We start from the raw sequence: 72,089 nt of genomic DNA on the forward strand, positions 1-72,089 counted from the left end.
TGTGCTGCTCGGCGGCCATGGTGCTCACAGCGTAAAGAGGCACAACAACATGAACTCGATCGCATTAAAGCACTGGTAACATTGTTCACAGTTACCTAATCAGAGTAATTTCTGGTGACTCTCCCCTTAAAACACTTGAAATTGGTAAATGCTTTAAATAAAACAGAAATCCTCAAAGTCAAAGCGGCTCTCCGGGCACAGCGGGAGAGCCAATACTACAATATTCACTGCACTTGGGGAACTCGCCCAATAATGCTTTGCAGGGCATTACTTTTACAAAACATTTTTGCTCAGAACTCAGCCTGTGGTGGTCCTAGGACAATCGGGCCACCTACAAAACATTCAGTGCAACGTGCTCTTTCTGTCTACATCATCTTTGGGTCCCCACAATAGGTTAGTAGTGAACTTAAAAGAATAACCCCACCCACCATTCAGTGTCTATTTAAGCACTCTCATGGCAGGAACTTTTGTTTTATAGCTGGATATAGCTTGTGTTTTAAGGGCCTTGTTTGCAATATCATTGCAATAGGCCCGCTACCTCTGAAAATGTGCAACACACTATGGTGGTCATTACAACCTTGGCGGTCGGTGTTAAAGCGGCAGTAAAACCGCCAACAGGCCAGCGAAAAAAAAAATGGAATTACGAACGTGGCGGAAACCACCAACATAGACAGCCTACAAACAAACACCGCAGCGGTAACCACCAACAGACAGGCAGAGGACAATGTACCGCCCACAGAATTACAAGCCACCAATTCACCACCTTTTCCGGGGCGGATTCACCGCAAACAAAAACACGGCGGAAACAGGACTTGGAAGGGAAAACGCTCACCTCTACACATCCCACGAGGAACCAGGTCGCCATGGAACCGGAACTTCAGATTCTTCCAGCTCTTATCTTCCTGCTCCTCTACCAGGAGCACGAACGCTGGCGGTGAAGACCTCGGTGAGTACTGCACCTATGACACAGGGGAGGGGGAAGGAAAAAACAGTGACACACACACGCAGCACGCAAAACCCCCACCCTCACCCACAACAACACACACACTAATACATCATGATACATCACAGTTACACCCCCCCAAACCCGCCTGGAAGAATGCGAGGACAAAAGGAAATGAGTCGAATGATTGTAATATATACGAAGACAGTAATCAAAAATATATATACATATATTAAGATATTCACACTTTAAACAAATATATATACACCAAGAATTCAAGTCCAAGGTATTCCACTATCATAGTCCGTGGATCACTGGGCCCAAAAGGCATGGACGAGGCCCACACTCAATACCTGAACAAGACGGAGAGAAAACTGCTGGGGCATCAGATAGAAATTAAACAGGCACCTCAGTGGGAATGGAAGGGGGCCACCTCAGCCGGATGAGTGCACGACGCCAGATCCACGAGGGGGCTCCATGCCCATTGATGTATCCTGGGGAGTGCAAAGCCACAGTCTCTCAAGTCTCTCCAGTGGGTGGTTTGCCCACTGTTCAATCCTGGGGAGTGCAAAGCCACAGTCTCTCATGTGTTTCAAGTGGGTGGTTTGCCCACTGCTACATCCTGGGGAGTGCAAAGCCACAGTCTCTCAAGTGGATAACATTCTCCACTGGTTTCTGGAGGGGGCTTTGTGCCCAGAGTGCTTCATCCTGCCAAGGACAGAGGTAGTGGATGCCTTTCTCCACTGATTCTGGAGGGGGCATTGTGCCCAGAGTGCTTTATCCTGCCAAGGACAGAGGTAGTAGATGTGATACTCCACTGGTTCTGGAGGGGGCTTTGTGCTCAGAGTGCTTCATCCTGCCAAGGACAGAGGTAGTGGATGCCTTTCTCCACTGGTTCTGGAGGGGGCTTTGTGCCCAGAGTGCTTCATCCTGCCAAGGACAGAGGTAGTGGATGCCTTTCTCCAGTGGTTCTGGAGGGGGCTTTGTGCCCAGAGTGCTTCATCCTGCCAAGGACAGAGGTAGTGGATGCCTTCTCCACTGGTTCTAGAGTGGGCTTTGTGCCCAGAGTGCTTCATCCTGCCAAGGACAGAGGTAGTGGATGTGATACTCCACTGGTTCTGAAGGGGGCTTTGTGCCCAGAGTGCTTCATCCTGCCAAGGACAGAGGTAGTGGATGCCATTCTCCACTGGTTCTGGAGGGGGCTTTGTGCCCAGAGGGCTTCATCCTGCCAAGGACAGAGGTAGTGGATGTGATACTCCACTGGTTCTGGAGGGGGCTTTGTGCACAGAGTGCTTCATCCTGCCCGTGGCGGCCTCAGTAGAGTCAGAATCATTGGCCTGCGGTGCTGCTGGCGGCGGTGTCTTGGGCAGCGGTGATGCTGGCGGCGGTGTCTTGGGCAGCGGTGCTGCTGGCGGCAGTGTCTTGGGCAGCGGGGCTGGTGGCGGCTGTGTCCTTGGCAGCGGGGATGGTGGCGGCGGTGTACTGGGCAGCAGTGCTGCTGACGGCGGTGTCCTGGGCAGCGGTGCTGTTGGCGGCGGTGTCCTTGGCAGCGGGGATGGTGGCGGCAGTGTCATGGGCAGCGGTGCGGCTGGCGGCGGTGTCTTGGGCAGCGGGGATGGTGGCGGCGGTGTCCTGGGCAGCGGGGATGGTGGCGGTCTTGTCCGCCATGCAGATCTTCCCAGACTTGCCGGTTTTACTGTGCCCCGTCCCCACCTTGGATGGTGGCGCAGCTGTCTCCACACCACCAACTGTACCCCTGGGAGCGGCTTTGGTGGCTGATTTCTTTCCCCTCTCCCGCCGGGCACTGGCCAACTTTTTATGCTTCACAGGTGGGGGACTGTACGTGCTCTGGCTCCTTGCCACACTGGCTGCCCTGCTGCCTGGCGCACTCCAGAAGCTGGTTGCTACTGGCACCACTGGTCCCGCAGATGTTAAGGCTGAGGTGCTGGGTTGGGACCTGGAGAGTCGGGCCCTAGGAGACTGAAGGGGTGGGGGAGGTGAGGGAAAGAGGTCAAGGTTGGACAGGAAAAGTTTCTTAGGAACACTGGGACGGGTAGATGGAGGGGGTTTGGGAGTGGTGGAAGAGGTAGTGGTTGTAGGAGGTGTACGTTTGGTGACTTTGGGTGAAGGTGCATGTGCTGGTGGCTGTCGTGAGGTGGATGGCTGTTGGGTGGGTGTGTGGCTGCGTTTGTGTACCTTGGGAGGTAGCCTCACAGACACACTGGGAGAGGACACAGGGGACGTGTGAATGGTAGTGGGGGTGGTGACTGCACGTGAGCGGGGTATGGTGGTGGGTGTGCTGGTGATGGACGTAGTGGCTGAGGATGTAGTGCATGCAGGTGTGAGTGGATACGAGACAGGGAGGGAGGAGGGAGACGAGGAGGAAGAGGACACAGTGGAGGCAGTGGATGTTGGTGTGTCTGCATGTGTGTGATGCTTGCGAGAGTGCCTGTGGGATGTGTGGTGCTTATGTTTGCCACAGCTTTCCTTGTGTGTTGAGGTGTGTGCATGCTGGTCTGATGGTGTGCTTGGGATAGGCTGAGGTACAGGGGTTTGGGTCTGGGTGGAGGAAGTTGGAGGGGGCAGGCTAGAGACAGGGACAATGGCTGCCATCAGTACTGAGGCCAGAGTCTGAAAAGCTCGCTGATGGGCTGCCTGACCAGAATGAATGCCCTCCAGGTATGCATTGGTTTGTTGCAACTGCCTCTCTACACCCTGGATGGCATTCAAAATGGTAGACTGCCCAACAGTGAGGGACCTGAGGAGGTCAATGGCCTCCTCACTGAGGGCAGCAGGGCTGGCAGGGGCTGAGGTGCCTGGGGTAAAGGAGATGCCCACCCTCCTGGATGGGTGGGCACGGGCCAAACGCTGAGGGGCTGCTGGGAGGGTGGTGCTAGTAGGGGGGGTGGCGGCTGTACCTGTAGATACGGGGGGCACAGATGGGCCCGCCACTGAAAGGGAACTCCCATCAGAGGAGGAGTCTGTATCGCTGGTGTCAGCTCCTGTCCCTGCTGTGGAGCTCCCGTCGCCCTCCATCCCACTGGTAAATTCCGACTCCGTAGTGTCGCCCTCCAGGGCCATGTGGGATGCAGCTCTCTCCTGCTCCGGTGCCACTGCTCCTCCGCCTGATGATGCTAGTGCACACAAGAACAGGGAGACCACAAAAAGGGGGGGGAAGACAGAAGAAAGACATGTTGAGTGCATGCAATACCGCTACCGTTGGCGGACAATACAGACACAGAAGCCCCCTGCACTACGCCGCGCACTTGGAGTTCCCTATTCAAACCCAGGGACATGGGTTACAAGGCTATGCCAGATTGCTGCACACATGGATGTCACAGGAGCCTGACTAGGTGTAGTTGGCACTGTACACAGGTGGGGTGGGGTGCCACAGGGTCTGCCTTAAGAAGGGTCCTTGCCTACTAAACTCGCCCTGGCCTAGGGGAACCCACAGCCCACCTCCCCCACCCAGACACCTACAATGCGCGCTGAATCAGCAGAATGAGAGTGTACTCACCCCCTTGTGGCTGCTGTGATGCCCTCAAGTGCCCATCCAATTCCGGATACGCCACCGCCAGGATCCTGAACATCAGGGGGGTCATGGTGCAACGGGCACCCCTTCCACATTGGGAGGCCATCCCCATCTGGGCCTCCGCCGTCTTCTTGCTCCAGCGGCGAATGTCCTCCCATCTTTTCCGGCAGTGGGTGCTCGTCTGTGGTAGACCCCCAGGGTCCGGACTTCCTTGGCGATGGCACGCCAAATGTCCTTCTTCTGGTGGGTGCTGTCCTACAGGAATAGTACAGGGGAAAAAGATAAGTCATTACCGTCCGCACCGTCACAGTAATTGGCCCGCATCCCTACCCTTGGCATGACGCACATGCACTCACGTCGTTTCATGCATGCCTCATTCTCCCTCCCCCCATCTTTCATCCACACCACTCCACACAGGCATTGCCCATACAGTATGCTCACAGTGTACTTACCTGTTTGTCTGGAGGACTGTGGTGTAGCGTGTACTGGGGGAGGACCCCATCCACGAGTTTCTCCAACTCCTCCGTGCTGAAGGCAGGGGCCCTTTCCCCAGACACATGAGCCATTGTCTCTTCCAGACTGAGGTCACAGCAGCACTTGCAGTGTAGGTCCTTTCCTGTCGAAGATCAGGTATCAAGTGATTGAACAGAGAGAAATTGGCGGTCACGTCCGCGGCGGTGCATACCGTTACTGCCGGCGTACATCGTCATTGGCTCCTGGGACCCATAGGGTCCAATGCTAACCAATGCAGGATTGCGCTGCGGTCTTCGACCGCCTACCGCGACGGTGTACAATGCCAGCGCAGTTACCTCATATCCCATTGTCCCACTTTACAGGTCAGGCAGCCGCCATTTCATGGGCCCACATGGCATTATTTTGGACTGCGTCACACATATCTAGGCCTTGCCTAACCACTCATAGAGGCATATGTCGATTTGCTAATATTTCTGAGTATGCTGTGTTCACGTACCTCAGAGTTGGTTGACTCTCTGCTCGCTGTTCTCCTCCATAGGCACCGTCCGCTGGGGCATGTGAGGAGATGGCGGCATCCTCCGGTGTACAGACCGCTGGTGGACCTGTCGACAATGGAGGAGCGACATGTGATCATCACCTACATACTTGATCGTGCCACAATCCAGGAACTGTGTGCCCATTTGGAGCCAGACCTGATGTCAGCTATCCGCCATCCCACAGGAATCACCCCTCAAGTGCAGGTGCTGTCAGTACTCCATTTCCTAGCAAATTGGTAATTTCAAACAACAGTGGCCATAGCATCAGGGATGTCCCAGCCTATGTTTTCCAACATGTTGTCCAGAGTGTTGTCTGCCCAGCTGAAACACATACAGAGCTACATCGTTTTCCCTCAGGTGGAGGATTTGCCTACAGTGAAAGGTGATTTCTATGCCCTGGGGCATATCCCCAACATCATAGGTGCCATTGATGGGACACATGTGGCCTTGGTCCCCCCCTATAGGAGTGAACAGGTTTACAGAAACCGGAAGAGTTACCATTCAATGAATGTGCAGATGGTGTGTTTGGCCGACCAGTACATCTCCCATGTGAACGCCAAGTTTCCTGGCTCAGTGCATGACGCTTACATTCTGCGGAATAGCAGCATCCCTTATGTGATGGGGCAACTCCAGAGTCACCGTGTGTGGCTATTAGTTGAGGACATGGACCCTATACAGTGTGGATAGTTGTCTGGATCTGGGGTTGTCCCTAAGCGTTAGTGTGTGTCTAACAGTTGTCCCTCGACATTTGCAGGTGACTCTGGCTACCCCAACCTGTCATGGCTGCTGACCCCTGTGAGGAATCCCAGGACAAGGGCAGAGGAATGCTACAATGAGGCCCATGGGCGATCAAGGAGGGTTATAGAGAGGGCCTTCCGCCTCCTGAAGGCCAGATTCAGGTGCCTCCATATGACAGGTGGTTCTCTATTCTACTCACCAAAGAAGGTATGCCAGATCATCATGGCCTGCTGTATGCTTCACAACTTGGCTTTGCGATGACAGGTGCCTTTTCTGCAGGAGGATGGTCCAGATGGAGGTGTTGTGGCAGCTGTGGAGCCTGTGGACAGTGAAGACGAGGAAGCTGAAGAAGAGGACATTGACAACAAGAATACTGTGATCCTGCAATACTTCCAGCGAGACACAGGTAAAAGACAGCCTGCTACATTTGATTTAATTATTCTACCTCTCATCTGTCTGTCATTTTCACCCACTGTATGGTCACTGAGTTGTCACTTTCCCTTACGATTTCACAGATGTAGGTCCCACTGTGTGACATCTGCTTTGTTTACGCATGGACTAGTGCTGTGTGACATAGGTATGTTGACATTACATTTGATATAGCATTTTGCCACTGTAATTGCAAATACACATTTTCGAAAGCACAGACTGACTCCAGATTGTTTTTTGATTTAAGGGTGTTTATTTAAGTGCTCAATAGTAGAGGGTGTTGTAAAATGGTCAGGGCTGATGGTAGAGGAATGTCCAGAGTCCAGTCTATTAGTCTCACAGGTGCATTGTCCAAAGGGGCATAGGAAGTGGAGCTGGGGCAGTTTAAGTATGGACAGGGTGACAAAGTGGGACAGAAGGATGACAATCAGGGTGGTCTCATTTCTTGGCAGGGGTCTTGGCATTGTTCTCTGTCTTTGTCCTGGATCTCAGAGACCATTTGCAGGGTGGTTCTCCATCTGCAGGGGGTGGGGTGCTGGTGTGGTGGTCCTGTGGTGGTGCCTCCTGTCCACTTGCGCCGGCGGAGGTGGTGGGCAGTTCATCGTCCAGGCTAATATCAGGGGCCCCTTGTTGTGCCACAGTGTCCCTCCTGGTGTTGACGAGTTCCTTCAGCACCCCTACAATGGTGCCCAGGGTGGAATTGATGGATTTGAGTTCCTCCCTGAAGCCCAAATACTGTTCCTCCTGCAGCCGCTGGGTCTCCTGAAACTTGGCCAGTACCATTGCCATCGTCTCCTGAGAATGGTGGTAGGCTCCCATGATATTGGAGAGGGCCTCGTGGAGAGTGGGTTCCCTGGGCCTGTCCTCCCCTGTCGCACAGCAGCCCTCCCAGTTCCCCTGTGTTCTTGGGCCTCTGTCCCCTGAACCGTATGGCCACTACCACTTCTCCCAGGTCCCTGGTGTTGTTGGGGTGGTGGGTTAGCCTGGGTTCCCTGTAGTGGTGGACACACTGCTGATTGACGTGTCCTGGGGACAGAGGTATGGGCCCGCTGGGTGGGTGCTGCACTGGTGTTTCCAGAGGGGGCAAGCTCTGTAGTGGCCTGTGCCAGTGTGAGGGGAACCGACTGTCCCGAGGCCCCAGATGGGCCGGGCTGGTCATCTTGATCCAATTGGACAGAGCTGCTGTCATCACTGCGGGCCTCTTCTGTGGGGGGAGTGGACATGTCTGGACCCTCCTGTCCGGTGATGTTGGGTAGGGGTCCTGCAGGGGTGTAAAGGCATGATTATTGCATCTGTGTGTGCCATGATGTGCAATGGGTGGGTGACCGTATACCCCTGTGCTTGCATTCCTGTGTAGGACCTTGTGTGATAATGGTTTAGGGGGGTGTATGGGTATGTGTAGTGGCCATGCATTAGTGATGGGTGTCCATGCTTTGGTGTTCCATGCAGGGCTTGGGTTTGGGATGTGTGGTTTGTGATACTGGGACATCTGTGAGGAGTTGGAGTGATGGGGGTGAGGGCGAGGGTGGAGGTATGTGATGGCATGCAGGTAGGGGGGGTGAAAGTAGTGAAGAGTGACTTACCAGAACACATTCCTCCAGCTACTCCTGCGAGGCCCTCAGGATGCAGTATAGCCAAGAGCTGCTCCTCCGATGTTGTTAGTTGTGGGGGAGGAGGTGGGGGTCCGCCGCCTGTCCTCTGAGCCGCGATGTGGTGTTTTGAGACCACGTAACGCACCTTCCCCCGTAGGTCGTTCCACCTCTTCCTGATGTCATCCCTAGTTCTTGGGTGCTGTCCCACTGCGTTGACCCTGTCCACGATTCTTCGCCATAGCTCCATATTCCTAGCTATGGTGGTGTGCTGCACCTGTGATCCGAATAGCTGTGGCTCTACCCGGATCATTTCCTCCAACATGACCCTGAGCTCCTCCTCAGAGAACCTGGGGTGTCTTTGCGGTGCCATGAGGTTGTGTGGGTGATGTGTGGGGTGGTGTGTGTTGTGATGTGTGGGGTGATATTTAGAGATGTGTTGTGTGAGGTGCGTGGATGTTGTGTGAGTGATGGTGTTGAGTGCCTGTGGATGCTAGTTTGTAGATGGTGGTGTCTCTCTCTGGCCCTCAGTCGCAATTGTGGTCGTAAGGGTTTGTGGGTGATGTGGGTGTGTGTTTTATATTGTATTGGATGTGTGGGAGTGGTGTGTGTATGTGTATCAGGTGTGTGTATTTTAAATTGTCCAATGTGGTTGTGTTTTGTAAATGTGTGTATATTTTGAGCGCGGCGGTGTGTACCGCCAATGGAATACCGTGGTTGAAAGACCGCTGTGTGGATTCGTGGGTCGTGATAGTGTGGGCGTATTCCTGTTGGCGTGACGGTGGAGGTTTTGTTATCGCCAGTTTATCACTGACCTTTGGTGTGGCGGACTTGTGTGGGTGTCTGGATTTTGGCGGATTCCGAGCTGTGGGTCATAATGACCATGGCGGAATTCCGCGGCCGCAGCGGTGTGTTGGCGGTGTTCTGCACAGCGGTAAGCGGCTTTTACCGCCAATGGTGTAATGACCCCCTATGCCCTCTAGGAGCTAAATATGTGGTTACACTGCATTATTTAATGACACTTTCTTTTTGTGTGGTTATGCCCTTTAGGGGCTAACTATAAAGTTACATGACAACGTTTCTTACAAATGCTATTTCCATTGTGGTGTCCTTTAGTGGCTGTTCTAAGCATTACAGTCATATCAACATACTACAATATTCATGGCACAGAAACTTGTACCATAATGCTTTGCAGGGCATTACTTTTACATAACATTTTTGCTCATAACTCAGCCTGTGGTGGTCCTAAGACAATGGAAGCAAGCACATTCAAAACATTGCCCTCAATGCTCTTTCTGTCTACATATTCTCTGGGTCCTAACACTACGTGAGTGGGGACTCCAAAATAATAACCCCTACCACCATTCATTATTTTTTCAAGCTCTCTCTCTCATTTCTTTTATAGCTGAGAGAAGTTATGTTTTATGGGCCTTGTTTGTAATATCATTGCAATAGGCTTGACAGCTCTGAAAATGTGTAATGTACTATGCTCTCCATGCATTACTTTCTCCCATTCTTTTTTCACGTTGGTATGCTCCCTAAGGGCTAATTGTATGGGTACATGACCATGTTTCTTTCAAATGCTGTTTTTGTTGTGGTGTTCTCTATGGGCTTTCCTGAGCATTGCAGTCAACATACTATAATATTTGCAGCACTCTTTTACAAAAATATTTTTGCTCATAACTCAGCCTGTGATGGTCCTAGGACAATGGGAGCACCTTCAAAGAGCTCTTTCTGTCTACATCCTCTCTGGGTCCCCACACTAGGCTAGTTGGAACCCCAAAATAATAAAAACCCCAACCATCAGTGTTTTTTAAGCTTTCTCATAGCTAGAAAGTTTGTTATATAGTTGGGAGAAGTTTAGTTTTAAAAGCCTTGTTGGTAATATCATTGCAGTACGTCTGCTAGCCCTAAAACACCCTCTAGGGGCTAAGTATCTGGGTACACTGCATTACTTTCTCCTGTTTTGTTCATGGATTATGCCCTCTAGGGGCTAACAGCATGGTTACATGACCACATTTCTTACAAATTATATTTTTGTTAGGTCTACTCCCTTCAGACTTGTAATCATGCTTATTCCACAGTGGGGCCCTAAACAGCTCCAAATCTCCTTTGACCCAACCGGGCCACCCGGCGCCACAGAGTGGGGGAGGGGTACCCAGCTCAGCCCCAATTGATGAAGCCTGCTCTGTCCCCCCCTCTGGATGGGACCGCAGCAATAATGGCGGAATTGATAACGGGCTTCAAGGCCATAGACACATGTTTCGACGCCCTCCAGGTGCGATTGGACAGAATGCATGAGCACTTAGATGAGCAATCTACCAGACTGGGCACCGCCGAGCAGCAGATATCGGATATGAAGGACAGCACTACAACCCTGACAAAGCGTATGTAGAGAGTTGAGTACCTGTTGAAGACTATGGCTGCAAAGAATGAGGACCTTGAGGGCCACTTGCTGCGTAATAATCTCCGTATTAGGGAAGTGGCTAAATCCACAAATACTGGTCCCATGAGAACAGATATAGAGAAAATTCTCATTGAACTTTCTGTCAGAGACTCATTCACTACTACCTTTGCAGTAGAAAGGGCATATAGATCATTGGGACCTCAAACTATTCCTGGGGCTCCTCCCTACCCAATATCTGCCCACCTATTAAACTATTGTGATTGTGACATTGCTCTCCGCCAGGAACAAGACAAGACCCAAGTACAGTTTCAAGGAATGACATTGTTGATTTACCTAGATTTCACTCCTATGGTCCAAGATGCCCGGCACAAATATGCTGATGGTAAAACCTTACTTCAGCGTGCTGATGTGCGCTACGGCATGCTCTATCCTACACGCTTGCGCATCAAACTGAACAGTAAGCTTCATATTTTCAATTCTCCGGCGGAAGCTGCTCTCTTCTGCAAGCAACAGAAATTGGACCATGTACTGACCAGATGCCACTCCTCGGAGGACTCTCCTCACTGCTCTCGGGGTGCCTCTTGTAGCCTCTCACCAGAGTGAGACTATCTGCTCTGTCTGTACATGCCACTCAACTGCAGCCACACGCCGTCTCTAGGCTAAAATTGCTGGTAACTGTCAATTCACCCTAGGATGTCACTTGACATCCCTCTTTTAGTACAGGCAATTGTGCACCTACTACCCTTCTATACCCGTTGCCCTTAAGGCAAACCGATTGTTCCCCATATGGAGCGTTGCTACACCCCACAGGTGTACTACGTGATTTATGTTTTTTTTTTCTTCTTTGTAATTTTTATCAGGGCCCTGGGGATTCCACCAGAAATATTTTGCTCTGTTGTGGGTGGGGGGAGGGAGGTTGTTTACTCTCCTGTTATTGTTGTTTTGCTAGACCCACTGTTATCTCGCTGCACAACACCTATATTACTCACTCACTGATGGCACGCCACTACAACCATAATGCAACTTTCTATGGGTGACGCTGCGCTTAGCTGCTCATGTGCTACATGGAACATCATAGGGATGAACAATCCTTGGAAGGGTAAACAGGTCCTGACTCATTTTGAATAGGCATGGCATTAAACTTGCTTTCTTACAAAAAACTCACATATCTCCCTCTACTACCTGCACTTTTGCAAGGCAATGGGGAGGGAATCACTTTTTCTCCCACTATTGTTCCTACTCTAGAGGGGGGGGTGTATACTAGTCCACAAGAGCCTACCTTTTATATGCCTTGACACCCTTTCCGACCCAGAAGGTCGCTACCTTATAGTACGAGGTGCTCTGACCAGCATCCCTGTCCTCCTAGTGAACGTATATGCCCACAACATAGACTCCCCAAAGTTTTTCCAAGACTTATTGGTGCCGATGGAAGGTTTTCACCGTGAGCACATATTACTTGGCAGGGACTTCAACCTTATCTGCCTCCTACACCTAGACACTGCTGGATCCAAAGGAGTCACTAAACCCCACTCTCTCCAAAGGTTACATACTCTGCTTGGCACATTTTAGTTTGCAGATGCCATGCGCACCTGATATCCTATGGAAGCCACTTATACATTTTACCCTATCCATCACAATGTTTGGTCCCGGATTGACCACTGGTATGCAATGTCGACTGTATCCCTTTGGGTATGGAAATCTCGCACCTCCTCCGCATGCTGTCAGATCACTCCCCGGTGATAGCTACCCTGCACATCCTGCCCCAGACTACACCGCTATACTCCTGATGTTTTCCTACAAATGCATTGCATAATGCAATGTTCTGCTTTGACATTTGTGATGCTATCTCTGAATACCTTGCTCTTAAGGCGGGTACTGTACAATAGCACACCACACTATGGGACGCTTTCAAGCCATACATCAGAGGGATATGCATTGCTAAACACGCTGAGGTGCTCCACTCTTTCAGGGGAGAAGTGGCCAAAATTGAGAGTGAGTTACAAATGCTGGATCAACAAGTCATCTTGTCCCCAGGACCCTCTATCCTCCCATTGAGAGCATATATCTTGGTAAATATGCACCTGCAAGATGATATGGAGAGAGCGAGCGCCCGGGCCGCGCAGTTGCACGCCTGTTACGCCCTTCGTATTAGTCCTCCTAAATCACCACTCTTCAAATGGACGATGGTGAGATAGTTGCAGACATCCTTACAATCCTATCTACTTTCACCACCTACTACTGCTCCTTATAAACGGCGTGCACTATCGCAGCCGCCACAGACCTTGCAGACTATTTGGCTGGGATTGCCATGGTGTAGCTCAAGAATGGCCAACAGCAGTTTCTGGCCTCCCCATCACTGCAGAAGAGGTGGCCCAGGCTATTGATTCTCTTGGCGGCACCAAGGCCCGGGGTCTGACGGATTCATGGGAGCCTTCTATAAAGATGACACTTGCGGACCTGTTTCCCGTAACCTGTGGCATTCGCCAGGGATGTCTACTCTCATCCATTTTATTTATATTTTGTATGGATCCCCTGGTACCCTATCTCCAGTAACGTCATCTGCACCGGGGACCCCAGTTCCGTCATGGCCCTATACCCGCTTCCCTCTATGCGGATGACATCCTGTTATTTGTCCGTGAACCAGCCACCAATCTTGCCCCACTGACTGAGGAGGTGATCCGATTTTGAGCTTTTTCTGGCTTGACCAATAATTGGAACACAACAGAATTATTCCCTCTTACAGATAGCACGGTTCCCTGTTAACAGCCCTGCCCTTTAATTTGGAGAGAAGACTCCACTAAATACCTCAGTATACATCTCCATAGGAGTAGCACTGAAGTCGTCAGGTGCAACTACGGGCCAGCCATTGATCAACTTACTGCCCAAATTGAGAGAAGGATCACTTTGCCCTTGTCCGGTGCCGGGCATGTCGCCATACTCAAGATGGTGATATTCCCTCGATTTCTATATATTTTATTTCATATTCCTATCGCCCTTACTAAACACTTCTTTGACAAGTTGTGCGGCCTTCTTAAGCGATTGGTCTAGGCTGACCAACACCTCATGTGCTCTGGTCCACACTAACATTGCAGTGTGGAAAGGGAGGCTTTGGCGTTTCGTACCTCCATCTTTATTATCTAGTTGCCAGGATACACTACACGTTTCTACTGGTATCATCCTGATAATAGGGTTCAGTACCTTAAGGCGGAGCGATCTCAGACCTCCTCTACATCTCTTGCTGTCCTGTTGCCTCTGGGCCTATCTAGGAATTCAGCCAAAATACAGACACTTCCTTTAACCTGTTGGGCAGGGACTAAATTGCTCTGTTGCTTTGGCTACGGAACCCTTTATTCACAGCATTTTCACAGTCCAACAACCCATGGCTTCCGCTCATGTGGAGAGGCTGACCCAACACACCCTTGCTTCCCTTCACTTGCATACAATCGTGGACCTGTTTGTAGACTCCACGTTCTGTTCCATTAAGTCTGTGACCGAAGGATATCAAGCCTCATATATGGACAGATTCATCCTACATAGACTGCATAGTACATCATGCATGACTGCCCACCTTCCCTGCAGAACCTAAGGATTTCCCTCCTCTGTCCCTAGTTATCATGACACCTGACTCTCCACATTTAATTTTGGCACTATACATTTCTTCTCTCTCACTCAGCCTAGTGGCCCAGCAAAGTCATGGGCTGCCTGAGAAAGGGATCTGGGGTGTTCCCTACTGGACAAGATTTGGTATTCTTGCTGCATGCAGATCAAACTGGTGTCTCATAACTGCCACCATAAACTACTCCAATTTAATTTCTTACACAGAACATACACCACCCCACACGATCTTTTCAAGTTAGATCCCACACGCTCCCACTGTTGCCCCAAATGCGGGGCAGAATATGCTGACTTCCTACATTTGGCCTGGTCCTCTCCTATCACTTCTACATATCAGGGGGACATCTAATCTACCTTGTCCGGTATGATAGACCAAGAGATTGCTCCTGATCCTCTCCAGGCATTACTGGGATATACCAAATAGCTCCCAACCTCTGTTTGGAGCTATGCTGCTATAGCTCTACTATTAGCTAAGTGACAGATTGCACTACACTGGGACAGAGGTGCTTGCCCTACTGAGGCAACCTGGATGCGAGATCTCACTTACTGTGATACCACAAGTAAACTCTACACCTCTTTGCAACCTTCCACCCTAAAGACATTTGGCAGCCTCTAAGGACCTATCTTCAGCCTCAGACGCTGGTGTTTCCTATGGCTGACAATAAACATACCTCCAATCTGGACATAAACCTTCTGTTACCCGCTGCTGTTCCTTAAGACCTCATGCTTGCCCTGAGTGTTGTGTTGCACCCTGGTTTCTCATGGCATTGCCTCTGGATTGTATTACTATGACTGATGGTATTGTTGTGATACTGTACATGTTATTTGCTAACGTTGTGTCTTGCATGTTTACCTTGTATTTTTTTAATGCATTTTCCCTCTCTTTACTGTGTTACAAAACCTGAAATACAGTTAAAAAAACAAAGCTGCTTTCCACAATTAGGCACTATTGACTAAGCTCATGAGCTCAGAAGAGAAAGTTCTATGCAGAATTGTAGACTTAAATCAATGCACTGATGAGTTCAAAATGAAAGAAGGGAAATTAGTGATGAAAACTAAGCAAATAAAGATTTGGGGCCACTTGAGTTCATTCTTTGGGTTTCGCTGTAATGAATTGTAGCTGTAATCTGAAAGGTTATTGGGCCAGATGTAGCAAAGTTTTGCGAGTCTCAAATGGCCCGAATCGCTATTTGCGACTGTGCAAAATCGGAAATGGGATGCAAAAATCCCATTTCCGACTCGCAAAAAGCGATGCGAGCCGTTACCGACTCGCAAAATGTGCGACCCCATTTTGCGACCTGCAAATAGCAAGTCGCAATTTGTGAGTCGCAAACCATATGCAATAGCAACTCGCAAATTGCGACTAGTCGCAAAAAGCCCAGTTTGCATGTCCCATTTACCACTAACTCAGAGCAGGTGGTAACCATTACCAAAGTATAAAAGGAGACCCAGAAGGCATCTGGGTTACTCAAGATGGCGGAGATATACCTGATAGCAGTGAGGAGGAGAGTCCACGCAGCCCAGCAGAGGAGGAGGAGGAGCCAGAGACAGGAGAAGATTTATAGAACAAGGCAGACTCTGTTCCAGCAAACTGAGAAAGAGATATACGATAAATACTGCCTTAGCAGCGCAGCCATACTAGAATTAATTGATTTACTAAAACCACAGCTAGAACACCAGACTCTGCGCGGCTGCGCAATCCCTACGCATGTGCAAGTGCTATGCTCACTGCACCTCTTGGCCTCAGGGAGCTATCAGGGGGTCATTGCTGTGGCAGGTGGGGTATCTCAAAGTGCAGTGTCAAGGTTCCTCAGGGCCTTCCTAGATGCCATACTCACACACGTCTCACTTCATATACCTACCCAGGAATGAGGCAGAAATTAACAGCACCAAGCTGGACTTTTACCGGATTGCCAACTTTCCCCATGTCATAGGATGTGTAGATGGGACACATATTCAAATATGCCCCCCTGCAAACCTGGAACATCTGTTCCGCAACAGAAAGTGTACCCACTCACTCAATATTCAGGTTGTTTGTGACGCCCATTATGTCATCACTGACATTGTTGCAAAATTTCCAGGCAGTACCCATGACTCCTACATTTTTAGGCACAGTGGGATACACCAACGCCTGGAACGTGGGGAGTTTGGAGACGGATACCTCCTAGGTAGAGCTGCATACACCTTGCAGACATACACACAGGTCACTGTGCACACCAACCAGGACTTTCTAACAGTGTAATGTTTGTGCCCAACAGGTAACAGTGCATATGCTCTACGGCCATGGATAATGACTCCGTTCTTAACACCCAGCAATGAATGTGAGAGGCGATACAACAGTGCACATAAGAGGACCAGGAACCTTATTTAACGCACCTTCGGATTACTGAAAGCAAGATTCAAATGCCTCCTCCGCAGTGGAGGTGCCCTCCAGTATACCCCCATTACAGCATTCAAAATTGTTGTCGCATGCGCCATCCTGCACAATATTGCCACCCGATGTGGGCTACCTCTCACCCCTGCAGACCCAGATCCTGAGTATGAAGAGCAAGAGCAACCACATCGCCATCATGGGGATCGGAGTATAGCTAATCAAGGCAGACTGAGACGGGAACACATCGCAAACCAATACTTTGGAAGGTACGTGTCAACTCCAACCATACTCACCTACTGACCAAAAACTCCATTTGTTAAGTTGAACAAAAAAACTATTTAATATGTGCAGAAATACAACTATTTACAATTATTAACTGTTCATGGTCATCTAAATGCAAACCATGCATGGGGCACATTGCTGTCATGTGCCATATCATCAGGGACAGGGTTATGTCTATGTCCTACGGCGGCCCCTGCCAGCCTGGCTTGTCCCTGGTGGTTCTGCAGTGCTCTGCCTGGTACTCCCACTCCGGAGCACCCTAGTGTCACTGGCAGAGACACTGCTCACTGTGGAGCCCTCCTCGCTGATCCTGGGGTGTGTCCCCTGTGCCCCTGGACAGATGCTGTGCCTCCATTAAGTCAATCACGTGTGTGATCCGTCCCAGGCCCTGTAGGAAAGTACCATCTTGCCTGGCATGTTACCCCCATTTTTCACTGTATATATGTTGTTTTAGTTGTATGTGTCACTGGGACCCTGCCAGCCAGGGCCCCAGTGCCATAAGTGTGCCTGAATGTGTTACCTGTGTAGTGACTAACTGTCTCACTGAGGCTCTGCTAATCAGAACCTCAGTGGTTATGCTCTCTCATTTCTTTCAAATTGTCACTAACATGCTAGTGACCAATTTTACCAATTTATATTGGCTTACTGGAACACCCTTATAATTCCCTAGTATATGGTACTGAGGTACCCAGGGTATTGGGGTTCCAGGAGATCCCTATGGGCTGCAGCATTTCTTTTGCCACACATAGGGAGCTCTGACAATTCTTACACAGGCCTGCCACTGCAGCCTGAGTGAAATAACGTCCACGTTATTTCACAGCCATTTTACACTGCACTTAAGTAACTTATAAGTCACCTATATGTCTAACCTTTACCTGGTAAAGGTTGGGTGCTAAGTTACTTAGTGTGTGGGCACCCTGGCACTAGCCAAGGTGCCCCCACATTGTTCAGGGCCAATTTCCCGGACTTTGTGAGTGCGGGGACACCATTACACGCGTGCACTACATATAGGTCACTACCTATATGTAGCTTCACAATGGTAACTCCGAATATGGCCATGTAACATGTCTATGATCATGGAATTGCCCCCTCTATGCCATCCTGGCATAATTGGCACAATCCCATGATCCCAGTGGTCTGTAGCACAGACCCTGGTACTGCCAAACTGCCTTTCCTGGGGTTTCACTGCAGCTGCCAGCCCCTTAGACAGGCTTCTGCCCTCCTGGGGTCCAGCCAGGCCTGGCCCAGGATGGCAGAACAAAGGACTTCCTCTGAGAGAGGGTGTTACACCCTCTCCCTTTGGAAAATGGTGTGAAGGCAGGGGAGGAGTAGCCTTCCCCAGCCTCTGGAAATGCTTTCATGGGCACACATGGTGCCCATTTCTGCATAAGCCAATCTACACCGGTTCAGGGACCCCTTAGCCCTGCTCTGGTGTGAAACTGGACAAAGGAAAGGGGAGTGACCACTCCCCTGACCTGTACCTCCCCTGGGAGGTGCCCAGAGCTCCTCCAGTGTGCTCCAGACCTCTGCCATCTTGGAAACAGAGGTGCTGCTGGCACACTGGACTGCTCTGAGTGGCCAGTGCCATCAGGTGACGTCAGAGACTCCTTCTGATAGGCTCCTTCAGGTGTTGCTAGCCTATCCTCTCTCCTAGGTAGCCAAACCCTCTTTTCTGGCTATTTAGGGTCTCTGTCTCTTGGGATTCCTTAGATAACGAATGCAAGAGCTCATCCGAGTTCCTCTGCATCTCTCTCTTCACCTTCTGCCAAGGAATCGACTGCTGACCGCGCTGGAAGCCTGCAAAACTGTAACAAAGTAGCAAAGACAACTACTGCAACCTTGTAACGCTGATCCTGCCGCCTTCTCGACTGCTTTCCTGGTGGTGCATGCTGTGGGGGTAGTCTGCCTCCTCTCTGCACTAGAAGCTCTGAAGAAATCTCCCGTGGGTCGACGGAATCGTCCCCCTGCAACCGCAGGCACCAAAGAACTGCATCACAGGTACCTTGGGTCTCCTCTCAGCATGACGAGCGAGGTCCCTTGAATCCAGCAACTCTATCCAAGTGAGTCCCACAGTCCAGTGACTCTTCAGTCTAAGTTTGGTGGAGGTAAGTCCTTGCCTCCCCACGCCAGACTGCATTGCTGGGAACCGCGACTTTTGCAGCTACTCCGGCCTCCGTGCACTTCCGGCAGAAATCCTTTGTGCACAGTCCAGCCTGGGTCCACGGCACTCTAACCTGCATTGCACGACCTCCTAAGTTGTCCTACGGCGATGTGGGACTCCTTTGTGCGACTTCGGGTGAGCACCATTTCACGCATCCTCGTAGTGCCTGTTTCTGGCACTTCCCCGGGTGCTGCCTGCTGCTGAGAGGGCTCCTTGTCTTGCTCGACGCCCTCTCTGTCCCCTGACGCAATTGGCGACATCCTGGTCCCTCCTGGGCCACAGCAGCATCCAAAAACACTAACTGCATGATTTGCAGCTAGCAAGGCTTGTTGGCAGTCTTTCGGCGGGAAAACACTTCTGCACGACTCTCCACGGCGTGAGGAATCCGTCCTCCAAAGGGGAAGTCTCTAGCCCTTATCGTTCCTGCAGAAACCTAAGCTTCTACTGTCCAGTAGCAGCTTCTTTGCACCCACAGCTGGCATTTCCTGGGCATCTGCCCATCTCCGACTTGCTTGTGACTTTTGGACTTGGTCCCCTTGTTCCACAGGTACCCTCGACTGGAAATCCATTGTTGTTGCATTGCTGGTTTGTGTCTTTCCTGCAGAATTCCCCTATCACGACTTCTATGTCCTTTGGGGAACTTTAGTGCACTTTGCACTCACTTTTCAGGGTCTTGGGGTGGGCTATTTTTCTAACCCTTACCTTACTATTTTCTAATAGTCCCAGCGACCCTCTACAAGGTCACATAGGTGTGGGGTCCATTCGTGGTTCGCATTCCACTTTTGGAGTATATGGTTTGTGTTGCCCCTATCCCTATGTGTCCCCATTGCATCCTGTTGTAACTATACATTGTTTGCACTGTTTTCTAATACTATTACTGCATATTTTGGTATTGTGTACATATATCTTGTGTATATTTGCTATCCTCATACTGAGGGTACTCACTGAGATACTTTTGGCATATTGTCATAAAAATAAAGTACCTTTATTTTTAGTATATCTGTGTATTGTGTTTTCTTATGATATAGTGCATATGACACTAGTGGTACTGTAGGAGCTTCACTCGTCTCCTAGTTCAGCCTAAGCTGCTCTGCTAAGCTACCATTATCTATCAGCCTATGCTGCTAGACACCCTATACACTAATAAGGGATAACTGGGCCTGGTGCAAGGTGTAAGTACCCCTTGGTACTCACTACAAGCCAGTCCAGCCTCCTACATTGGTTGTGCAGCGGTGGGATAAGTGCTTTGAGACTACTTACCACTCTTGTCATTGTACTTTTCATAAGAGAAAAATATACAAAACAAGTTCAGTGTATGTACACATAACTAAAAAGTTTTGCATTTCCTCTTTTCACTCTTTTCTAAAGTGCTGAAAAGTACTTCTAAACTTTCAAAAAGTTCTTAAAAAGTTTTAAAAGTTTTTTTTCTGTCTTTCTAAAAGTTCTGAAAACTTTTTTCTCTTTTTCTATCACTTTAACTCTTTCTAAAAATGTCTGGCACAGGCCAAAATGTTGATCTGTCCAAACTTGCATATGACCACCTTAGCTGGAAAGGAGCAAGGAGTCTCTGTATAGAAAGAGGTTTGAGTGTAGGGAAGAATCCTTCCTTGGAACTATTGCTTAACATGCTTAGAGAACAAGATAAGGCCAAAAGGGCATAATTCTGTTGAAAAAGTAGCTAATGGTTCCCAATCTGATCCAGGGACCCCCCTAGGAAAAGATTCAGGAAAGAAACTTCAGAGCCTGCCCATTACTAGACAGTCTAGCATAGTTGGTACTGAAGAGTCACACCATACAGATAGTGTTGTCTCACATCATAGCAAGAGCATTCATTCTCACCACAGTAGAAGTGATGTTTCTGTTAACCAAGCTGTTAGGGTGCCTTCTGTAAGGGACAGGTCTCCTTCTGTCCATTCTCATCATACTTCTGTTTCAAGACATGTCCCTCCCACCCACCCTGATGACAGATTGTTAGAAAGGGAGCTCAATAGATTGAGAGTGGAACAAACCAGACTGAAGCTCAAGAAGCAACAGCTGGATTCGGATAGACAGATTTTAGAAGTAGAGAAGGAGAGACAGAAGTTGGGTTTACAAACCCATGGTGGCAGCAGCAGTATTCCCCATAGTCATCCTGCAAAAGAGCATGATTCCAGGAATCTGCACAAGATAGTTCCCCCTTATAAGGAGGGGGATGACATTAACAAGTGGTTTGCTGCACTTGAGAGGGCCTGTGCTGTACAGGATGTCCCTCAAAGGCAGTGGGCTGCTATCCTATGGCTATCATTTAGTGGAAAAGGTAGGGATAGGCTCCTTACTGTGAAAGAAAGTGAAGCCAATGATTACAAAGTTCTTAAGAATGCACTCCTGGATGGTTATGGCTTAACCACTGAACAATACAGGATAAAGTTCAGAGAGACCAAAAAGGAGTCTTCACAAGACTGGGTTGATTTCATTGACCATTCAGTGAAGGCCTTGGAAGGGTGGTTACATGGCAGTAAAGTTACTGATTATGACAGCCTGTATAACTTGATCCTGAGAGAGCATATTCTTAATAATTGTGTGTCTGATTTGTTGCACAAGTACTTGGTGGACTCTGAACTGACCTCTCCCCAAGAATTGGGAAAGAAGGCAGACAAATGGGTCAGCACAAGGGTGAACAGAAAAGTTTATACAGGGGGTGACAAAGATGGCAACAAGAAGAAGGATGGTAAGTCTTCTGACAAGGGTGGGGACAAATCTAAAAATGAGTCTTCATCAGGCCTACAAAAACACTCTGGTGGGGGTGGTGGGCCCAAATCCTCTTCTAATCAAAACAAAGAAAAGAAACCATGGTGCTATTTATGTAAAATAAAAGGCCATTGGACAACAGATCCCAGTTGTCTAAAGAAAAGCACCAAGCCTCCTACCACTACAACCCCTACTGCTACACCTAGTGTCCCTACTAATAGCAGTGGTGGTGGGAGCAAACCTACTAATAGCCAATCCAAGGGAGTAGCTGGGCTCACTTTTGGTAACTTAGTTGGGGTTGGTCTGATTAGGGAGACCACAGAGGCTGTGTTAGTCTCTGAGGGGGCTATTGATTTAGCCACCTTGGTTGCTTGTCCCCTTAACATGGATAAGTACAAGCAACTACCCCTAATAAATGGTGTTGAGGTTCAGGCCTACAGGGACACTGGTGCCAGTGTGACTATGGTCATACAGAAACTGGTCCACCCTGAACAACACCTACTTGGTCACCAGTACCAAGTAACCGATGCTCACAACAACACACTTAGCCAACCCATGGCTGTTGTAAATCTCAACTGGGGGGGGGGTTACTGGTCCAAAGAAAGTTGTGGTAGCCTCAGATTTACTGTAGACTGTCTACTAGGAAATGATTTGGAGACATCAGCTTGGTCAGATGTGGAGTTGGAGGCCCATGCAGCAATGCTGGGCATCCCAGGGCATATTTTTGCTTTAACCAGGGCTCAGGCCAAAAAGCAAAAAGGACAGGGAAACTTGGATCCTGGAACAATGGACCAAGTGCTCCCTAAAGCTAGGGCTAGTAGAAGTAAAGCACTTCCTACTATCCCTCCCTCTACAGTGCATTCTACTTCTGAGGAAGAAGAATTTCCACACTGTGCAGAACCTACACCAGAGGAGCTGGAAGCAGACACTGCTGAGCTTTTGGGTGAAGGGGGGCCTGCCAGGGAGGAGCTGAGTGTGGCACAGCAAACCTGTCCCACACTAGAGGGTCTAAGACAGCAAGCTGTCAAACAGGCTAATGGGGATGTCAGTGACTCTCACAGAGTTTACTGGGAGGACAACCTCTTGTACACTTAAGCAAGGGATCCTAAACCTGGAACTGCCAGGAGGTTAGTGATTCCTCAGGAGTACAGAAAGTTCCTCCTAACTCTAGCCCACGACATTCCCCTAGCTGGACATCTGGGACAAATGAAAACTTGGGACAGACTTGTTCCCTTGTTTCATTGGCCTAGAATGTCTGAGGACACAAAAGAGTTTTGTAAGTCCTGTGAAACCTGTCAAGCCAGTGGCAAAACAGGTGGAACTCCAAAGGCACCCCTTATTCCACTGCCTGTGGTTGGGGTTCCCTTTGAAAGGGTAGGGGTTGACATAGTTGGCCCCCTTGACCCTCCTACTGCTTCAGGCAATAGGTTTATCTTAGTGGTAGTGGACCATGCCACAAGATATCCTGAAGCAATTCCTTTAAGGACCACTACAGCTCCTGCAGTGGCAAAGGCCCTCCTGGGAATATTTTCTAGGGTGGGCTTCCCAAAGGAAGTAGTATCAGACAGAGGAAGCAATTTCATGTCTGCTTACTTAAAGGCCATGTGGAAGGAGTGTGGTGTAACTTACAAGTTCACTACACCCTATCATCCACGAACAAATGGACTGGTGGAGAGATTTAACAAAACTCTCAAAGGCATGATTATGGGTCTCCCTGAAAAACTCCGCAGGAGATGGGATATCCTGTTACCATGCCTCCTTTTTGCCTACAGGGAGGTCCCCAGGAAGGAGTGGGCTTCAGCCCCTTTGAACTCCTCTTTGGACACCCTGTTAGGGGTCCACTAACACTTGTCAAGGAGGGTTGGGAACAACCTTTAAAAGCTCCAAAGCAAGATATTGTGGATTATGTACTTGGCCTCAGATCAAGGATGGCTGAGTATATGAAAAAGGCCAGTAAAAACCTTCAGGCCAGCCAAGAGCTCCAAAAGCAATGGCATGACCAGAAGGCTGTTTTGGTTCAGTACAAACCAGGGCAGAAAGTGTGGGTCTTGGAGCCTGTGGCCCCAAGAGCACTCCAAGATAAATGGTGTGGACCCCACACAATTGTTGAAAAAAAGGGTGAAGTCACCTACTTATTTGACGTAGGCACTGCCAGGAGTCCCCTTAGGGTGCTCCATGTCAATCGCCTGAAACCCTACTATGACAGGGCTGATCTCACCCTGCTCATGGCAACTGATGAGGGACAGGAAGAAGACAGTGATCCTCTACCTGATCTCTTCTCTTCCACAGAACAAGATGCTCTTGTGGAAGGGGTAGTTTTGGCTGATTGTCTTACTGCTGAGCAGAAAGACCATTGCATAAATCTCCTGGGTCAGTTTTCTGAACTCTTCTCTACTGTGCTAGGTACCACTTCTTGGTGTGAGCACACCATAGATACTGGAGACAGCTTGCCTGTCAAAAGTAAAATCTATAGGCAACCTGACCATGTCAGGGAGTGCATAAAGCAAGAGGTGCAGAAAATGTTAGAACTGGGAGTGGTTGAGCACTCTGAAAGTCCATGGGCTTCTCCTGTGGTACTTGTACCAAAACCTCATTCCAAAGATGTAAAGAAGGAAATGCGGTTTTGTGTTGACTACAGAGGTCTCAACCAGGTAATCAAAACTGATGCTCACCCTATACCCAGGGCAGATGAGCTCATAGATACACTGGCATCTGCCAAGTATCTAAGCACGTTTGATTTGACTGCAGGGTATTGGCAGATCAAATTATCAGAAGATGCTAAACCTAAAACTGCATTTTCAACCATTGGAGGCCATTACCAAATCACAGTAATGCCTTTTGGATTGAAAAATGCACCTGCCACTTTTCAGAGGTTAGTGAACACAGTCCTGCAAGGGCTGGAAGCTTTTAGTGCAGCATATCTGGACGATATAGCTGTCTTTAGCTCCAGTTGGGATGATCACCTGGTCCACCTATGGAAAGTTTTAGAGGCCCTGCAAAAGGCAGGCCTTACTATCAAGGCTTCAAAGTGCCAGATAGGGCAGGGGAAGGTGGTTTATCTGGGACACCTTGTTGGTGGGGAACAGATTGCACCACTTCAGGGGAAAATCCAAACTATTATAGATTGGGTTCCCCCTACTACTCAGACTCAAGTGAGAGCCTTCCTAGGCCTCACTGGGTATTACAGGAGGTTCATTAAGAACTATGGCTCCATTGAAGCCCCTCTTAATGACCTCACATCCAAAAAGATGCCTAAAAAGGTATTATGGACAGCAAACTGTCAGAAAGCTTTTGAGGAGCTGAAGCAGGCCATGTGCTCTGCACCTGTCCTGAAAAGCCCTTGTTACTCTAAAAAATTCTATGTCCAAACTGATGCATCTGAATTAGGAGTAGGGGCAGTCCTATCACAACTTAATTCTGAGGGCCAGGATCAACCTGTTGCTTTTATTAGTAGAAGGTTGACCCCTAGAGAAAAGCGTTGGTTTGCCATTGAGAGGGAGGCCTTTGCTGTGGTCTGGGCACTGAAGAAGTTGAGGCCATACCTGTTTGGCACTCACTTCATTGTTCAGACAGACCACAAACCTCTACTTTGGCTAAAACAAATGAAAGGTGAAAATCCTAAATTGTTGAGGTGGTCCATATCCCTACAGGGAATGGACTATACAGTGGAACATAGACCTGGGAGTAGCCACTCCAATGCAGATGGACTCTCCAGATATTTCCACTTAGACAATGAAGACTCATCAGGTCATGGCTAGTCTTATTGTCCTTCGTTTGGGGGGGGGGTTGTGTAGGAAAGTACCAACTTGCCTGGCATGTTACCCCCATTTTTCACTGTATATATGTTGTTTTAGTTGTATGTGTCACTGGGACCCTGCCAGCCAGGGCCCCAGTGCTCATAAGTGTGCCTGAATGTGTTACCTGTGTAGTGACTAACTGTCTCACTGAGGCTCTGCTAATCAGAACCTCAGTGGTTATGCTCTCTCATTTCTTTCAAATTGTCACTAACAGGCTAGTGACCAATTTTACCAAATTATATTGGCTTACTGGAAAAACCCTTATAATTCCCTAGTATATGGTACTGAGGTACCCAGGGTATTGGGGTTCCAGGAGATCCCTATGGGCTGCAGCATTTCTTTTGCCACCCATAGGGAGCTCTGACAATTCTTACACAGGCCTGCCACTGCAGCCTGAGTGAAATAACGTCCACGTTATTTCACAGCCATTTTACACTGCACTTAAGTAACTTATAAGTCACCTATATGTCTAACCTTTACCTGGTAAAGGTTGGGTGCTAAGTTACTTAGTGTGTGGGCACCCTGGCACTAGCCAAGGTGCCCGCACATTGTTCAGGGCTAATTTCCCGGACTTTGTGAGTGCGGGGACACCATTACACGCGTGCACTACATATAGGTCACTACCTATATGTAGCTTCACAATGGTAACTCCGAATATGGCCATGTAACATGTCTATGATCATGGAATTGCCCCCTCTATGCCATCCTGGCATAATTGGCACAATCCCATGATCCCAGTGGTCTGTAGCACAGACCCTGGTACTGCCAAACTGCCTTTCCTGGGGTTTCACTGCAGCTGCTGCTGCTGCCAGCCCCTCAGACAGGCTTCTGCCCTCCTGGGGTCCAGCCAGGCCTGGCCCAGGATGGCAGAACAAAGGACTTCCTCTGAGAGAGGGTGTTACACCCTCTCCCTTTGGAAAATGGTGTGAAGGCAGGGGAGGAGTAGCCTCCCCCAGCCTCTGGAAATGCTTTCATGGGCACACATGGTGCCCATTTCTGCATAAGCCAGTCTACACCGGTTCAGGGACCCCTTAGCCCTGCTCTGGTGCAAAACTGGACAAAGGAAAGGGGAGTGACCACTCCCCTGACCTGTACCTCCCCTGGGAGGTGCCCAGAGCTCCTCCAGTGTGCTCCAGACCTCTGCCATCTTGGAAACAGAGGTGCTGCTGGCACACTGGACTGCTCTGAGTGGCCAGTGCCATCAGGTGACGTCAGAGACTCCTTCTGATAGGCTCCTTCAGGTGTTGCTAGCCTATCCTCTATCCTAGGTAGCCAAACCCTCTTTTCTGGCTATTTAGGGTCTCTGTCTCTTGGGATTCCTTAGATAACGAATGCAAGAGCTCATCCGAGTTCCTCTGCATCTCTCTCTTCACCTTCTGCCAAGGAATCGACTGCTGACCGCGCTGGAAGCCTGCAAAACTGCAACAAAGTAGCAAAGACGACTACTGCGACCTTGTAACGCTGATCCTGCCGCCTTCTCGACTGCTTTCCTGGTGGTGTATGCTGTGGGGGTAGTCTGCCTCCTCTCTGCACTAGAAGCTCCGAAGAAATCTCCTGTGGGTCGACGGAATCGTCCCCCTGCAACCGCAGGCACCAAAGAACTGCATCACCGGTACCTTGGGTGTCCTCTCAGCACGACGAGCGAGGTCCCTTGAATCCAGCAACTCTGTCCAAGTGACTCCCACAGTCCAGTGACTCTTCAGTCCAAGTTTGGTGGAGGTAAGTCCTTGCCTCCCCATGCCAGACTGCATTGCTGGGAACCGCGACTTTTGCAGCTACTCCGGCCTCCGTGCACTTCCGGCAGAAATCCTTTGTGCACAGTCCAGCCTGGGTCCACGGCACTCTAACCTGCATTGCACGACCTCCTAAGTTGTCCTCCGGCGACGTGGGACTCCTTTGTGCGACTTCGGGTGAGCACCGTTTCACGCATCCTCGTAGTGCCTGTTTCTGGCACTTCCCCGGGTGCTGCCTGCTGCTGAGAGGGCTCCTTTTCTTGTTCAACGCCCCTTCTGTCCCCTGACGCAATTGGCGACATCCTGGTCCTTCCTGGGCCACAGCAGCATCCAAAAACAGTAACAGCACAATTTGCAGCTAGCAAGGCTTGTTGGCGGTCTTTCGGCGGGAAAACACTTCTGCACAACTCTCCACGGCGTGAGGAATCCGTCCTCCAAAGGGGAAGTCTCTAGCCCTTGTCGTTCCTGCAGAAACCTAAGCTTCTACTGTCCAGTAGCAGCTTCTTTGCACCCACAGCTGGCATTTCCTGGGCATCTGCCCATCTCCGACTTGCTTGTGACTTTTGGACTTGGTCCCCTTGTTCCACAGGTACCCTCGACTGGAAATCCATCGTTGTTGCATTGCTGGTTTGTGTCTTTCCTGCAGAATTCCCCTATCACGACTTCTATGTCCTTTGGGGAACTTTAGTGCACTTTGCACTCACTTTTCAGGGTCTTGGGGTGGGCTATTTATCTAACCCTTACTATTTTCTAATAGTCCCAGCGACCCTCTACAAGGTCACATAGGTTTGTGGTCCATTCGTGGTTCGCATTCCACTTTTGGAGTATATGGTTTGTGTTGCCCCTATCCCTATGTGTCCCAATTGCATGCTATTGTAACTATACATTGTTTGCACTGTTTTCTAATCCTATTACTGCATATTTTGGTATTGTGTACATATATCTTGTGTATATTTGCTATCCTCATACTGAGGGTACTCACTGAGATACTTTTGGCATATTGTCATAAAAATAAAGTACCTTTATTTTTAGTATATCTGTGTATTGTGTTTTCTTATGATATTGTGCATATGACACTAGTGGTACTGTAGGAGCTTCACTCGTCTCCTAGTTCAGCCTAAGCTGCTCTGCTAAGCTACCATTATCTATCAGCCTATGCTGCTAGACACCCTATACACTAATAAGGGATAACTGGGCCTGGTGCAAGGTGTAAGTACCCCTTGGTACTCACTACAAGCCAGTCCAGCCTCCTACAGGCCCCTAGCCACATCTCCTGCAAAATGGCCCATTTCGACTTGGAGGCCAACTGTCCTTCTCGACAGGCCAGTGGTGTTCACAGCCAGTCTGCCAATTGATGTGGCCATCCTGTCAAGCCTCTGTAGCAGCTGACGGTCCCTGCGCCGCCCACCCTCGCCCTGTGCCAGTAGTCCTGCCACCAGATCCCTCATGGACAGGGCTAGGTCCCCAGTGTTTGTGGCAATAACGTCTATTCGGGAATTTAGCTGCTGCATGCTGGCCTCGTTGTTTCTGACAAAGCGGTGCAGCACACCACTAATCCCCCCTAATATATTGTTTTGCAGGCGCTGACCACGGAGCAGCTGTGCCTCGCTGTTGGTGGTAGATGGACGTCCGGACACAGCCTGCAGCCCTGCTCTCCTGTACCTGCGTCGCCTGCGCAGTGGTGGATGCCCTGTGTGCTCTACTGTGCCACTCCTGCCTGTTGCTGGCGCAGCCTCCTGAAACACAGTTGCAGCAGGTGTGGACATCACAGGGATGGTGTTGGTCGTGCAGGTGGGAGTGGTGGCAGCTCCTGTGCTGTCCTCATGGGGCTGGCTGCTGTGGGTTGTGGTGGTGTCTTGTGGGAGACCTGTGGGACATGGGGAACAGACTGTCAGTGTCTACTATCTGTTGCACACTTCCTAATAAACAATTGCCTATGAACTGCCTACTTGACTACATTTCCCATAATGCATCATTCTGGTGTTTGCTACCCTGAAATGGAGCTATCTTGGTTGAGCATACCCCTGTGTACATGGTGGGTGGGGGTATGGCATTGATAGGGGTACAGGCATATCACATGGTACTCACCGGTTGATGTAGTGGGCTCAGAGGTGTCCAGATCTCCAAATCCTGACACTGCCTCCTGCTCCAGGGTCTCCTCCACCCTTTCTTCCAGGGGTGTGGGTGGTGGCACAGATGATGGTCCCCCTCCTGTGCCTCTCATCTCCCGGAGCCTTTCAGCCACCCTCTCCTTGGTCCGGGATCGGAGGTCATACCATCGTTTTTTTATCTCTTCCACACTCCTGTGGCTCACCCCCAGGGAGTTAATCTTTTCTTGGATCTCCTGCCAGAGTTGTTTTTTGGTGGCTTCTGGCACATTGAGGGCTGCCTTTCCGAATAGTTCATCATAGCGCTGACAGCATTCGTCTGTCAGCACCTCCAGCTCCTTCTCTGAGAATTTTTGTTTTCTTTTTCTAGGAGTTTCTTCCATTGTAGCTGCTGTTCCTCCTGTTTGCAGTTCAGCTGTTTAAAATGGGTGTGGTCCTCCCTCCTCCCAGGTGTATTTGTAACCTTCCTGGCTATGATGTCATCATCATGTGCCAGGAAGTGTTTCCAGAGTGTTCTGGAGTGGTTTCTGGAGTGTTCTGCAGCATCTGCAATCAATTTACATGGTACTCGCAATTTGCGACACCCACCCGCAAATTGCGAGTTCGTTTTTTGCGCGGTCGCAAAAAGCGACCTTGCAAACAGCGGACTCGCTATATGCGTTGCGACTCAGGGTGCGAGTCGCAAATTGTACACTGACATTGTACCTGCATTTCTATTAGCGACACGCAATTTGCGAGTCGCACATACTCGCAAATTGCGGGTCGCTAATTTTTTTGTACCTACATCTGGCCATTTGTTATTTGGAGCATTCCAGCCACACCCTAAGTGACTAAGCTCTAGACATGGACACAGGGTCCAAATTGTTCAAAAAGGTTTCAATGCTGAAGCATTAGGCACGGTGCAATCTCACCCTCTGTGCACATTCGCAGTGGTACTGGACAGTAATCCTAAAGATTATTTTAATGCAACACCCCTTGTTAAGTTATCACCAATGCACACTTAATGCGTAATAAATGTCACACACACATGCACGAACACACCACACACATACACCCACACACACAATCAAGGACATTACACAAATACCACTGAAACACATATGGATACAACATCTATATCTAGTATTGGCAAATGCTGCCTACCTCTAATTGGCACATCAACACAGGGGCTGCCACGAGAAAACCTTGAAGCAACTCTTATACAAATGCAGATGGACCAAAGCGCAAATTTCAATGTGTGCAAACAAGTGGCGTGGCAATGGACACTGATCTACAACTGCTGAATGTTCCACACAGCCATTAAGCTGAAAATCTCACCACTCCTATGCAGTAAAGTACACCTAGAACATACTAACGTTCTAACGTGATCACTGACTCATCTTTGTACAATCCAATGACAGCACCTGCACTTCACCCCCAAAATACTCCTATTAAAGATCAAGATTTTCAATAAAGTTTCTGCCAGTTGTTCAAAGTGTAGCCACATCAAGAAAACAAAACTACATTTCCTTTGGATCTGAAATGCACATCCACCTTTTTGAAACGCAGGCATGCAGCAAAGCCATAAGGTAAATTCCACAAAACTCCTGAGACCCTGCAGAATTCCGGATACTGGACTCACAGAGGAAGAAATGTCAGGGATTGCTAGGCAAAAAGATGTATGTAATAATGTTGAGTTTCAAAATGTCGACTACATTAATGTGAAGTTGAAATTGTCAAGGTAATAAATTAGAGTCCTTCATTATTGCCAATTAAAAAAATGTTGAATTTTAAAAGTCACTTTTAATATATGAATTCTTTAATTTATCTAGTTGCACCCTACTAATATCTTAATGTCTGCTTTGGCGGTTGGACTGCCGTGGCTGTGGCGGTCCAACCTCCACATTATGAGGCTGCCGGGCAGACAAGCCAGCCTACCACCGTCCCTGCCAGAATCCAAGATCCCGATGGGCTGATGGTGGTCCTGGTTGTAATCAGCCAGGGCGGCGCTGAACTCAGCGCCGCCCTGCTGGTTACAACCTTGTTTTCTGCCAGCCTTTTCTTGGCAATTTTACCACCATGAAATGGCTGCCGGAGAGCAAGTGCAGGGGTGCACAGTGGAGCCCTGCCCAGAACCTTTAAAATGCACACTGTCTGCCATGCAGACAGTGCGCATTTAAAGGGTGCTAGTGCACCCTGCATGCGGCAGCACTGCCGCTGGCTCAATTATGAGCCAGGAACAATGCTGCCACACCTTTCCCACTGGGCTGACATGCAGAAATGTGGGTTTCCGCCAGTCAGTCCAGTGGGAAAGTTGTAATGGGGCCAGTGGGGAGACCGCCAGCACTGCAGTGGTCTTCTCGTCAGGAGTTTGGCAAACAGATGTTTCCGTCCTCCAAACTCCTACTGACCCCTTCAGTATGCCTTAAAGCGTCCCATTCCTGAACTCTCACTTACCCATTAATGCTATCTTTCCCTGAACCCTACCTACTGTTTCATACACCTTAAGATGACCCTTTCCTGAACCCTTACTACTTCTTTGCATACCCTCCGAACCCTACAAACACCTAACCACCTATTATTCCGATCCTTCCCTAAACCCTAACCCCTTTACTACCCTAATGCTACCCTTCCCTTAACTCTAAAATCCCTCCTTACTCCTTACTGTAACCCTTCCCTGAACCTTGAAAAAACCCACATTTAACGTGCCTTCCCTGAAAACCTCTTACTTTCCCTTAACACTACTCTTCCTTAAATCATAAAAAACCCTTAGTACCTGTGGTGGGCTCGGCTCAGAACCTTGGTAGGGTCAGTGAATTAAGGATCCACTAGACACTGTATGCTGCTCAAGTGCTCTTTATTTATCCTTCTGGTTGTGCATTAACCACTCTTTCTCTCCCTCTAGTTTCTTCGTGTTTATAGTTCTCAGGGTCTTTTCCTTTCCTTGGTTGTTCTCCTTGATTTAACTGGATTTTTCTTTTCTCTTATAGGTCTTCCTTCCTCAGGACGTCTGGGCTGTCGCTGTGGTCCGGCGGAAAAACCAGGGATGGCTCCGGTCCAGAAGGTTTCGGGTGACCCTGGAGAAACAGAGAAATAGGGAAATGTGGGATTCTGGGGTGCCTTCTAGGCTTGGGTTAGAAATAGCGAGTGTGATCTTGGGGGGGGGTGCAGTGCAGGTGATGGGGGGTGACCGGGTCAAGGCTTGGCGTATGAGAAAAACCACAAGTGCTCCCGATCAGGTGCAAACTGAAAATAAGTGTTGGTTCTATTGAGGTTCGACAGGGCTGTTCATGGCACAGTCCCTATCCAGGTGTGGTATTAGCTTTGCATGCACCAGAAGTCTTGTTACTCGTTTTCCCGGACCCTTTTCCCTGGTCCCTCCCCTGCTATGCCTATACCACTCCTGTTTCTACTCCACAACGGGAAATAGCTTAACCAAAGACACAATAGTACCTGAGAGAGCCACGCCCCCCCAGGGACGTGGCTGGATCGTTCGTCCAGCAGTCTCGTCTGAGTCGGTGTCTTGCCTACGATTTCCTCACTCCGCTCCTCGCTCTTGTCGCTTTCCTTCTCGCTCGGCTCACTCCTTTCCTTGCTCCTCTCCTCGCTCTGCTCACTCGCATCTCTCTCTTCCTCTGCCTCTGTCCTCTCTTTTTCTGGCTCCTGTGATGCCGATTTAACCCGGATGTCCGGGTTGGGATTCTCTTCCGGGTGGCCGTCGCTCTGGTTCGTTCCCCCGGGGTACTGCTGATGCGACCCAGGGGCTTGCACTGTAGCCGGGAACATGAGGACCCAGTTACAGTACCCTTCAAGCATACTCTCCCCCGAATCCTAAAACCCCTTTCTACCCTTTTACACTACACATCCCTGCACCATGAAAACCATGAATTACCCCTTAATGCAACCCTTCCCTGAACCTTAGAAACCCTTAATATCCTCTAAAGCTACCCTTTCCTGAACCCTAAAAAACCCTAACTACCTGCTAATGCTACCAAACCCCAAACCATACCAACCTATTAGTACCTCTTAACACTACCCTTCCCTAAATCCTAAAAATCCTACTAGTCCCACATCAGTGCTCGCAGTTATTTGAAACAAGCAAACAATTCTACCCTCAGATGACACTACTGTGATTCAATCACAACTGCAGTTAAAATGAATGATACCCTGGATAAACTACAACCCGCTGTAAAGCAAACACAACACTTCTAAAAGCAACAGGAGCAATGTATCGCTCATGTGACAATGATCGTGTAAATTTTCTTCTGCCTGGAGTGGAATGAAGTAGACTGAATGATAGTTGCTTATGTGGTCATGGTTACCATCCTGGAACAGGAATTGTGCTAAGGTGTGAATAGTTCTGAATAGTTCGATGTGTGTATTTTCCTTGTGGGCTATAGCATTTGTTTGTTGATCAATGTGAATCTGCATCATTTGATAGGGAAGAGTCAGGGCTTTTTGCATCCTTGAATTCCAAGTTATTTATTTTTATTTTTTGTTTTTCTACAGTGCTCAGATTACAACAAGGTAACTTTCTGATCACTGCCAAGAAAAGAGGAGCTGTGGGTGTTACAATATGAAACAACATAACAGGAAGTTTACAGGCAGAAACAAGGATATTTAGACAAAATATTGAGTTAAAAATATCAGGAGACAGAAATATTGTGATTCCAAAATATTGTGATGCAAAAATATTGTTGTCAAGAATATCATTTTTTGAGTGAGTAGTATCTTTTTAAAGCATATTTAGTTTTTACTGTTGTTTTCAGTAATAAAAGTAAAAAATACAAGTGTTTAAACATTTTTTAATGTGTTTTAAGTAACATATTAATTTTATGACCTTTGTTTGCATAAGTGTTATTCATCTTTTAAAATATAGTTTGTAATTCTGTCAGAAGGTTTTATTGAGTTATTATTAGTAATTTGTAGAATCATAGTGGTTGCTGGGTTAGTAGGGGGATAGGGTGGAATGTTAAGTAATAATAAATTAACAAGTAATTATTAATTGTTAATCATTTAGTTGATTATTAATTATTTACATCATTTCATACTGATTTATTTTAGTTATGTTTTAGGTGCAGAAGTCTGGATTTGTAGGGGTATAGGGTGGGAAGTTACATAATAAATGTACAATTATGTATTGACTGCTAATTTTTTTATTGATTATGTAAATTATTTAATATTGATTTATTTTAGTTATATTTTAGATGTTGGCTACTGGGGTATAGAGAGGGAAGTTACATAAACTTAAATGTAATTTAATTTAATGTATTTTTAAATTCTTTGTTACTTGATTACTCACTATATAACAATAATTCAGTTAATAATATTTAATATTATTTGTTTTTATTTTAAATTTTTTCAATGTGTATAGTATTTTTAGTAAATTCGTTTTTTCTATGTTTTTTATTGGGTAAATTAATTAACATATGTCATAACTGAATTACATTTTTGTGTACTGTGTGTGTGTGTGTGTGTACATATATAAATATATATGCTTTTTATAGTAGTAAAATAAAATTATTATAATTTATATATTCACTTAAAAAAACAAAGGTCACAGGGACATATGGCAAGAGTGTGAGTTATAGTTACCTCAGGGCACATGTTATAGTTACTTGAGGTAACTCTAACTATAATTGGTGAATTTCTATGGTTTTGTACATTTAAAACGTGATCCTAACTGTAACGTCCCTGTAACCTTTGTTTTTTAAGTGAATATCTAAGTTTTTTTAAATTCTATTTCCTAACTATAATGTCCCTGTAACCTTTGTCTTTTTCAGTGAATTTCTATGTTTTTTTTAACATAGAGTACATTTCATTACTATACGTTAATCCAACAACAGCTGCGCACGACCTTTGGCCATGCACTGCAGCGTTTGGCACCAGGCCCTGAGGCCAACTCCCTATAAACACACAACCTTGCACCATGCACAGCCTTCACCCATGTGCAGCAAAGGTTGCCTGCAAGACCTGGCCTGCAGCCAGACCCTGCGGCCAACTCCTCCTAACCACCCAACCCCATGCTGTGCATGGCCCTTTAGGGCATATGAGGTGGGAGTTGGCTGCGGCCTCTCTGGGTGTGAGAATAGGTGAGAGAGGGTGCATCTGGGAGTGAGAGTGGCTGTCAGAGTGTCTGTCTGGGTGTGAGAGTGCATATGTCAGTGTTTTAGTGGGTGCATCAGTGTGTGTGCGGGTCTGTGACAGGGTGCATGAGGCTCTCAGTGGGTCTGCAAGTGGGTGTGTGAGTCAGAGTGGGTGCATAACTATCTCAGTGGGTCAGTGAGCGGATGCGTGAGGGTTTGACTGGGGCTGTAAGTGGGTGCACAAGGGTCTGATTGGGTCTCTACATACTTATTTATTTATTTATTATTTATGAAAATGCCCTTTACAGGCTATTGGGCACCAATGGGTAAGCCTCAGGGCTTACCTCGTGGTGCCATTGCTTCAGCAAGCCAGGAGCTGTTTTTACCAGTAGTTCCCTGCTTGCTAAAGCTTTTCATCTCTGTTCCCTGCACGCATGCAGGGACAGAGAGGAAGACTCTACTGTTTGACAGCAGGACCAGCTTTACAGATGCCACTGTAAAAAAGTGGAGTATTTGTTGTGACTTGGCTGCAGCTGCAAAGCTAGAGACAAGCCAAAGAAAAAAGCTATTTCAAGGGGGACACACCCAAGGACATAGCAGGAGCCAGCCCCGGGGGCTGGCGGGTCGTAGGACCATTAGTTGCTCCTCGAGGGGGGCCGCACAGCCCCCCTCTACCATAAGCATAGCCCTGGGGATATGGTGAGCCCTGGGGTTAATGGGGGGCTGAAACAGACACCCTTTACATTGTTTAGTATGTGCCCCGGGGAGGTGGTGGTCCCCCGGGCTTCCCCCACATATGAAAAGCATTTTTTCCCTGCAGGGGTGGTGGTTCCCTGGGCATGGGAGGCTATGAGGATCCCCCCACTCATATTTAATTATAGCCCAGGGGACGTGGTGGTCCCCAGGGCTGAGGGGGAAGCCATTGGGCCTCCCACACATATGAAAAGCATTTTTGCCCCTGGGGTGGTGGTCCCCGGAGTGGGACTAGCTGAGTCCCAAGATGGCTGCCAACACTTCCTGTTTTGAAGTGTTGGCAGCCAATCAGATCTCTCCACGAGATCGGGAGGGGTAGTGAATACTTTGTGTCCCTAGATATACAAATTTGGATTACCTTAAATTTCTCAAAAAATACTGAACGGATATACACCAAATAACAAAAAGAGCTCTTTCTGGACCAAGAGCTACCTTTCTGCCAAATTTGTTGTAATTCCATCCAGTGTTTTTTGCAGTAACACTGTGAAATTTTTCCTATGGGAATTAACATTCGAACTGCTCTAAACACCCCCCCCCCTTATCTTGGCCCCCACTTGACAGATCACCCAAAAACTTTCCGGACAGCAGCTCACATTACTGTCATTTTTTTGGGAACATTTTGTGAAGATTCATCAAGTGGAGCCAAAGATATAGGCAAGCAGAAAACTGCTTTTTTCTATAGAAAATAGGTCCTAACTATGACTACATAGTTTCCATAGACTAGGCATTTGTTTTCCTAATAACTTTGGCGCCGTTTGACGAATCTTCACAACATATTCAAAACTCATACACTACTCGCTTCAGCTGCTATTTTTAAAGTTTCAGGGTGATTTGTCAAGCGGGGGTCTGTCAAAGCATAAAGATATTTGAACCATCATTCAATCATTTTGAAAGATCTTCCATTTGATAGCTTCTAGAAACTGTTCTTGTGTAAAATGCTTGTTTAAATAGAAAGCTTGTCTGCAAGAAAACTTGTAAGTTCCACTCCTCCTTGCAAACCGAGATAATGGAGGTGCTGGGTGTGGGTTGTGCTCACTCAAGAAAAAAGTTTCCAGTCTTTGGGCCCCATTATGAGTTTGGCAGTCAGACCGCCAGACCACCATGTTGGTGGTCCTGAAAAGACTCCCATGTTGGCGGTCTTATAGACCACCCTTTTATGAGATACACAGGCAGGACAGCCGACCAAGAAAGGCAGACCAGCAGTGGCACAGAGGCCTGGAAATAGGTGGTCCAAACTCCAGCCCTGACAGCACAGCGACCAACCACTGACCGTATTACAAGCCCAAAGCAGCCGTGGCAAGCACCCATGGCAGTCAATCAATGGCAGTCCGAGCCATGGCAGTCCGAGGTCACCAAAGTAATACACAACTGCACACTGGATGGATTTGAAAACAACACAGCTGACACACATTGCCACACTGGACACACCTGCAAAGGACACTATAAAACACATCCTTTCACACACCACAATCCTTTGCATTTACACAGCAACACACTGAAGCCAGAGCGACATTTGTACACAGAACAGATATTAGGCACCACTTTTTTCTCACCATCTCTTTTCAGACCCAACAAACACTATTGTCCAATCACACCCTTTTGAACTACCACTCTTTAGTAAGTCACTGTCACATGTTTTGTTTTCCACCATGTCACGTTCCAAAAATCCCTGTTTCACAGATGAAGAGTTAAGAGTCATGGTGGATGAAATCATGAGACTAAAGCCACAATTGTTTGGAGCACAAGTCCAGCACACTCCTCACAGTAGGAAAATCGAAATGTGGGAAAGGATAGTCGATAGAGAATGCTCTAGGCACCACCCTGCGCACAAAGGAGGACATTAGGAAGAGGTGGAATGACCTCAGGGGCAAGCTACATTCCCTGGTCTTCAAGCACCAGCTGCAGGACAAGAAGACTGGTGGTGGCCCTCCCCTCCCCCTTTTCAACTTCATCACTGGGAGAAGAAGATCTTGGTCATCCGGAATCTTGAGGGCTTGACAGGAATACCTGGGGGAGTGGAGTCTGGTAAATCACAACACTGACAATGTCACCAAATTGCAGTGTCATACATGCTCACTGCTCACCTTTTTCCACCGTCACTTTCACTCCCCTCACCAGCCCAGTGTCCACCTGTCCAAAGACCGCTCTCTGGCAGCTCACAATTAAGGTAGACTCACCTGGGGGAACAACATCTGTGTATAGTGTGTGTATTACAGGGAGTTACATGACTTCAAATCCCAGCAGGCACTGTTCTACAACTCCAAACACCGAACTCCATACAGGTACAGAAATGAGGAAGGCATGGGATGGGCTTGGAATTTTCACAGGTGATCAGCAACAAGTTATATTTATGAACTGTGATTTGTCGGAGAATGATCTTCAGTGCAATTATGTATATAAAATTTCTTGTAAGAGATTATTTTGCTAAAAGTGTAAATATCCTCACAACATACCCCAGTTTGTCAACTCCCAATTGAAGTGTAACCACCTGGGAGGCTAGCATTCACCAAATGTGTGTAGTACAGGGACTGACATGTCTACAACTCCCAGCAGGCACTGTTATTGTCACTCAAACCACCAACACAGTGTCACTTTCTTCGAAAACCCTTGTTTGTTAACTCCCAATTGTAGTGTACACACCTGGGAGAATAACATATGAATATTGTGTGTAGTACAGGGACTGACATGACTGCCAAAGCCAGAAGGCACTGTTACAATCACTCAACTCAGCCAGCCCTGTGTCCTTTCCATCAAATACCCTTGTTTGGTAACCCCCAATCATATAATACTCACATAGGAGGATCACATTTGTATAGTGAGTGTACTAGAGAGATTGACATGACTGCAACTCCCAGCAGGCCCAGTTTCTGAAACTCCAACCACTAGCACAGTATTCTCTTCTCCAAAGACCCCTGTGTGTCAACTCTGAATTGACTGTACTCACCTGGTAGCAAACCATTTGTATGATGTGTGTAGTACAGAGAGTTGCATGACATCAACTCATAGGAGGCCCTCTTCCTATCACTCCAGCCACCAGTCCAGGGTTCTCTTCTTCAAAAAACATGTTTTGGAACTCTCACATGAAGTGTATTCACCTGGGGAGATGACTTTTCACAGGTGTATGAAGTAGAGGGAGTGACATGACTGCCAAGGCCTGGAGGCTCTGTCTCTCCAACTCCAAACACAAACCCAGTGTTAACTTGCCCAAATACCCATGTTTGTTAACTCGCAATGGAAGTGTACTCACCTGGGATAATAACTGTTGTATACTGTGTGTAGTACAGGGAGTACCATGACTGCAGCTCCCTGGAGGGCTTTTCCCTGTACCTCCAATCACCAGCCCAGTGGCACTTGCCCCAATGCATCTGTTAGTGAAGTATCAAATGAAGTTTACTCACCTGGGAGGTTACCAATTGACAAGCATTGGGAAGTAGAGGGAGACACATGACTACAAAGCCCAATGGACCCTGTGCTGCTAACTCCATTCACCAGCCCAGTGCCCACTAGTCACAATACAACTGTTAGTGAACTCTCAAATTAAGTTTACTCACCGGAGAGGTTACCAATTGTCAATTGTTAAGAAGTAGTGGGAGTGACCTGACTGCAGCTCCCAGGAAGCACTGTTCAAGTGATGCCAAACAGCAGAACAGTGGTCACGTGTACAAAAACTCTTGCCTGCTAACTCTCAATTGAAGTTTACTCACCTGGGAGGGGCCAAGACACAGATCATGCTCAACTCAGAGATGTGTCTGGCCACCTAGCTCCATCATGAACTTCTATGAAACTATTGAGGACAGGAAAGACAATCACCCAGTGTGCAACAACAATGATCCCCAAGACTTCAAGATGCATCACCAGAATGGTATTGACCTCAGACACATTCACAGTGCACTGATGACATGATGACTCCAATCACATAAACAACAAACTCCTGGGTCTGTCTATATAACAATCTATTAGGCCTCAAAATGGTTAAAGCCACATCCTGCCCAGCCACAGTTTTGCTGGCACTTGTGACAAGATGTAATTTTCAGCCCATCCTCCCAAGCGCTAATGGCCTGCACCATTAAGCAGCTGCATGACTTTATTGGAATTAGCACGCTTCACACGTCAGCTCAATACAAACAATAGCATGGGTACCTGTCACAATAGGATAACCTGCAAATCAGCTATGTACAAGGGCTTTGCAAAATGTCACTGCAAACCTTTGGCGGTAGACGTCACAATCCAAACAGTAACATTGTACCTTTCACATCAATAGGTCGAGAAGCCACTGGCCACACAGAGCCCGCAGAAGAGACTCCCACTACCCCCATGACTGAAGCCCTCAGTGAAGAAGAAACAAAGGATGGTTCAGGCCCATCTGGGCAACCTGGTCAGAACCCAACTGTGTGGCTCACTGTGGCCACATCAACACGTCCCAGCCCGGCTGCCTCTACATCACAGACAGCTATTCGCCCCCTGACCTGTGTCCCTTGGACTTCGGTAACCGTCTTGTGCCCCCCAGTCCAGGATCCTGAGTTGCAGCACCACAACTTGGACAATGATGGTTCTAGAATCAGTGGTAGGGAGCACCCTGTGGCAAGGGCACAGGCCTATGGGGTTAGGGTGCATAGGACGGGTGTTGTGGGCCAGCAGGTTGAGGCAACTGGGAATGCTCCCGGCTAGGACACCATCAGCCATGTCTTGGGGGTCTATCAGGAATCCCAAGACGTGATGGGCCACACCAACACAGCAGACAACTACTCCCTCAACCTCCAAATCCCAGCCCCCCATGCTGACCGTCCACGTGTCCCTAAGAAGTTTTTTTGTTTGATCCTTTGCCCTGTTCCCTCCATCCCTGTCCCAAACCGAAGAGGCACCCATCCTGCTCCCAGCCCCTCCCTTCCACCTCCCTGGACTCCCCTGCCCCCGGCAAGCACTCATACCTCTTTCCCCAAAGAAGAAGCCCACCCCTCCCAAAAAGAAGACCACCCCTACCAAGCCCGGACCCCCCGCCCCAAATCTGACCCCCCTCCAAACACCCCTCTACCCTGGGATAATCCCTGACTTTAGATGGACTGGCCAATGCCCTTTGGACTTTAAAAAAGTTCAAGTAAATAAACCCAAACAGTTGGTTCTTTTGGGTATACATTTGTCCTTCAATTCCTTTTCTACCTTAATGTTGTATCTGACTGACTTGTGTTGTCTTCCTTCAGTTGTGTGTGTTTCAGCCTGCTCTTAGATCCATTTGCTGTTGTTTGCAGTATCTGACTTTGTGGGCAGTGCTAGTGTCCCCCAAGAGACGGGTATATGTTGAATGTATGGATGGATGTAAATTCAATGGTGGTGTCATGACAATATGTACTGTTTGTTATGGTAAGTATTTCAGTTTGTGTTGTCCAATGTGTGCTAGTATGGTGTAAGACCTGTCCCCCTGATACGGATTATGGACTCATCTAATGTGTGTCAGCCTGAGTTCTGTTTGTGCAAAAATTGAGTGTGTTCAGTTGTGCTAGCTTTATTTGCATTTGACAGTGCTTGCGTCAGTTTAGCTATGTGTACCTTGCAGCTACTTCCGGTAGAAGTATGTACCATGCAGTTGATGTTGTGTGTGCTTTGTTGACTTGCACTTCCACATTGTGCAGCTGAGCATGTCATTTGGGTCTAGTACTGTTTGTCCCTGTGACACATGTAGGGCCAGTTCCTGTGCACATGTTGTTTGAGGGGTGTGTGCAAAGTAGTATGTGTCCCAGTGCAGTCTCCTTTCCTGAGTGCTCCTAAAGCCCCCATCCCAACTGTGCAGGTATTGTTAGCATAGTGCTCTTTGTCTATTTTTTCCCTGTCTATTGTGCATATCATTATCCTTCCATTGTGCTGTGATGTGGGAGATGTGTGTGTTCATTGCAGGGCTGGTTACTGAGAATGGTGTTTGTGTTCCATGCTACATCAATACATATGTGTGTTGTATGTGATGACAGTCCATGCCCTGTGTGGAATGTGAGTGTGTAAGTTGTATTTGTAGAAGTGATGCTTGTGTGTTGTTGGTAATGTGTGAGACAATGTTGTATAGCCTTCACTATCCCTGTGCCTGAGAAGTGTGGACTAGTGTTTTTCTGTAACGTTGCAGTGCAGTTTTTATGGACAACGGCGCTACGATCTGTTGTTACGAGAAATTACACAAGTAGGTGTGTGTACTTATGGTTGGTTGTGCCTACGGCGGTGTGATTTTGTGCTCAATCGATGATTAACAACAGTGGCAGGATGTGTGTGATGGGTTCCATGGTGGCACTGGACATGTAAAGCTGCCTGCAGGTGAGGGGCTCCCTTTATACTGTCCTTTTCTGTCTTGTGTGATGTGGTGGTTGGACGAGGGTGCAACCTCGTATTTTGTCCGGCAGAAACACTGTCTTCGACGCCTGTTTGTGCTGCCTCATTGCCACCTGTGCTGCCTGGTGGTGCTGGCAGAACCGCAGCGGTCTTTGCTCCGTAGGCCAGCATGACTCATAATACTGTGGTCTGCCATTCCGATGGCGGTGGGACAGCCACCGCTGCCACTGCGGTCAACAGACTGTCACCGCCGGCATGACGGTCAATGGACTGCCAAACTCATAATGAGGCTCTTTAAGCAAAGAGTTTAGAAGGGGGACAGAAAGGCTGCTTTGACTGAGGGAAGTAGGACTGGGGCCTACACCCTTGAAAAGTAAGAACATTTATTGTAAGAAAAGATGTTCTGCCAAGACACTGTGGAACTAGTCCTCAAAGTGTGCTGAAAGTGGCATGCAATTATTGTTTGAACTTTTTGAGGCTGATCCTTATCTATCAGCTTACGGGTTGCTTTCCAATCTGTTCATTAGGCAGAAACTTGTAACTTTATATCCCATGATTACCACCTGTAACAATGCAGGGAAGCCTTGGGCCTGCTACAAGTAACAGATTTACTGCCAAGTCGCATAACTGTTGAAACTGTTGTTTTTAAGCTCCTGATAGGAGTGACCTCGCAGCTGGATGTAGTGGATGATTTAGCCCTGTCAATGTATCGTAATGCACAATCTCATGTATAAAAAGAGCAACGAAAATCCAGAAGGTTGAAGTACTTCTTAGATGATCTTTGCGTGTGTTTCCGCTGCAGCCTCTGCAACAATAAACATTGCTTATTATTAATGCCATGACTGTGTAATGACTGCTCATTTCTTTCCAGATACATGGTGCTTTAACAGGCCGAGGATTTTGAAAATGACTACAGCCTAAACCGCTAAACAATATTACACCAAATTTGGCAGAAAGCTAGATCTTGGTCCAGAAAGATCTCTTTTCGTGATCTTGTGTAAATCCTTCCAGTAGTATTGGAGTTATTGAAGAAAACAGAAATATAGATATCTAGGGATGCAGAGGGTGCATGGATCTGACAAATCTCAAGGTGAGATCTGAATGGCTACTAGCAACTTGGCAGCCAACTTGGGACTTGGACTCAGTAGAGTCCCAAGAAAAAACATGGAAAAAAGAAAAGGGGTAGGGTAGAAATACCCTGACCCCAATGCCTTGTTGTGGGGTCCCAGAGGAACCCTGCCTGGAGCAGAAACGTTTTTAAAATTTTTATCATTAATGATCAGACGGTCCGCAAATCCGCAGCATTTTTTTAAAAAAAATGTGCTTGGTTGAGTGTTGCCAGACTGGCCTATTTCCTGCACAAATGAAATTGCTTCCAGTGGGTATCAGATTAGGAGAGAAGTGCCTAAGTGGCATTGATGGCCTATGATGTAATGATGATACGTCTTTGTTGGAGGGTCCTGTCAGGCTGGAGCAGAGGCATACAATGCGCATCTTGCAGCACTTCAGCGCCAGACCCAAAACGCCATGGCAGGAAATCAGACCTACCTGATGTAGGTGAAAAAAACATTTGCTCTGAAGTGTGAACAGTTTTCCATAGATCACCGTAGCCGTATTTACCTCATTGCGCTAATAATTTAAGAAGATAAGAATGCTGAAGGAACAAGGACATAAAGCGCTTTGTCTGGGACCACACCACATCAGTAAAGCAGGGTGAGCCAGGATTAGAAGTCACATTTTCGGACTCCACAACCTGCAATGTCCCCTCTGCATAACACACAGCATTTGATTTCTTGTGCAGCTGCCAATGTATTAGTGTTACTGTGGAAAATGACATTGTTTTATTGGAAATGCACTCAAGGTCTTGTGCAAGCGAATTCAGTCCAATTTAAAATCTACATTGATCTTAGCAGGGGATGAAAACGTGCGTTCTGCATCTTTCATTTAAGGGCCAAAACTTTAAAGTGAGTGCGCGCTATGTACAGTGTAAGTGGCTGCGGGCAAATGCCATCTGCTTGGAGCACCCTTTGTATTTCATATTTGTGATCTCGTGCGGGTGCCCCAGGTGAGGTGGATACCTTCCATGAGAAACAGAATATTCTTTCTCCCTCCTCTCCTGTGCCTTGAGTTGACATACCCACAGGGAGGTCCGGCGAGGGACATTTCTGCAAACCTCACCGCCTCCAGAGGATTGCCACAATATCTGCACACCTCGGCACAAAAGGCGAAACTTGAAACTAAGCCAACAAGAGGCTTAGCAATGGCTCTTTCTCCCATTTCAAAAAGCCGAACGCTGTTTTTCTTACCCTCTTATCCGCATGTCAGACGTTTGTGAATGTGGAGTACTGTCCGTGACAAACTGAAAATCGTTTGCAATAGCCCAGCAGTCTTTGGAACAGACAAGTGCTCTGTAATAGTCAAGTTTGCAGCAGCCGAATACTCTTCGTAGAATCGAGAATCATCATTGTGACGTTCACTATTCTTTGACACCATCGGGGAGTCTTTCCGCGAGGAGCATTTTTGTGATGGTACAACCAGCGGCAGTCCTTTGTGTTTTCTGTAGTCAGGCAGCCTTCTTTGTGTGAGTTAAGTAATGTTTGCATTAAGAGTATAATTTGTGATGGTCCAGCATTCTTCTCGATGGAAAAGAACTGCTTACCATAGTGTCATATTTTTGTTAAGGTCATTGTCACTTTGCATGCGAGGTACGACTCTTGGAGAAGGTAGTTGGGGTCATTTCCTTTTATTTTAAACAGGAAAATGCAATAATGATTTATGTGCTGCTCCGTATTTCTTCTTCTCCTTTCCCTTTTAGGTTGTTCTGAGTTTCCGGTCCTTTGGCGTCCTCAGCAAAAAGGAGGGAGTTCAGGTAAGTTTGCAGCCAGTGAATTCGTATAGGTTGTCTAATCTATGTACAGTGGGGTTCGTACGTCTTATCCCGCTCTCAGGAATTCGTGACAGTTTTCTGTAAGGTGTGAGGTTAATGGGAAATAATAGTGGCACCACAAAATACGAAAGTTTCCCACTTGCCCGGATGTGATTTGACCCAAAAAAGTGCTCCAAAGTGAATGAAAGCTTAACAGAATACGTACAGAAGTCTCTTCGGTGCAGATAATTTCTCCGCAATATGGTGCGCTTTTGACAAAGGTACTTGTGGAAATCAAACACATAGAACGATAACACAATGTATTTGCAGTCCGGGGGGGGGGGGGGGGGAAGGAGTCCGGTAGATCCTCCTTGATCTCCTCATTATACTCATCCTCCTCACAGTCATGTTGTCTGAGTTAGTCCAATATTAATTGCAGTTGTTGAGTATTCGTTAAGATAGCCGTGTACTGTTTGCAATAAATAGTTCAGTACTCTTGAAATAGTCCAGTACTATTCATGAGTCAGTCATCAATTGCAACAAAGATATATTCTACTGGCATTCAAGTACTGTTTGCATTAGTGGAGTATTTAGGCCCATAATTATACTTTTTGACACAAACCAGCCCCGGCGCTGGTTTGCGTAAAAAAGTTTACCACCAGCTAACGCCATTCGCCATTCCTACGTGCCTTGCGGGCACCTTATTTAAGGAATTACGTTAGCCGGCACTGCGGACTGGTCTGAGTAAAAAAAAGACTCAAACCAGGCAGCGGCGGCGTAGGGGAAAATGGGGGTTGTGCGTCAAAAAATGGTGCAAGTCAGGTTTGAGGCAAAAATCATGCCTCAGACCGGACTTGCTCCATTTTTTGACGCACAACCCCCATTGAAATGACTCCTGTCTTAGCAAAGACAGGAGTCATGCCCCCTTGCCCAATGGCCATGCCCAGGGGACTTCTGTCCCCTGGGTATGGTCATTGGGCACAGTGGCATGTAGGGGGGCCCAAATTAGGCCCCCCTATGCCACTTAAAAAAAAAAAAAAACTTACCTGTACTTACCTGGGATGGGTCCCCCCATCCATGGGTGTCCTCCAGGGGTGGGCGAGGGTGGCAGGGGCGTCCCTGGGGGCAGGGAAGGGCACCTCTGGACTCCTTCCATGGTCAGAGACTCTGGAAGTGAGCCCACAGGTCCCTTAACGCCTGCCCTGACCGAGGCGTTAAAAAACGGCGCACCTCAGGCTGTGCGCCGTTTTTTAAGGCCCGCCCTCTCCTGTGCGTCAAAATGACGCAGGAGTATAAATAAGGCGCACAGGCCTTAGAGTAATTTTTTGGGCGGGAACGCCTACCTTGCATGTCATTAACGCAAGGCAGTTTCCCGCATCCAAAAAATGACTCACACAGAGGAATTTTGACGTCCGCGGGCGTCAAAGTTTAAATATGGTGCACGGTTTGCACTGAATGTGCGTCAAACTTTTTGACGCACATTCGGCGCAAGCAGAGTATAAATATGCCCCTTAATGTGCAAAAGTCAGTTATTTAATCATAGTCCAAGATTCTTTGTGATACTTGGTTATTCCTCATCATTGTCTATTACTGTTTGGAGCAGGTGGACATTGTTTGTAATGGCTGTACATTATTTGTAAAATGTCTGCATGCTCTGAATAGTCCAGTATTCTGGAAATGTGTGGTTTGTTGGTGACATGTGCATTAATTGTGATAATCATTTTTTTTTTGAACAGTCAAGTAATGGTTGCAATAGTTGTGCATTAGTTGTGATCCTTCAATATCCTTCTTAAGAGTAGAGTTGATTTGCAGTAGTTATCTGCTATTTGTGATGTTCCAGAATTCTTCATGGTGGTCCAGAACTATTTAAGTACTCTTTGTGAAAGTCACATATTGTTTGTTAAAGTCAGTCACTCTTTCAGGTGGCTGAGAACGGTTTGAGATTGTCAAACATCCTTCCTGGTAATATTCTATCTGACAGAGGTGCACTCTTCGTGGATGATAAAGTATTATTAGCCAGATTCAACCGTCCTATGCAGGGCTGTAATATTGTTTGGAAGAGCTGTGTTATTTATGATAGTTGGTATTCTTTAGGGCAGTAACACATCCTTTCTGGTGGTTGAACAGCTCTGCACTATTCAGGTATTCTATAGTTACTAATATTATTGAGTCTGCAGCTAGATAGAGTCTCTAACAGATCAGACATTACTGAAAGTAAGTAACTTGTTCATCAGGATATATTCTGTCCGAAAGCTCTACATCTTGCTTCTTCCTACTTGATTCCAAACAGTGCAACATCATCAGCTTGACAGTAAGTTGCTTCCCCCATAGAGCCCCATTTGCAGACCACATGAAGAACAGTTTAAGCATCTTGTTTACGAACCACAAACAGTTGTATTTGGGACCAATGGAATGTAATAGAGTGTCAACTAAAAGGTGTTCCCCTGACGAAAAACACTTCCCTGGTGTACGGCCTGCTGAGATGGCTATTCTGAAGGAGTTAAGCATACTCTATGTCATTCTGCTCTACACCAGTTCTGACAATGCCAGAAACAGGAGAATAAGGATTGGGGTATCCTAGGAAAGTCGAAAACTTGAAACCATCCTTGAGTTGTCCCGAAATGGGAGCCACCAGGGAAAATAAATGAAATTGTCTTCTGCCTCCGTTTCTGCAGGCTATTGTTGGAAAGGGAGTGAAAGCATAGCTAGCAGTCATCTCCAGTTCCTGCAAGAAGCATTGACTGCTGTTCGTCCAAGTTTGTCCTCTTACTTAAAACCATGGACAGTTGAAAAATCTCAAAGCAAACTGGTCCACTAGGCGCAAACCCCAGTGGTCCATCAGCCTCCGAACCGCCTCCATATTCAATATCCAATGGGATCCCTTGTGAACAGGCAAAAAAAGCCAGATTCCTTGGCGAGTTCTGCCACCAAGGTAGTTGATAAACCTTATTGCTGACACATTGTCAATATTCAATAGCACACAACTAACCAACCAGTCCTTCATCAAGGACCTGATTGTAAACAAACTCACCACAACTTCCAAGCAATTTACATTAAGGTACATGGAATCCACTTTATATCATGAATAAAACCACTAAATACATACAACAAAGAAACCTCTGTTCCAGTTTGGCACCCGCCTCAAAACCCCAGCATACAAGAAACATAACTATGGGTGGTACATCTCTGTTCAAGTAGGAAAACCATGGAAGTCACTACCCCAAAACATAGGATACACAAATAACTACCTTATCTTCAAAAGACTACTCAAGAGTAGACTCTTTCCTACATGACCACCATAAAAAAACACAAATGTTCAGCATATACTTGTGTATGTAAATATGTATAATTTGATTACCCGTATGTATTTAGATAGGGCAGCATATAATTGTACAAATGTATATACTGCTTATGGTTTAAAAATATATAGATATTCTTAGAGGTCTGTTAAACAAATGTATATATTAGTTACAGCTATTTATTGTACTTGTAATTGTATTTATATAGCACTTAAGACCCCTGACAAGGCATTGAAGTGCTTTTCGGAAAGTATCACGTTACTCCTGAAACCAAAAGGATTAGTGGTGGAATAGTATAGGGAAACATGAGGTAATTTGAGTGATACACATGTGAGTCTGTTGGTTTGATTGAATAGAGTTACGGATGGATAGAAGGGGGAAGAGTTTAGAAAGTGTTATTTGGGAGATAATAGTAGTTATGTGGTTTGGGATTAGTAAAAAGGAGAGATGGAGGAGGGAAGAGTTTTGAGGGGGTTGTTTGGAAGATCATAGTAGTAAACTGAGGTTTGGGGTGCGCCAGGAGAGATAGAGGAGGGAAGAGTCTAGGAAGGGCTATTTTGGAGATGACAGTGGTAGAATGATGTTTGGGTTTCTCCCTTCTCTTTTCTACAGTAGGAGTAAAGTAATAAATATATAGATACATGAATACACAGAAAGGGTATATATGTATAAGGAAGATAATATAATGAGATTTAAAGTTGTATTGTATAAACTCAGACTTTCAAGTGTTGCTGTATTTTAAGCTAATTTATTTGTGTAGGTTTTATAACTTGTTAGATAAATGACACAGAAATCCATAAGCATCTAATCAGACAACATATAAACACTATGCAATGGCCTATAAACATTTTAAGCATAGAAATATATATATATATTTTATATAACTAACCCTATTATTCTATATATAATTAGCCATAAGTAATATATACATTTGTTAAGCAGACCTAAAGAATATCTATGTATTTTACAAACCATAGTTATTATACATATTTGTACAGAGAAATACACATATCTAGATGCTTACATATAATCAAACTATAAATGTTTACATACCCAGGGATATGATGTATATTAGTGTTTGAGTAGGTGGTTATGTATGAAAGGGCCAACTTTTAAGTATTCTTCTGAAGATAAGATAGTTATCCGTGGATCTTATATTTGAGGGTAATGAATTCCATAGTTTGGCTGCGTGAACAAAAAAAGATGTACCATCTATGGTCTTTTTCTTGTACAGTGGGGTTTTGAGGCGAGGTGCCAATCTTGAGCGCAGGTTCCTTTGTTGAATACATTTGGTGATTTTATTCCTGGTCCTGTTCCATGTATTGCTTTGTGGGTGATACGAAGCAGCTTGAAGGTGAATCGTCTGGCAAATGGTAAACAATGTAGGGCTCTCAAGGTAGAAGAGAGGTAGGCTTGTAGCTTTACATGTAGAAGTAGTCTGGCAGCAGAGCTCTGAATCCATTGTAGTATTTTTATAGTTGATAGAGATAATCCATGGTAGAGGCCATTGGTGTAATCAAGTTTAGACAGTACAAGAGAGATAGTAGTTTGGACCTTCTGTGGAAATCGAACGTGGGTCACAGATGTGTCACAGAGTTTTCTTGGTGATGAAGCTTGATTTTACTAATTTGTCTGCTTGGGCATTCATTGTTAACTTGTAGTCCATGGTAATTCCAAGGTTTCTTACTTCCTCAGATATTTTAGAGTTAGTCCCACAACATCAGGCTAGGCGCAGAGTGGGTAATAATTTTTCCAATCGTCACATGTGAGTATTTCCGTTTTGGAAGTGTTCAATTTGAGATGGCTCCATGTCATCCACTGATCAAAGGCTCTGAGACAACTGAAGATTTTTGAGTTTCCAATGTCTTTGGGGCTTTCAAGTTTAAGGAGTATTTGTATGTCATCTGCATAGTTGTAGCATGTGAGATTAAATCCATTGATCTTTGCCTGCAATTAATTCATGTTTATGGTGAAAAGCCTGGGTGAGATTATAGAGCCTTGTGGGACCCCTGCTTTTTTTAAGTACGGTTTAGATGAGACAGGGGGAGAATGTATGACGTTTGTCCTGTTTTGCAGTGCACTCTATGCCGGCTTCGAGGAGACCTTGAATTGGGGTGTCATGGTGAACTGTGTCAAAGGAGGCTGAGTGGTCCAAGAAAAGTAGTGCAACAACCCTATTCCGGTCTGCTGTGTTTTTAAGGTCATTTCAGATGGCGATAAGGGCAGATTCTGTGTCTCTTCCTGGGCAGGAACGAGTTTGGTAGTCTGAAAGTATGGAATTATCTTCAATGTATTGTGATAGCTGGGTGAATGCTGCTCTTCCTATCTGTTTGTTTAGAAAATATCCATTTGTAATTGGTCTTTAGGTGTTGGGGTCATGCTGGTCAAGGCTTGTTTTCTTTAATATTTGACATGTATATATACCTTTTTTTAGGTCTTCTGGAAAGATTCATGTAGTTAAAGAATTACTGATGATTCTTCTTACTGGTGTGGCAGAAGAGGTAGATACAAGAATGTTCTTGAAAATGTGTGGTGGACAGGGGTCAGAAGGGCAGCCAGAAGGCCTACTTGGTCTGACCAGATCCATAAGTTCACTTTGTGATATTTGTTTGAAGGAACTAGAGGCTGGGTTAGCCCACTATTGGAGGGGATTTTTGGAAATGGATTGGTGCTGGTGGTTTTTGTGTTTGTCTTAAATAAATAGGAGTCCAACATGTCTGCTTTGGTTGTGTAATGATTTGCCAGTTTGTCCGTCCATTCTTATTCTTAGTAATGGGATGAGTTCCTTCCATGCATTTTGGTTTATGAAATTCGGTGAGGATTTACAAATGTCTGAATAATACCTTTTTTAAGGTTTTTTGATTGTTGATCTGTATATTCTGTTAAGTTTGCATGGGTGAGGGTTGTCTTGATTGCTGTTTGTTTTAAGCCAGGATCATTGCAGCGTTCTAATTTGTTGTTTTATCTTTTTTAGCTCTGTATTTCCCCAAGGTTGTTGTTTTCTTTTGTCCTGTTTTGCTGTTTTTAGTGGTATTAGGATATCAAAAGCTTCCTGTAGCCACTCATAAAGTTTTTGAATGGAATATATTGTGTTGAGATCTGTGTTTGATGTTAGTTGTGATTCTAAGTATTCAAAATTGAGTTTGTCCCATGGTCTATAGGCGGATGTATGTAAGGTGGTCTTAGGTGTGTTGATTTGTGGTGTTTTATGTTGGAAAGCTTCCAAAGGTCCACCTGACAATGTGACTGGAGTAATCCCTTGAAAGGTAACTAATTCTGGATTTGAAAAAATGACATCTAGGATGTGTCCAGCGATGTGTGCAGGTTTGTATGCGATCTGATGTAGGTTCAGTGGGACTAGGCCAGTGGTGTTGGTTTTTGGATGGAACATATTAGGTTTGCCAAATCAAATATTTAGGTCACAAGGAATGTACAGGTTGAAGTGTAGTGTTATAAGGTTTGAAACTGTGTCTAGAAACGTGTCTGGAAATGTTGCATTGCTACGTGGTAGTCTATAAAGGAGGTGGAGTGAATATATATATTCAGTGAAAAAAACCAAAGGTTACAGGGATGTTTTGGTTAAGAAATAACATTTTAAAAACCTTACAAATTCACTAAAAAATAAACTTTGCAGGGACCTTATAGTTAGGTTTACATTTTACATGCACAAAACCATAGACATTCAGCAGTTTATAGTTACTTGTATCTCAAGTAACTATAACTCGTGCCCCACCACATGTAGAGTTCTCATCAATTATTTAACAGCAAATGCTGCACTGATATCATCAATGATGCCATTGAAGATGTCATGAGTGATGTAATATGTGGGGAATTAGCAGTGCATGACAAGGGTGTGTGTTATAGTTACCTTAGGGCATGAGTTAACACACACAGACACACACCCTCCCCCCGTACATAGAAGATAGTCGTGGTATATGGACAGTTTCGGTAGATACTCAAAGCCCTTACTTGCAGCCACCTTGTCCCAATTAGATTTTATGTTTAATATATCTTTTGATGGAATGCCTTTAGGTGCTCCTACACCTGCAGTGTTTGAGGCATTAAGCTCATTTGCAACTGTGAATTTTGGGATGTTAGATATTGATGTAGATGGTGGGATATTGCTAAACATGTTGAAGGTTCAACATTACTGTTCACATATAATCTAGATCATCAGATATTCTAATGTATATTTGGAGGTCACTATTAGAAATGGGGTTTCTGGTTAGCTAGGGTATGTACCTAAGCCAGACAGAATCCACCACTCTAGTCAGCGTAAGGGAGCTTCACACGCAGGATAACCCCTGCTCACCCCCTTGGTAACTTGGCACAAGAATTCAGGCTTATCCCAGAGGCAATGTGTAAAGCGTTTGCACAACACACACAACAAATGAGACATAATAAATATACCACAAAGGAAACACAACAACAAGTTATATAAAAACAAACTGTATAGCATAAAACATTATCAGACCAAACACGACATGTATCAGTAATAACCTGGTACACAAGCAGTTATCAGAACATCACACAGGTTACTAGTACTCCACGAAAATAAGCAGTATTCTGCACCACAAGCAGTAATCAGGTTGTCATTTCCACCAAAAAGGCATATGTTAGAATAAACACATTATGAGGAATGCCAGGACATCCTCATGAATGTACATAAAATGAAACATAGCTATATGGCATAGGTCAGACACCCACAACGCCGTGGTCAGGATAAACATATTATTAGACAGGCCAAGACATCATCAGGTGAGCACATAAAATGAAACATTATGCACAGGTCATACGATTACCAAAATAAATCCACACATCATATATCATAAGTATCCCCTGTACTGCATGCCAAGGAGTTCCTGGAAATACACATGTTCTCCCCGACCTGGGTAGTACAAAATGTAACTACTATCAGGTCATAGGACGGGAGAAACAACAGTAGAGCACGGAGGGTAGGAATCACAATTTCCTCCCCTCCTTTGAAAAGACTATAGCACCTCAGTGCTTCTTTTGTAGTGTTCACAGTAGGTTCCAGGAAGGCTGGGCAGGCATGGGACCTCCATTAAGAGTTTCCTCCCCATCCTGCCAGCCCTACAATATTGCCACCACACAGATACCAAGAAGGGCTTACCCTCCTCAAACAAGGCCCATGTCAGCTCTGGTGCTTCTGCTGTGGGTGGTGGAGGGAAGGAAGACAACCAATGAAACCCACTCTTCCTGTGACTATCAGGGAGACCTTTCCCGGTCTCCCCACGTAGATGACACCCTGGTCTGGCCACCCGTAACCATGTGGCACAGCTGCTCAGCTTCGGCGGCACGCCCCCGTGTGCAACTCCCAGAGAGCAAGTCCAGAGCCCCCCAGGGCCTGCTGGACAGATGCCTCGCTCACCCAGAGGTCCCTCTCAGCCCTTAGGGCTTCCCCAACCTCTGCGACTCTTTCCTCATACTTCAAGCCCTGGGTTGCGGCAGTGATTCGCCCAAAGGAAGTGCCCGCCAGTGCCCCAGGGGCACGGCAAGAAGCATGCTTGTGCACACAGTCACAGAGGGCCTCTCACGGCCTGTCCGATGAGGAGGGGAAAGCCTCACACACAGGGACATCGGGGTACTTCCTGGTGCCTGAGGAGAAGAAAGAACTCCAACAGAAGCAGATCTGTGTGCTCTTCACGTGCTGATAAAGCAATGAAGCTCTCTCCACACGCTGTTGAAAATAAAGCAATGAATTGCTCCCCCCACGCTGTTGAAAAAAAGCAAGGAGCACTCTTCCCTTGTTCTACTCAGCCCACAGCAACAAATAGCGATCTACACGTGCTGGAGAAACACAAATGCAGGCATGAAGGGAAGGGCACACCACCCAGCCCCTGGAGATCGTTGGGGGCACCAAAGCTGTGTTCTAAAGAGGCAACCCTTCTAGTGACGTAGCAGGTCACCGATCAGCGCATCGGCAAAGCAGTCCCAGTGGCGGTTCCTGCCAATTCCTTCCAACAGCATCTAGTGTCCATGTCATTACAGTGTCTAAAATGGTGGGGAACAGCTCTCTGTAGTTATACTAATTTTGTGTAGCTTCCACAAAGGGGGAGAAGTGGTTCCAACCAGCACTAACCGGTTGTGGGAATGTCCCCTTTCTCCTCCAGCACTGGCTCCAGACATCAGCAGGGGATAAACAAACACTTTGCGTGAGGCCAGAGCACAGCCTTTACAGATGCAGGGGTGCCCAGCCTTTACTTCTCCTAGCCCAGAAAGACCATTCAATATGCAGATGCACTCTTGTGGCTGTCTGAGAGGTTGCACAAAGCCCAGCTGTCACTCTGCCCCAGACGTGGATTGGAGGCAAGCTGCAAAACACCAAGTCAAAAGCACAGAGAAATGCTCACTTTCTAAAAGTGGAATTTCTATAATGGTAAAAAAAAAAAAATCCACATACACCAGTAAGCAGCATTTCTTACTGTCTTTACAACCATATTAAATATGCCTATGCACCCCTCAGAGATTAGACAATACCACTTAGACATATGTTAGGGCATGTCAATGCAATTCTATGAGAGGAGCTGTGCTCATAGTAGTGAAGAACCAAATAGGCTGTTTGTCACTACTATGACATGTAGTACATAAAGACATATGTCCTACCTTTTACATACACAGCCCCGTGCCCATAGGGCTAGCTAGGGTGTACCCTGGGGGAAATATATGTAGTAAAAGGGGAGTTTCAGGCCTGGCAAGTAAATTTAGATAGCAGGTCCCTGTGTCAGTAAACTGCGCACGCAGGCTCTACAGTGGCAGGCCTGAGACAGGTGTGAAAGGCTACTTTTGTTGGTGGCGCAAGCTGCGCTGCAGACCCACTAGTAGCATTTAATTTACAGGCACTGGGTATAAGGGACACCACTGTACAAGGGACTAACAGGTGAATTAAATGTGCCAATCAGGTGTAAGCCAGTCATACCAAGTATAGAAGGGAGAGCACATGCACTTTACCACTGATCCTCAGTGGTAAAGTGCCCAGAGTCCTAACGTCAACAAAAAGGGTCCGAAAAAATAGAAGGAGAAAGGCAAAAGGTTTAGGGATGACCCTGTAAAAAGGGCCATGTCCAACAGTCTTCCACATATGATGCACCATCAGCTTTTGAGTTTGCATATGCTTGTCTGAGTTCTGGCAAAAAAAAACTGGGACTGGCAAGAGAGATCAATGACCTTTCAAATCATAATGTGGGAGAAGACTGATTATATGGTAGCAATAGTAGCCTATGTATTGTTAGGTCAGTATACTTGATAGACACATCAGGAGAGAAGGGGTCCTAGAAGGAACAGAGGACCAATGGGTGACGGAGGAGATTAGGCTGGTGTACGTCACCAACCCCCTTTGTAAAGAAGTGTGGTAGTGGGAGTGTTCATGACATCGTTTTTGTTTGCTTGGATGTTTTTTCCCACTTGTTCTACATTTTTGATCCAATGCCATGTAGGGTATTGTCTTACTTGTTTCTTGGCTGCTATTTAAGTCAGTAATAAAAACAAAAGCATAATTCTCTCCTACATGTCCTTAATAAAATCATAACTTCTTTCAAAATAGTTAGAAAAGTGTACATCCCCCACACAAGTGACAGCTCGCACCAAAGGGCATTGTGCACTTCAACACAGCACAGATGATAGCTCGCAGAGTTGTGGAAACCTTCAGCTAACAACTGATGGTTTGACAAAAAAGAAAGCATTAACACATGACTAAATAAATGGCACTTCCACTAACATTGCCACTCAGGCTTGGCAGCTTCATGGGTGATAAGAAACCCACAAAAGAGTACACTAGCCGCAATTCCTGCTCAGGATGAGGTGGTAGTGCTGGCTGTCCTCTGCACAGCTGGACCACAGGTCAGCAGTCAAATAAAAGCCCCTTCAGAGATAGAAGTAAAGGAAAATAAAACACTGTTTGTCAAAAGAAGCACCTTAGCACTCCGCTGTCCAAGCCCCCAGTTACTGAAGAGGAAAGTCCAGTCAATAGCAACCAGCTACATTCCTAAACAGGAGAATGCAAGGTGACCATGTAGTCTCTGACCATTATAACATTATTTATTTTTTATGATAAATTAAACTTTGTTGGAACAGATGTCTTCTGCACAGCTTGGATCGTGTGGCTGTCCTGTCTTGTCTGTTTCCTTATTTGATGGTATTCAGATCTGTGCTCTGATGACTGAAACTGATTACTGTCCCGGAAAAAGGATATGCAGTGACTGGCAGTTAAATTCTAGTCCAGTTGCCCAGATCATTTTACTTGTACACCTAAGGGGAGACTGCATTTTGTCACTCCTAGTTTAAAGGTCCGCCGACTCTCTCTAACTGGGGATCCCTGTTGTGAAGAAAGTGGTTTATTATACAGTGGGGTTGTCTGACTTTCCCTGTAATAAACTTGCAAATCCATCTTGTGTCGAGTCAGGCTTGTTAGCAGAACCTTAGTTCAACCCTGGGTAGATGTGGCTTTGAACAGTCAGGCTTTTTCAAAGGGACAAGTGCAAAGCGTTCAGAAGTACCAAAACAGTTGAAACAGAAAGAAAACACAACACAAAGGAAATCCAACACCAATTTACAAAAATAACTCTTATTTTTATGAATTGTAAGGCTCCAAAGCAAACAAAGTCCACCAGCGGGTTCTGGAGATATAAATTATGAGGCAAATAATAAGTCACTGCTTTTCATTCAAATCATGAAAGCATTGCAAGCTACTGCGGTGAGCGGTTAAGTGAAAACGTTTTCAAAACCTTTGTAAAGTTGTATTTGGTTGCTCCAGCCCGCTTTGGACGACCAGCTCCAGAAGGGTGCAAGTCACAAGGGCCAATGAGGCTTGGCAGGACAGTTACCTTGCAGTCAAAGCAGAATCAAGTCCAGTTCCAGGCTCTATGGGCGAACCACCATAGACAATGATGAAGTGGTTGTGATGCAAGGGATACAGGATTCTGAATGATGCTGATCTGGGGTCTTTCTGAGGCCACCTCTCAGTCCATGAATATGGTGGGACCACTTTAGCCACAGGGGTCGATGACCCTCGAAGTCTGGTTGAAGTCCAGCCAACAACCAGTTGCCACTGTTTAAATTGAAAGCAGTGGTTCCCTTTGATTGAGGCTAGTGTTTGTCTTGGGCGACCAAACTGCACTATGATGACTGTCCTGGGTCCAGCAGACTCCGGTGCATTTTTTGAGAGTTGAAACTCAGTTTCCAAGACTACACTTTGGCAGTCAGGGACAGTCAAATGATTGTGGCTACTAACTCACCAAGAAAGGCTTCTCCAGCTTTTGTGGCCCTGGAGCTGTAACAGGAAGTAAGCCAACTAACTCTTGGAGTCATGTCTTCTTTCTGGGGCTCAGAGACAGCTTTTCCTTAAGCAAGGCACCACAAGCAAAGCTGTCTCTTTGCTAGCCCAAGAATCAGCAGGTGCAGTCCAGTCTTTGCTGCAGACTTTCTTTGCTATGGCCAGGGAACAAAAGGGCAGTCCTTCCTTAGTCCTCTTCCCAGTGCAGATGTGATCTTAGGTCTGGATGCCAGGGGTGTCACTTTTATGCCCAGGACTAGCCAATGGGCTACCAGGTGCCCTCCGACCTGATAATGACTTCCTGCATAGAGTGGCATCTAGCTATCACAGAATCAGTGCTTAATTTGTAAATAAAAATGTGCCGGTGCCCAAAGCTCTTTTTTGAAACATACAGCTGCTGCATTTAAATGTGTGAGCTGTCTCAGGCCTCTTCAATCCACTCCCTGCCCCTTCAGCTCACTCTTGCAGCTTTCTGCTTACTTCCTTTGTGACGTTTTTTTATTTTTATCTTCTTCCACCTTTCCCATATGTGTCTTTTGCTCACAGTAAATGTCTGATGCAGAAAACTAAGCGCCTTATTACGAGTTTAGCGGTCTGACTGCCAGACTGCCATGTTGGTGGTCCTAAAAGACCACCATGTTGGTGGTCTTTCAGACCACCCTATTATGAGTTATACAGGCAGGACCATCGACTGCCAACAAAAAAAGGCAGGCCGGCAGTGGCGCTGAGGCCTGGAAATAGGCAGTCTGACCTCCAGTGCCAACAGTATTGTGACCAACCACTGACTGTATTACAAGCACACAGTCCCCATGGTGAACCCCCATGGCAGTCCGAGCCTCAGCGGTCTGCAGTGCGCAAGTAATACACAACTGCACATTGGATGGATTTGAAAACAACACAGCTGACACACATTGCCACACTAGACAACCCTGCAAAGGACACTATAAAACACACCCTTTCACACACCGCAATCCTTTGCATCTCCAACTCAAAACACTGAAGCCAAAGCAACCTTTGTAAACAGAACTGGTATTAGGCACCACTTTTTCCTCACAATCTCTTTTCTCGCCCAGCACACACTTTTGTTCAGTCACACCCTTTTTCACTTCCCCTCTTTAGTAAGTCACGCATTTTTTCCCCACCATGTCACGTTAAAAAAATCCCAATTTTTCCGAGGATGAGTTAAGAGTCATGGTGGATGAAATCATAGGAGTAGAGCCACAATTGTTTAGAGCACAAGTCCAACATACTCCTCTCAGTATGAAAATCGAAATGTGGGACAGGATTGTCAACAGAATCAATGCTTTAGGCACCACCCTGCGCACAAAGGAGGACATTAGGAAGAGGTGGAACAACCTCAGGGGCAAGGTGCTGGTCTCCGGGCACCAGCTGCCGGCTAAGAAGACTGGTGGTGGCCTTCAAAGTACCCATTACATCACTTTCTCGGGGAGGAGAAGGTCTTGGCAATCCTGCATCCTGAGAGCTTGACAGGAATACCTGCGGAGTGGAGTCTGGCAGGTCACAACAATAAACATGTCACCAAAATGCTATGTCGTGCATGCCTTCAGCTCACCTTTTGCCACTGATACTGTCACTCCACTCACCAGGCCAGTTTCCACCAGTCCAATGAATCCAATAATCGTTATTGTTTTCAGCCTTAATTGGCCATAACAATTAAATAAGTTACAATTAAAACGTTGCATCAAAATGCATAAAAGGCCTCACATTGGTAATGAGGCTATTTTGTCAATAGCCCTGTACGATTTCATTGACAACCTGTTCGTTCAATTGAACCATTACACAGTACTAAAAACTCCTAAAATAATTATGTGCAAATATTAAAGGGAGATAGCATGTAAACTTATAAATCCTAAATAAATTCTTTATCAACCAAATAATTTGATTACTTTATCACAGGGTGCTCTGATCAGCTCGTTACAGCTTCGATTAATCTTTAGTTGTATGAAGATTTAAAAAAATGGTTGTATATAGATAATGTCCAAGGAATACTAACTTTAAGTGCATGACATAACTATCCTGAGACTAATCAAGAGGGACCCATGTAAAGGAAACTCCAGGGATGCTAGCAGCCTACAGTGCCATCCCTGTTCAATTCTACACCTACCATGGTTGCAGTAATTACTTCTTGGTTTGGAGGCTCAGGTGACACCATTAGGACCAAGAACAAAGTAATACTATTTTAATGTACCACTTCCTACACTACCTGGCCCGAAAAGATGTCCAGCTTAAAAAACACTATTGTACTAGTAGTATTTTATCATGACAGTTATTATGTTATCACTAAAGGCTATTGACAGATGAGTGATCTTAGTTTCCATGCCTCTAAAAAGAATGCTGAAACATTCATCACAATGTCTTTGTCGTCGGATCGCATACACAAAGCTTCAGCCTCCTTACATTTGCTTTTTAAAGAGTGGCAATAAATACAGCATGTGGAGATAAGTGGTAAAGTAGCTTAACAGGAGGAAATGAATGTCTCTTGACCACCTAGAGTACAAGGACAGGAGTCAAACCTCCCCATCGGGTCTAAAAGCTACCTTTTAGTCACTGAGGCCACTGATAACGTGCCCATGCGGAATTTGAAATAAAGAGATCTTCTTTCTGCTGGATAGCTGTTGTGGTCACTTGTTCACATGCCCCTGTTTGGCAAATCACAAATGAACTTCACTCACCTGGGAGGATACCATTTGTCAAGTGTGGAAAGTAGAGAGAGAGACCTGACTGCACCTCCCAGGAGGCACTATACCTGTAACTACAAACACTTGCACATTGGTCACATGCTACAATACATCTGTTAGTGAACTCTCAATTGAAGTGGACTCACCTGGGGGGAGATCATTGGTCAAATGCATGTACTAGAGAGAGTGACATGACTGCAACTCACAGGAGGCCCTGTTTCAGCAACTCTAAACACCAGACCACTGTCTGCCAAATCACAAGTTAAGCATACTCAGCAGGAAGGATACCATTTGTCAAATGTGGGAAGTAGAGAAAGTGACGTGACTACTAATGCCAGGAAGGTGTCTGTAAAACCAACCACCAGCCCAGTGTACTCTTATCCAAATACCATTGTTTGTGACCTATCAGTTGAAGTGGACTCACCTGGGAGGATAACATTTGTATAGTGTGTGTACAGGGGGCGACCAGGCTGCAACTCACAGGAGGCCCTGTATCTGTCACTCTAAACACCAGCACAGTGTTCTCTTGTCCATGGACCCATGTGTCCTAACTCTCAATTGAAATGTAGTCACGTGGGAGGATGATATTTGTTTGGTACGTAGTACAGGGCCTGACATGACTGCAACTTCCAGGAGGCCCTGTTTCAGTAACTCCAAACACCAGACTAGTGGTCACTTGTCCAAGGACCACTGTTTGTCAATTACTAAATGAAGTTTACTCACCTGGGTGGATAACACTTGTCAGGTATTGGGGAGTAGTGAGAGTGACATGACTGCAAATCCCAGCAGGCCCTGTTTCTGTAACGACAAACATCAGCCCAGTGTTCTCTTCTCCAAATACCCTTGTTTGTTAACTCACAAATGAAGGGTACTCACCTGGGAGGACACCATTTGTCAAGTACTGGGGAGTAGTGAGAGTGACCTGACTGCAACTCCCAGAAGGCACTCTTTCTCTAAGTCCAACCACCAGACCTATAGTCACGTGCCCTAATATATCTGTTGGTGAACTCTAAAATTAGGTTTACTCACTGGGAGGGATAACATTGATCAAGGGTGTGTACTACAGAGAGTGACCTGACTGCAACTCACAGGAGGCACTGTTTCTCTAACTCCAACCACAAGACCAGTGTTCACGTGTCCAAATACCCTTGTTTGGTAACTCTCAATTGAAGTCTACTCACCAGGGAGGATGATATTTGTATAGTGTGTGTAGTACAGGGAGTTACATGACTGCAACTCCCAGCAGGCCCTTTATCTGTAACTCCAAACACCAGCACAGTGTTCTCTCATCCAAGGATCCCTGTGTCTTAACTCTCAATTGCAGTGTACTCATCTGGGAGGAAACAATTTGTATAGTGAGTGTAGTATAGGGATTTACATGACTGCATCTCCTAGGAGGCTCTCTCACTGTCACTCCAAACATCAGTCCATTGTCCTCTTCTCCAAAGACTCATGTTTGAAAAATCACACATTAAGTGTGTTTACTAGGGGGGGATGATGTTTATCAAGTGTATGAAGTAGAGGGAGTGACATGATTGCCAGGGGCAGGAGGCTGTGTCTCTCCAACTCCAAACTCAAGCCCAGTGTTCTCATGCCCAAATACCCCTGTGTCTTAACTCTCAGTTGAAGTTTACTCACCTGGGAGGGACCAAGATAAACATTATGCTGAAATCTGAGATGTGTCTGCCCACCTAGCTTCATCTTGACCAGCTTACCTAAGATGAAACTATTGAGGACAGGAAGGACACCTTACCCAGTGTGCAAAATAATGATCCCAAAGGCCTCAAGATGCATCACCAGAATGGTATTGGCAGCAGACACAATTCACAATGCACTGACTTGCACTGACCAAAATGGCCAAAGACATCTTTTGACTAGTCACTGCTTTGCCTGCACTGGGGGCAAGATGATATTCTCAGGCCATCCTCCCAAGTGCTAATGATCTGAACATTACACCAGCTGCTTCAGTCAACAAAATCGGGCATGCTCCACAAATGTCATGTCAATACAACAATGTCATGGCTACTTGCCATCATAAGATTAACTGCAAACTAACTATGTACAAGGTTCATGCTTAATGTAACTCTAAATTGTTAGAGGTAGTTGTCACAATACAACCAGTAACATTGTATCTCTCAACAGGTTGAGCTGCCACTGGGCACACGGAGACCACAGAAGAGACTGCCAGTACCCCCATAGTCGAAGCCCTTAGTGAAGAAGATACTCCTGGATGTCTGGATGTGGAGGACTGTTCTGGCCCATCTGGGCAACCTGGTCAGACACCACCAGTGAGTCTCACTGTGGCCACATCAACACATCCCAGCCCGGCTGCAGCTACATCACAGGCAACCATTTGCCCCCCCAGCCTGTGTACCAAGCACACTGTCCACCATCTCATGCCCCCCAGTCCTGGATTCTGAGTTGCAATGCAACACTTCCAACAATTGGGGTCCAGAACCCACTGAACGAGTGCACCCTGTGGCAAGGGCACAGGGCCCTTAGGGGGGTAGGGTGCGTGGGAGGGATGCTGTGGGCTAACAGGGTCAGGTCCCTGGGGATGCTTCTAGCCAGGACACCACTAGCCACGTGTTGAGGGTCTATCAGGAGTCCCAAGGCGTGATGAGCCAGGACTTGACCGAACTCTGGGAAGTCAAGCACCTACAGAGGGACATGCATAGGGACATGCGGGAACAGTGGGAGGCTCACAATACCAACATGGCCTCCCTAACAGGGGTGATGAGGGACATTAACACCACCCTGAGCAAGGCTCTACAGCAACACTCTACTCCTTTCGTTGCCAATCAACACCAGGCCCTTCTTCATTGGTACCAGCCACTGGAAGTGAGGCCCTGTCAGAGGAACAAGACCCAGACACCCTTGTCTCTGAAGCAGCAGATCCTCCCCCCACCACACAAGCAGGGACATCTGGCGAAGAATCCAGGAGGTGCGGATGGCAAGACACCCACTATTGCCAACAAGTGACATCTTCCTAAAGGAACTCCTTTGTGTGCCACATATTCACTCTTTTGACTGATCCTGAACTACCCACCAGTTCCAGTAGGAGGAGTACTCTGAACTTTGGACTCCCAATGGTGTGGCATCTATTCCAATGATTTCATTTACCATGACTGAACCCTACACTTTATTTTTTTTCCTTTTTACTGTCCAAATTTGATTCAATGCATCAGTACTGTAACAAATTCACCCATCACAAACTCATTGTCTGCTTGCTTAATTTCAACATTTTGCTATGTAGAGATGTAAGACCATGTGAAACATATGATGAAGACATGTCTTACTTGTGCAAGGAGTGATATGTCATAGGTACACTGTGTCCTGCTCAGGATTACAACCACTAAACAAACACATCAGTACAAGTGTCTGGTCACAACAAAAATTGTATTCCAGTGTATAGCACATAGGTTGTCCATATGTTTGGACCTTTGTGACATAAGAATGTGTGACTCATACTGAGTCAAAGTACATATTCCAGGGTACAGCACCCCAAACCACAGAAGGGAGGGATTCGTCAGACACTCTCCTGTAGATTAGGTAAACATTAAAGTGGTTGTATCAGCAGCTTGAGACCTATCACACACCACACCAAAGTAATCCAACATCACATCATTCAAGATACAGACAGATGGCAGTATAACAGTCCCTGATCACACGCCCATCATTATACAATAATCATGCATCTGGTGGTATGACACAAACATGTGTCAGTGTTGTGGCACAGGCACTGTGGCCTGCAATGATGAAACAAATCTACAGCTAGCTACAGGTCATACAGGAAGAGTGTTTAGCCAATGTGAAGGGTAAATGCCTTGCTCGCAATTGATGACTTCATATTTCATGCCCATACAATGACACACATGATGCAATCGGCCCAACACAGCACACCAAACAAGTCCAATGTGCATTTCTGACCTTCCACTCAAACACTGTTCAAGCATCTTTGGCACAGGTCTCATACACCCTAAATCTGTGATCTACATCACCCGGAACATTCCATGTCCACTCTGTATGTAAGAACAGCATCAGATAATTGTCAATGTCACAACTCTGAAATGCCCATTTGAGGATGGCATGGCGAAGGTACCTGTACAAAGACAAAACAAGGAGGATAGGCTTGAAAACATACCTATTACACAAATAACATAGCAAACATCTTGAAATGAAATTACATTGCAATGAGACTGACACAAACAAAGCATCATCATCAAGGTTGGGATATAGCAAAGGCTGACTCTTCAAGCAGCCTTTGCTGAATATCAATCAATTCTAATTTGGCTGAATATGTCAGCTCCCCAGTTATTGCTAAAACACTCAACTCCACACATTCTCACACCTGCAGTTTATTGTACAGCCAAAGTAATTATACCACATGACATACTTACATTCATGAAAAGTAGCTGTCAATGAGATCTTCCTCTTCACCACTGTCATCCTCACTAGTTATTTCAGGAGGCCCACCTGGAGGCACTGCATGCTCCCACTCCTCTGGGATGTAAAGGATATTCCTCCACAGGGCAATGTTGTGGAACATGCATCATGCCACGGTGATCTGATACACTTTTCCAGGTCCGTAAAGGAGGGTTCCACCAGTCCGATCAAGACACCATAATATGGCCTTCTAGTGCCCAAAAGCCCGCTCCACTACCCGCCTTGTTCTTCCATGGGCCTCAATGAAGCAGATTTCCCCTGTTGTAGTCGGATTCCTTATTGGAATCAACAACTAAGGATGGGTTGGATATGCTAGTCATAGGACATACGTGCAACGAGTCACTCAGTTCATGATTGTAGCAGCAGACATTGTACACACACAAACAGAACAGATGTGACTTACCAACCAGCCAGGCCCTCTCTGGGTACAGTTGTGACATCAGCTGGGGTATGGTGCTGTTCCCCATAAGTGAGGAATCATGGGCTGAACCTGGATAACGGGCACAGATCTCTGAAATGTAGCGATCTGCCAAACAGACAACTTGCACATTGATGGAATGGAATTTCTTTCTGTTGTGGCAATCTTGTTGATTGGCCTGCAGTGGAGTTAGCCAACATGTGTGCCATTAATGGCCCCCACCACATGTGGGATGCGTGCAAAACCATAAAAGTCAGCCTTGATATGAGCTAAATCCTTACGTCGGGGAAACTGGATATAGCTGTCCAGGTGTTTCAACATTGCTGAGAGGACATCCTTCAACACCAGACTGAACATTGGTTGGGACATGCCAGCAGAAAGGGCCACTGTATGTTGGAAGTACCCTGTGGCTAGGAAGTGCAATACTGACATGACTTGTACAATAGGTGGTATGCTGGTTGGATAACTAATAGCTGGCATCAGATCTGGCTCAAACTGATGACATAAGTCCACTATTGTTTGCCTATTCAGATGGTACAGGAGGATGATGTGGCGGACATCCATGGTCTGAAGGTCTGGCAGTGGACAGTAAAAAGAAGGTTGTTGCATTCTCCCTGTCCCTGGGTTGCTATGTATGACATTACATGATTTTTAATTTAGTCAGTGTGTCCACAGCAACACATACATGATGCATGTCAGTGATATGTGACAAGGCATTTCTGAATGGATAGACATGGCAAATAGTACACATCACAGCTGTAAATACCACTAAGGTCACATGTGGCCACCATGGTTTTCCACACATGTGGTCACAACATGTATATGGACCAAACTCAAAGATGTGCAACACAATTTGCCCTCGAAACGTGACTGGATATCCCTACCCCCAAAATGACCATCGGCGGTGGTGGGCAGCTCCCCACTGTTAAATGCCATCTATGCCCTGCAACATACTACAATGTTGTTTGAGTAGTAGGACCTACATGACAAGACAGGATAAGCCTATTTGTGAAGTAAAAAATCAATTTTTGCTGTTGTGATGCAGTTTATGTAGCCCATTACAGCATTTCAGGCCATCAAAATTGCAGCTGCCTGACCTACCCCACTGGACATTAGAATCCGCCTGCGACCACCAGCTGAAGTCGTCATGGCAGTAGGTGGTTGGAAGTGTGGTGTACACCGGCAGTAATGAGCTTGTACGTGGCGGACGTGACCATTTTCTGCAGATTCACTCACTTGACTACTGACATTGCTGCCAGCAAAATCACCATGACCTGAGCTGCCTCTGGGAATAATGGTGCCATGTCCAGCAGGTGATAGGGCCCCTGCCTTCTCTTCAGAGGAGCTGGAGCGGCTAGTGAATGAGGTCCTACTCCTGTATGGACAGCTCTATTGCTCACCAGAGGAGCAGGTAAGTCACTCAAGTGCACAATTTCCTCTGTACTTCACCATCCTTTCCCTCATCACAGGCTAGAATGTGCCCATTTGTGCCAGTTTGGCTACTCATGTGCCTGTTGTTGCAGTATGTGTGGCATCAATGGGATGGACAATGTGCAGGTATTAGTGGCCAGTGCCATATGTTAAGTTCAGTCATATTGTGTTGTGTGAGGTTGTTTGGATCCTAGATCATCCTTGTGTTGGATGCACATAACTAGGTAAGGAGACATTACTGCCATTCACTGACATCTCTTTCCTAATGATTGTTGTATATGTCAGACAACATGATTCTGCATGACAGTATGAGCTGAATATGCATGTTGTATGAGTCATTTGAGAGTCATGTGAGCAATGTATATAATGCCACAGATCTTTCAAAATACAGCTGCCCTTGCTAAACTGTTGTGTAGAAGGCATATTATCATGACTCACTCTGCCCTTCAGGTTGCCACACAAACCACATGACAAATTTCTGTTGGGTGTAGGAAAGTGCCCCTTTTGGCATGGTTACCCCCACCACAAACACACACTTTTTGCCTGATATTGATGCTGACGTGACTGAGAGTGTGCTGGGATCCTGCTAACCAGGCCCCAGCAACAGTGTTCTTTCCCTAAAACTGTATCATGGTTCCCACAATTGGCACGCAGCTAGGTACCAGTTGTGCCAAGGGCTCTGGGACCAGGGAGGGTCCATAAGGGCTGCAGCAGGTATTATGCCACCCTAAGGGACCTCTCATCAAGCACATGCACACTGCCATTGCAGCTTGTGTGTACTAGTGGGGAGAAAAAGGTAAAATCAACATGGCACCCCTTTCAGGGTGACATGCCCACAAACCACTGCCTATGGGATAGGTAAGCACCCATCTAGCAGGCCTTACAGCCCTAAGGCAGGGTGCCCTAAACTACAGGTGAAGGCATAGCTGCATGAACAATATTCCTCTATAGTGTCTAAGTCCATTCTTAGACATTGTAAGTGCAGTGTGGCCTTATAAAGTACATGGGCTGGGAGTTTGTCATTACGAATTCCACAGGTTCATGATGGATTTACTGAAGTCTGGGAGCTTTGGTATCAAATGTCTCACCACAATAAACTCACACTGATGCCAGTGTTGGGTTTATTGAAATATGCATCCAGAGGGCATCTTAGAGATGCCCCCTATGTTTTAGTACAGGACTGACCAATCAGTGCCAGCCTGCCACTTCCAGACAAGTTTCTGACCTTATTGGGTGAGAGTCTTTATGCTCTCTGAGCCCAGAAACAAAGCCTGCCCTGGGTGGAGGTGCTTCACACCTACCCCTTGCAGGTACTGTAACACCCGTTTGGTGAGCCTCAAAGGCTCAGGCCTCCTGTTACAGTGCTCCAGGGTACTCCAGCTAGTGGAGATGCCCGCCCACCAGGCAAAGCCCCCATTTGGCGGCAAGTCTGTCAGGAAAATTAGGAAAAACAAGGAGGAGTGACCACTTCAGCTGGGTCCATCCCTAAAGTATCCAGAGCTGAAGTGACCCCCTCCCTGCAGAATCCTCCATTTTGGTTTGGAAGACAGAGACCAATAGTGTCAGGAGTGTGCCCCCATACCGGAAGGGAGTGGGCACAGGAAGGGTGTAGACTCCCTCAGAAAAAGTAGCCATTGGCTACTGCCCTCTGACCCCTGTAACACCCCTAAATCTAGTATTTAAGGGCACCCCTTAACCCTTGCTCACCAGATTCCTGGTGACCTCAAGAAGATGAAAAGAAGAAAGAAGAAGGACTGCTAAGCTGAATTCCAGCAGAGAGCTCTGAAGACACCAACTGATTAAGCCCCAGCCCTACCGGCCGGTCTCCAGCCTCTTAAGCCCCGGCTACAAAAAGGCGACACATCCTGCAGAAACAGCAACCTCTTAAAAGCCCAGACAGGACTGGCTGCACCCCAGAGGACCAAGATTTTCTGTGGACAGCTGCCCAGTTCAGAAAAAAACTCCAACAAAGGACTCTAGAACTTCCCCAGATCCGCAAGCCCTGCCAACTCTGCACCCAATGTCCGCTGCCTGTATCTAGGTGGCCCACCGGTCCAGATCAGGCCACCAGGTGAATCCAACCTAGTGTCCATGCTGGGTTGACCCCTCCTGGTCAACACAACAATGTCTGCAGCCTAAATCCGGAGGACCCCCCTGACCCCGAGACAATGAGACGAAGATACCTGATGCCTAAAGGTACCCCTGCACCCGCAGCCCTCTGGCCTTGGGGAAACTGACCACCGGTCCAGCAATTTTCAGCAGTCGGCCCTCCTCCTTATCCAGCCTGTGGTTTTCCAGAACGCGTCCTCCTGGTCCTAGCCCACGGCATCTTTGTTACCCCTATTGAAAAGCATTGGGAGCCCCACCCAGAGGAACTTACCTAAACACCCAGGTCTGCCCTCCGAAGACACAGGTACTTACCTGCTGGTAGATCCAATTTCTAGTGCCCCTAGTCTCCATAAGAACCCATTCTAAATCTTGTATCAACCTTGACCTCTGCACCCGGCCGATCCCGTGTTGCTGGTGGTGGGTGTTTGGGGTTACCTTGAACCCCATCCTACGGACATCCAAACCATAGGAGACTGTAACTGTAAGTCTTGTACTTACCTCAAAACTGTGCTAACCTTTCTTCCCCCCAGAACTGCCTTTGAAAATTGCACTGTCAACTTTTAAAACAGAAATTTGCTATTTATTTGAAAACCATATAACTTGCCAAATTGAATCAATGTGGTGTTGATACATATGCTTGCTGCTTACTTGCAAACTGAATCTTGTGGTTCTAGAAATAAAGTAACCAAATATATTTTTCCTATATAAAAACAATTTGCCTGGAGGTAGTCATTGAGTGTGTGTTTCCTTTATTGCCTGTGTATGTACAACAAATGCTTTGCACTATCCTCGGATAAGCCTAACTGCTCGACCACACTACCACAAAAGAGAGCACTAGTATTATCTACTTTAGCCTCTGTTAAGCCTCTGGGGAACCCCTGATCTCTGTGCAAACCATATCTCATTTTGATATAGTACTTACAGAGACATCTTCCTACATTGGCTATATGTTGTACCACCATGCATGAAAGTGATGGGAATGGAGTGTCCTGTACACTCTGTCAGCTCAGCCTGCAGAGACAAAGGACTGTCAGATGTATCTCCCAATAGAGGACCTAGTCTAGGCTATGAGAAAGTCACTGTGGCTATGCAACTGTGGCACTACGACCACTCCCTGTAGCCCAGCAGATACTGGGTAAATCAGGAGGAACATCTTAACATCACAATCTTCTCATCAGTATATCGATTGATTGAAATCAATGTTATTTCCGTTTCTCTCAACAAACGACAATTTGAAGATTGAAACAAACTTTCCTGTACATCATCAATCAAGTAAGCTGGTGTCGATAGAAATACATTTTCTCATGATCTTTAAACAGATTTTTTTTAACTCGTCTTAAAAGGCTTATCGTTAAACTTGAGACACGCTCAAGACTTCTTTTTTATCAAATGCGTCACTCATCTACGAAGAATCGCAGCGTTGTTGCTTGGCAACACGGGAAACAAGCGACCATAACATCCCTCCGTAAGAAGGCATTCAACGTCACAGCTACTTGCCAACCCTAACAATGAACTGCAGCGTTGTTACTTGGGAACAAGGATCGCAACAATGAACGTCTCTCCTTAAGTGAACGTTCAACGTCACAGTTGCTCAGCCACTGCAAAGCTAAGTATTCATTTCTCTGTGTGAGCTTGCATGACATCTCAGTTGCCCAGAAACCACAGCGTTTGACAAATCCGTCTTCGTTTTCTTCAGCGATAAGCGTGCCCGTGTTTATCCTGTTGAAACAGCGATACGCACGTTTGTGTATATACATTCAATTTACAGGATAACACTTTCTCCGGTAGTTTGCAACAGGCATCTTCAACCAATACACTGTACAGTGTTACATGGTTGATTTTCCAGAAGCAAGGAAACGTCTCCACTACTGTATATGCAGAATGTTACACCACCTCTTTTTTCCCTCACCACTCCTGGTGATCCTCCAATTAGGTGGAAAAAATGGAAAAAAAATGTTTTTACATTTTGCAAGAGTTTGTGGCACAAATCATTCTAGTGAAAGGAAATCTTCACTATTATTGCATTGTCTTGGTGGTAAAGGTCAGGAGGTTTTTTTAAATCTTCCAAATGTTGGAGATGATGCTACTGGCATAAATGAATTTGACATATGTTTAAAAAATTGGATTTGCACTATCTTCCTTAAGTCAGCACTATACTTGAGCGGTATCACTTCGGGATGAGGGAACAAAAACCAGAGGAGAGTGTGGAAGATTATGTTACGTCATTGAGGAAATTAGATTTTACTTGTAATTTTGGTCCTGCTCTAGAAAAAAGGATTAGGGATCCATTTATGTTAACATTTCATAGTGACAAAATTAGAAATGAGTTGTGGACTAAAGACAATCCGCCTCCATATATGAAGAAATCTCTATTGCAAAAGGTGTAGAACACACTTTAGCATGTGTAGAAGAGTTGGAAAGAAATAAAAGTGCATCTGTGAGTGAGATGGTGTGAAAATAGAAAAAATTCAAATAAAGATAGTGAAAAAAACAAAAATACACAGAATTAACCTGTTAAGACAAGGAATGGTTTGTGTTATAGGTGTGGCAATTCGGGACATTTTGCATCATTCAAGAATTGCCCTGCTTGGAATATGACATGTAAAGTGTGCAGCAAGAAGGGGCACTTTGCGAAGTGTTGTAAATCATCAATGAAGTCCAAGCAAGATCTAGTTAAATCAGTAGATGACTGCATTTTGTCAGTTGTTTCTAGACATGAATCTAAGAGTCATCCCAAAGAACAAGTTACAGTGGGTGACGTAGAAGTCGAGATGTTGTTTGATTCAGGAGCTTGCCTCACCCTGATATCAAGTGAAGTGCATGACAACGATTTTAGTCACAAGATAGAGTTGAAGGGTCCTAATGTAATTCCTGGGGACTATGGTGGATAAACAATAGATTTAAAGGGTTACTTTGAATCAGAATTGTTATTCAAGAATAAGTCTATTTGTGGCAAG

This window comes from Pleurodeles waltl, chromosome 7 (assembly GCF_031143425.1).
Source record: "Pleurodeles waltl isolate 20211129_DDA chromosome 7, aPleWal1.hap1.20221129, whole genome shotgun sequence".
In the NCBI taxonomy this organism is placed as follows: Eukaryota; Metazoa; Chordata; class Amphibia; order Caudata; family Salamandridae; genus Pleurodeles; species Pleurodeles waltl.